Consider the following 71,593-nt stretch of genomic DNA (forward strand, 5'->3'; position numbering starts at 1 on the left):
GATTCACCGCGACGGAGTGTCGAAGAATCAACCCGTAAAGAGCACTTGATCCTTGCGCGGATCAAGGGGGAGCTACACCCTTACGCGGGTGCTCCAACGAGGACTAGTGGGGAGTGGCGACTCTCCGATACCTCGGCAAAAACATCGCCGCGTTCCTTTCTCTCTTATTTACTTTGAGCACTCACTTTGAGCATTTACTTTGAGCAATTCAATACTTGTTTTTACATCCCATAGAATTGCTTGCTAGAGTAAGTTTGGAAACTTAGGTTGCGAGGTTGTTGTGCATTAGTTTGATATAAAGACTTTTCTATGCACAAGGGGTTAATTGGGCTATCCGTAGGATTTGATTATTGCAAGAGAATTTAGAATTAGCCCAATTCACCCCCCCCCCCTCTTGGGCATCTTGATCCTTCAATTGGTATCAGAGCCTTATGCTCACGTTTTTAAGCTTAATCGCTTAGAGCAAGATGTCTCACGGGGATGGACCTCCTCCTATCTTTGAGGGAGATGATTTTCCATATTGGAAAATCCGCATGGAGGCATACTTAGAAGCTCTAGATGTTGGAATTCTTAGAGCCGCCTCTCAAGGGTTCCCCGCACCTAGGAATGCCGCACAACTTCAAGGCGATGAAGTGAATTATGAAAAATGGAATGCAAAGGCTCGCAACACCATCTTTAGAGGCCTTTGCAAAGATGTGTTTCAATCGTGTAAGGAACCACAAAGACGCCCATGCACTATGGTCGGACGTTTGTGCGCTCCATGAGGGAACCAAGAGTGAGCGTGAGGAACGCTATCATCTTGTGATTAAAAAGCTAAATTCTTTTGAGATGTTTCCCAAAGAAAGTGCTAATGAGATGTATTCTCGATTAAATGTTCTTGTAGAGGAAGTCAATGGGCTTGGACTCACTCAAATGTCACCATCCGACGTTGTGAGAAAAATCTTGAGTGTCCTCCCCATTGACAAATATGGGCACATTGTGACCGTGCTACATCAAGGTGATCTTTCCGCCGCTACACCGACACAAATCTTGGGAAAGATCAATGCTCATGAGATGTACATGCACATCACACCACAAGATGGCTCATCCTCTACAAAGAAGAAAGAGAAGGACCTAGCATTCAAAGCTAGCCAAGACAAGGGCAAAGCAAGACTTGAGTATGAGAGCTCAAGTGATGAAGATGATGAAGAAAGCCTTGCCCTCATGGTGAAGAAGACCACCAAGATGCTAAAAAAGCTAAACAAGAGTGGCATCAAGTTTGATGGCAAGAAGAAGAAGTTCTTCACTAGCTCAAGAAGAAAGCCAATCTCCGAGATGGATTGCTACAATTGTGGCGAACTTGGTCATCTAGCTCATCAATGCACAAAGCCCAAGAAAGACAAGTTCAAGAACAAGGGCAAGAAAGATGATTCAAGTGATGAAGATGAAAAGAAGAAGAACAAGCCATACAAGAAGAGAGATGGCAAAAAGAGGGAGTTCTACAAGAAGAAGAAGAGTGGCAAGGCCTATATTGTCGGTGATTGGCTCACGGACATTGATTCATCAAGTGGATCATCCGATGATGATAGTGATGATGAAAAGGTGGCCGCCATTGCTATTGATCTTGCATCTTCACCACCACCATCGCCATCATCCTCAACACACCTATGCCTTATGGCCAAAGGTGAACGCAAGGTAACTAAGAGTGATGATAGTAGTGATGATGAACATGCTAGTGATGATGATAGTGATAGCGATGATGATGACTCACCTACTTATGATGATCTTGTCAAAATACTAAGAAAATATACTAAGATCATTAGAAAGAGTAGAGCTACAAATGAAAAACTTGATGCTAAAAATGATTCACTCTTAGCTAAGTGTGATACATTAGAAAAGGCTAATGATGAGCTCAAAGAAACAAATGATTCTATATCATCCAAACTCAAGGAGCTAAAATCTTCTAAGAAAGAGCTTAAAGATAAAAATGATAAACTTGAGTGGGTGCACAATGAGCTTATCACTAGTCACAATAAGCTAAAAGATGAATATGCAACTCTAAAGATCAATTATGATACCCTTATTATTGCACAAGAATTCTTACCAAATGAGCCACATGATGCTACTAACCATGTTGTTAAGATTGATATAGCTACCTCATGTGATGATTTAATTGATGAAAGCATTGAGCATGGATCTAGTAGCAAGGGCAAGCAAGTGGTTGAGTGCAATGACTATGATGAGTTTGTCAAGCTCAAGAGTGACAATGAGAAGCTCATGAAAGATCTTGAAGAGATGAAAAGTCACAACACCATTGTGCTAGAAACTCTTGATCATGACAAAGAGGTGATCCTTGAGAATGAGAAGCTAAAAGAAGAAATCAAGAAACTCAAGGAGGAGAAGAACAATGATATTCTCAAGGAAGAGAATAAGAAGCTCAAGATGGAGAAAGAGCATCTCAAGGTGGGATTGAGCAAGTTTGCTAGAGGCAAGCATCTCCAAAGTGAGCTACTCATGAATACCGTCATGAAGATAGATAGAAGTGGCATTGGATATATGGCAAGTGTAGAGAAGAAGAAGGCTCAAGCTCAACACCAACAATCAAAGCCAAAGCCAAAGCCAAAGAGATGTTTTGAGTGTGGACAAGAAGGCCACTTTGCTCATGAGTGTCAAACTCCACCACCACAACCCTTGCCCAAGCATGCTAGACCCTTTGCTTTCAATGCTCACTACATGCTTAGAAAAGATTCGAGTGGAAAGATGAAAGTCATGTTCTTAGGTCCCCCCAACAAGAGTAGGCCTAAGAAAATTTGGGTGGCTAAGTCACTTGTTGAGAAGGTGAAGGGCCCTCAACAAGCTTGGATCCCTAAAGCTTGAATCTCTTGTGTGTAGGTGAACTACAAGACCAGTGGAAGTCATTGGGTTATTGATAGTGGTTGCACTCAACATATGACCGGTGATCCTCGTATGTTCACCTCACTAGATGAAGAGGTAGATGGTCAAGAGAAAATAACATTTGGAGATAACTCAAAGGGCAAGGTCAAAGGATTGGGCAAAGTGGCAATATCAAATGATCATTCCATCTCCAATGTGCTCTATGTTGCTTCATTGAGCTTCAACTTGCTATCCGTTGGGCAATTGTGTGATCTTGGCTTTCAATGTTTATTCACCGAGAAGGAGGTTGTTGTATCCAAGGTAGATGACAAGCAAGTGATATTCAATGGATTTAGATACAACAACTTATATCTAGTTGACTTCACCTCCGAAGATGCAAACTTGAAGACTTACCTATTCACCAAAACAACACTTGGGTGTCTATGGCATAGAAGACTTGCTCATGTTGGGATGAGCTCACTCAAGAAGCTTATGAAGAATGATTTGGTGAGAGGATTGAAGGATGTGAAGTTTGAGAAGGACAAGCTTTGTAGTGCATGTCAAGCCGGCAAGCAAGTTGCAAACACTCATCCAATCAAAGCTTTCATGTCAACCACAAGAGTGCTAGAACTCCTACACATGGATTTATTTGGACCAACAACATACAAGAGTTTGGGAGGAAATCTCTATTGTCTTGTGATTGTGGATGACTATTCAAGATATACATGGGTGTTCTTCCTTCATGACAAATCTGAAGTTGCATCTTGTTTCAAGAAGTTTGCCAAGAGAGCTCAAAATGAATTTGAAGTGAAGCTCAAGAAGATAAGAAGTGACAATGGCAAAGAGTTTGACAACACAAACATAGAAGCTTATTGTGATGAAGTTGGAATCAAACATGAAGTCTCCGCAACCTATACTCCTCAACAAAATGGTGTAGTTGAGAGGAAGAACCGGACTTTGATCACTCTTGCAAGGACAATGCTAGATGAGTACAACACCCCCGAAGCTCTATGGGCGGAAGCAATCAACACCGCATGTTATGCATCCAACCGCCTATTTCTTCAAAAGTTCCTTGTCAAGACACCATATGAGTTGCTCAATGGGAAGAAGCCGGACGTCTCCTTCTTTAGGGTGTTTGGTTGCAAGTGCTACATCTACAAGAAGCGGCAACACCTAGGGAAGTTTCAAAGGCATTGTGATATAGGTTTTCTTATTGGTTACTCATTGAAGTCCAAAGCATATAGAGTATTTAATCATGTCACCGGCTTGGTTGAAGAAACATATGATGTGGAATTTGATGAATCTAACGGCTCCCAAGGAGCACATGAGAATCTTGATGATGTAGGTGATGAACCATTGAGGGAGGCTATGAAGAATATTCCGGTGGGAGACATCAAGCCAAAAGATGATGAAGATGATGTACAAGTCATTAACCAACCTTCTTCATCAAATGTACCACAAGATGGTGAAAAAGTTGGGAGAGTAGAAAATGAAGATACTCATATCTCCCATGAGCAAATGGTGGTACAAGCACAAGATGTTGATGCTCCACAACCTCCTCCTCAAGTGGTCAATAGAAGAAATACACCTCTCCTACAAGATCATCCACAAGATCTCATCATAGGGAGTCCAACAAAGGGGGTGATGACTCGATCTCAAAAACTTACCTCATTTATTGCTCATCACTCTTTTGTCTCTTGCTATGAGCCTACCAAGGTAGAAGAAGCTCTCAAAGATCCGGATTGGATTAATGCCATGCATGAAGAGTTGAACAACTTCACTCGCAATGAAGTTTGGAATCTTGAAGAGCGACCAAAAGGTGCAAGAGTCATTGGAACGAAGTGGGTGTTCCGCAACAAGCAAGATGATCAAGGTGTTGTTGTGAGGAACAAGGCAAGACTAGTAGCAAAGGGGTTCTCTCAAGTTGAAGGTTTAGATTTTGGAGAAACCTTTGCACCGGTTGCAAGATTAGAAGCCATCCGTATCCTTCTTGCATATGCATCACATCATGAAATGAAACTATATCAAATGGATGTGAAAAGTGCATTCTTAAATGGCTTTATTAATGAACTAGTCTATGTTGATCAACCTCCCGGGTTTGAAGACCCTAGATATCCTAATCATGTTTATAGGTTGTCCAAGGCACTATATGGGCTTAAGCAAGCCCCAAGAGCTTGGTATGAGCGCCTTCGGGATTTCCTTATTGAGAAGGGCTTCACCATTGGGAAGGTCGACACCACACTATTCACCAAGAAGCTTGATGGGCATATCTTCATTTGTCAAGTATATGTTGATGATATCATCTTTGGATCATCAAATGAAGACTCATGCAAAGAATTTGGTGAATTGATGTCTAAGGAGTTCGAGATGTCAATGATTGGTGAGCTTACATTCTTTCTTGGTTTTCAAGTCAAGCAAATGAAAGAAGGCATCTTCATCTCTCAAGAGAAATACACAAAAGATCTTCTCAAGAGATTCAAGATGGATGAATGTAAGCCAATCAAGACCCCAATGCCTACCAATGGACATCTCGACCTAGATGAGGGAGGTAACTCAGTTGATCAAACTCTCTACCGTTCCATGATTGGTAACTTGTTATATTTAACCGCATCTAGGCCCGACATCATGTTTAGTGTGTGCATGTGTGCTAGATTTCAAGCTAGTCCTAAGGAAACACAATTAATTGCCGTAAAAAGAATCCTTAGGTATCTTAAGCACACACCAAGCATTGGCCTTTGGTATCCCAAAGGAGCTTTATTTGAATTAATTGGCTATTCCGATTCGGACTACGCCGGATGCAAAGTTGATAGAAAGAGCACATTCGGAGGGTGCCATTTGCTTGGTAGATCACTTGTGTCTTGGTCCTCCAAGAAATAAAATAGTGTGGCTTTGTCCACCGCCGAAGCGGAATACATTGCCGCGGGTGCTTGTTGTGCACAAATTTTATACATGAAACAAACTTTACTAGACTATGGAGTAGTTCTAGAGAAAGTACCTCTTTTGTGCGACAATGAAAGTGCGGTAAAACTTGCAAATAATCCGGTTCAACACTCTCGCACCAAGCATATAGATATCCGCCATCACTTTCTAAGAGATCATGTAGCTAAAAATGATATATCACTAGAAGGTGTAAGATCCGAAGGTCAATTAGCGGATATCTTCACTAAACCGCTAGATGAGGCTACATTTTGTAGATTGCGGAACGAGCTCAATGTACTTGATTTTAGTAACTTCACTAAAAATTGAGCTTGTGTTGTCCCTTGCATTCATTGTAATATACAACATGTTTAATTTGTGGCAATGCATATAGAGCTTGTCTAACATGGTTAAGATAACCGCCGAAAAGCGTGTGAAGAAGCTTAACCTTGGATCAAACTTGACAAGCAACTAGATTTACTTACAAATATTACATATGCATGAATGTTGTTTTGTCGTTTTGTTCCATTTGCCCTCTTGTTGCCTATTTTCTTAAAAAGAATTATAGCCTAAGGCAAAATATTTTGAAAAATATGAGGGTTTGAGAGAGGTCACTCACATCAGTCCCAATTGGTGTTTATTTGGATCTTATTCAAGTTGGGACTTGATTGGGAACAGGTAGCGCGAAGGGATGTTGAAGGATTGCTGGAAAAGGTGCACCGGACGCTGCACCGGACGCTGTTGTCCAGCATCCGGTCAGTTCACAGGAGGTGAACTATTGTTGAAGGAGTGATCGGACGCTGCGTCTGTGCGTCCGGTCAGGAAGGGTTTAGCGTCCGGTCGATCGAAGGATGATCAAGTTGTACTGACCGGACCCTGCCTGCGTCCGGTCATGGACCACCGAACGCGTCCGGTCGTGATTTCAGAGGATTTGGACCTCTCTGGAATCGACCGGACGCTGGGTGGTAGCGTCCGGTCGCTACCACCGGAGCGTCCGGTCAGTGGATCTCGCGCGACTTCAGGTCTCTTTTCCCCGTTTCCTTTTCTGTCACGGTTTGGGGGATTATTTATCCGGGCCTTCGAGCTTTTCTTCCTTGACCTAACTAGTGCCGCCGTGACCCACGCCCAAGTCGCCGCCGCAGCTCGAGCCGCCGCACTGTTGCGCCGCCGCCTTCTCGCGCCTCACCTCACGCCCGCGCCTCCGTGCCTCTGCCTATCCGCGCCGCCGCAGCCTGCCCGAGCCCGCAGCCGAGCCTCGCGCCCCGGACTAGCGCGCCTCCGAGCCCCGCGCCAGCTCATCTCGGAGCACCACGCGCCACCTCGCCTGCTCAGCACCTCGCCGGCCTCCTCGCGCCCAAGCCCGCCGGTCAATCGTTGCCAAGGCTGCCGGTCTTCGCCAAGTGCTCTTGCCCTTTTTTTTCTCCTATTGATTGGTATGGCAAGTTTTGTGTTTCAATTTTGATCTACAATGGTGACCTAGATCGATTTGAAGTCTCTGATTCATCATTACATTCAGGACTTTCACCCTTACCCTAGCCTGGTTCCGAGGATCCCCCGCGTGACATCTTATCTCTTCTCGGTTCGCTGATCGTCAGGTAGAAAGCCATTCGATTCAATTTCGCATCTACATTGCTTTCTCTGCTAGGGTTTCGCATCTATTAGCAATATGGTATTTATTTGTATATCTATCTATTCTTTCGTGCAGCGAGTCGGTTCCGTTGTGTTTGGTCTGGCAGTTAGCAGTCAACTCGAAGCCAAGCTCGCGAGTAAGGATCGAGGCCAAGCCTCGAAAGCGGCAGTTTGACAGTTGATCTTCATCAGCGACAGTTCACCATCTTGTCAGTTCAGATGGCTCGCACCAAGAATGTTGGTGGTGGCCCAGGTGATGATGATCGGAGGCCCCTGCCTCGCCAGCCAGCCGGATCTAAGGGCAAGTCAACCAAGCAGCTAACATCCAAGAAGCGAAAGTACCCTGACATCGAGACAGCGAGAGCAGCAGCTGTTGCAGAGGCCGCAGAGCGTGCCGAGAGGGGTGGTACCCGCAGCGGAGTTATCATTGCAGATCAGCCAGTTTCACCCGTAGTCAGAGCTGCGATTGAGGAGGTTGAGCGTCGTCACGGTAGTCCAGCTGGGACTGCCACATTTGCAGGACGACGGGTCGCCATTGAGGAGGGTCCATCAGCACAGCAGCAGCCCCCACCAGCAGAGCCTCAGCCAGCCCAGGAGACTCAGGAGAGCCAGGAGACCGAGCCGGCACCTCAGCTACGCCGCTCGAGTCGTACCAGTGCTGCAGTTCCACCGAGGCCAGTTACACAGCGCAGGGGTTCACGCCCTCCGCCCAGACCACAGGGTCCGCCTCCAGTGGTTCACCTCGACTTGAGGGCCGCTATAGCCAGGCAGGTTCAGCAGCTACGGTTTGTTGAGTTTGAGATTTGGTTTCCTCCGAGGAGGGATGAGAGAGCAGCTGAGGGGTTCTACACGCCACTGCATGAGGATTTCTACAATGCATATCTTAACAGTGGGGCAGTGTTCAGATCACAGAGGGTCTGTCAGATAGAGTCCATTGTGGCAGCAGCCGGAGAGAGCATTCGGCAATACTTATCATATTTGCCAGGACTGACAGATTTGATTGGACGGACGGGCATATATGTACCATCTTGGGTCCGTCAGTTTTATGCCTCGCTCTACATTGATCCTCATCACAGATTCATTCACTTTGCTTTCAAAGGCAAAGACTACAGAGTGACTAGTGGCAGAGCCAGGGAGATACTGAGGCTATAGGAGTAGCCTGTAAAGATGCATGAGGTGTGCTATGGACATCAGGAGCCTCCCAGGCGTCCTCATGGAGGGCAGGTGCCCCCTACAGATTTAGTGCGGCATTGCTTCAAGGAGCCGTTTGGAGAGGGGTCGAGCAGGAACCCCAGTGACTTGACTCCTACAGCGAGGATACTAGAGGCCATCATCAGGAGGACACTGCTTCCCAGGTTGGGATACAGGGAGGGCCTGACTCGCTTACAGCTCTGGCTTCTCAATGCCATCATGCAGATGACAGTGTTTGACATCTGGGACCTCCTTCTTTCAGAGATGGAGGATACTATAGCTGAGGGATTCAAGGGTCGCAGGCAGCTTCCCTATGCTCACTGGATCATGTTCCTCATCCGCAGGGTTGTGCTTGATAAACCCCCTGGCATGATGGATGAGTATACAGGTGCCACTACAGAGTTCCCGGCTTACAACCTGTCACAGAGGATCAGACACGCCACTCCTCAGGCACCCAGTCAGCCTAGTCGTCGCCCCGACGTGCCAGAGTCTGCAGCTTAGCAGGATGAGATCATCAGAGGGATTGTAGCCACTGAGGAGGAGGAGCTAGAGGCACAGCAGGAGGTGAGTGAGTACAGTGATAGCTCTGACGACGACTACCAGCCTATACCTCAGATGCCTCCACGCAGACACGATGCAGAGGCAGGTAGCTCCAGTTCTGCTCCACCTGCTCCACAGACAGACCCCGCTCTCATTGCTATTCTTGAGCGGATGCAGCAGGATCAGACACGACAGGCACAGGAGACAGCTGCAAACTTCGCACAGTTTCAGGCTCGATAGGACGAGTTCCAGCGTCAGCAGCAGCTCCTTCAGCACCAGCAGTTACTTATGCAGCAGCAGCTCATGGGATTCATGTAGCATGTAGTGACAGCTATTGGGGTCCCACTGCCACAGCCTTCGCCTCAGCTTGCACAGCCTCCTACCACTTCGACGACTCCAGCAGTACAGCCCATCGGGCTCTAGAGTCAGGGACAGCCTCCAGGTCAGTTTACTTCACCTCCTGTACAGGTGTCCCAGTGGTTAGCTTCACCTGGTGTAGCCCCGCAGTTCACTCCTTATCACATGAGTTTCTCACCAGAGCAGTCTTCCTCGCTATTCGTGCCTGAGACGTCAGTCTCCAGGAGTCTTGGAGCATCATTCAGCGAGTTGACCGGCATGCCTACTCCACCTCACATGCATACTGCCGGTCTGTCTACAGCAGCTCCAGCTATCATGACTACTCAGAGGCTCCCCTCGTCTGTCGCCTTGTCAGATCCTACGACAGATATACTTGCAGCTTCACAGGCAGCACCTGCCCTAGCTCAGACCCAGACCGCTTCAGCGACACTTCCTGCTTTAGAGGGTCAGTCAGTTCAGAGCTCAGGGTCAGATGATGATGGCGCCCAGTTCCATCTTGCTCCACGTACTTCAGCGCCCGACTCGTCCGCTGCAGCCCCGCCGACCGACCCTTAGGTTTTGGTGTTTGACGCCAAAGGGGAGAGGGTTTTGAGTATGTAGACTCAGGGGGAGCGAGCTTTAGGGGGAGCTAGTCATCTAGTATTAGCTTATTATATACATTTGGAGTTTTATTTGTGTGATACACTATTACTTATGCATTCGTGTGTTTACTTTCATGCATACTATTATATATATGTGATAGTGCTATCTACGTGGTTGTGATATTTGACATGTGTGACTTCTACTTTGCTTTATCTATATGTCATATCACTTGGGTAATGCTCATTTGCTATTGCTTCCACGTTTATATTTCGAAGCAAATGAGCTTTGTTATTTGTACTCATGCTTAATTCATATCCTTTGAGTACATTGTGTTGGCTTGGGTCATATAAGCTTGACTAACTCTTTTGTTCTTATTGACAAAAGCTTATATGAACCAAGCCCGTCAAAAACCTCACTCCACAACAAACTCGAGGTAGTATTGTCATCAATCACCAAAAAGGGGGAGATTGAAAGCATCTAGGCCCCTAGTTGGATTTCGGTGATTAATGTCAATACAAAGTTACTATGACTAACGTGTGTTTTGCAGAGGCAATTAAGTTAGGTCATGGTAATGGAGATCGATTGGGCAATCGAGGTTATCATGCCCCTATGATGGAAATCATTTCGGTTTTCAAAGGACGGACGACAAGGTTAAGGATAACTAGTTCTAAGTGTCAATTGGAGTTGGAGAGACACTTAGAGTAGTTTAGGACTTTGTTTTTCCTTTGGCCGTACTATGAAGGGGGGTATGAACGGGTAGCTTGACCTAGTTGAGTCTAGTGAGTTAGGTGTGGTGCACACTTGTTAAAACTAGCTCTAGGTAGCTCCTATGAATGCCTAAGATCCTTTGGAGCAAACTTCATTCACATATGCTCGAAAGTTGGAAGTGAATGGAGGGTCAAACACTGACCGGACGCTGGCTCCGGTGCAACCGGACGCTGGCCGCAGGGTCCGGTTAGTTCATTTGACTGAGGTGAACAAGTCTGGTGTGACCGGACGCTGGAAGGTCATGTGACCGGACGCTGAGGGCCAGCATCCGGTCGACTCCAGTAAGGGTCCAGACTTGGGAAAGAGTGACCGGACGTGTCCGGTCAGTGCTGACCGGACCCTGAGGGTTCAGCGTCCGATCGAGTCCAGTAAGGTTCTAGTAAGGGTTTTATGCGACCAGACGCGTCCGGTTAGTGCTGACCGGACCCTGCCAGCGTCTGGTCGACTCTTTAATACTGGTTCGCGGGTTGAACTGACCGGAGCGTCCGGTCATCACGATCGGAGCGTCCGGTCGTCCCGCAGAAGCTCATAACGGTTCGTTTTTCAGGCTGGCTTATAAATAGAAGGTCCACTCGTGAGTGGAGCATCTTTTGCTCATTCCAACAGCTGAGAAACACGTTTGTGAGTGCCAAGAAGAGCAAGGTCCTAGTGAGGTGTTTGTGATTTGAGAATCCAAGAGAGTAGCCTCACTAGCAAATCAAGAGTAGCAAAAGTGTGCATCCATCTTCTCATTAGGCTTCGCGTGGTCAAGTGAGAGTTCGTGCTTGTTACTCTTGGTGATCGCCATCACCTAGACGGCTTGGTGGTGATTGGGAGTTTGGTGTTCACCCGGCGGAGCTTGTGGGTGACCCAACTCAAGTTGTGAGCGGCTTTGGGTGATTCGCCGCGACGGAGTGTCGAAGAATCAACCCGTAAAGAGCACTTGATCCTTGCGTGGATCAAGGGGGAGCTACACCCTTGCGCGGGTGCTCCAATGAGGACTAGTGGGGAGTGGCGACTCTCCGATACCTCGGCAAAACATCGCTGCGTTCCTTTCTCTCTCTATTTACTTTGAGCACTCACTTTGAGCATTTACTTTGAGCAATTCAATACTTGTTTTTACATCCATAGAATTGCTTGCTAGAGTAAGTTTGGAACTTAGGTTGCGAGGTTGTTGTGCATTAGTTTGATATAAACACTTTTCTAGGCACAAGGGGTTAATTGGGCTATCCGTAGGATTTGATTATTGCAAGAGAATTTAGAATTAGCCCAATTCACCCCCCCCTCTTGGGCATCTTGATCCTTTCACTGTTCAATGTTCTAGGCGTTGGTGAAGACCTCGCCGTTGATGGTTTTCAACCTGTAGGTGCCCGGGCGAAGTACTTCCACGATGACGTAGGGCCCTTCCCAGGGCGGGGAGAGTTTGTGGCGGTCCTTGTTGCTCTGCACAAGGCGGAGGACGAGGTCCCCGACATTGAAGGCTCGACCCCATACCCATCGGCTGTGGTACCATCGCAACGCCTGCTAGTACTTAGCTGAACGGAGGAGGGCGATGTCGCGAGCTTCATCTAGCTGGTCCATGGCGTCTTGGTGAGATGCCTCAGCCCCATGTTCGTCGTATGCTCTGATTCTTGGTGCTCCATAGTTGAGGTCCATTGGGAGAATGGCCTCAGAACCGTAGACCATGAAGAAAGGTGTGTAGCCGGTGGCCTGGCTAGGAGTTGTCCTTAAGCTCCAGAGCACGACCGGGAGCTCAGCGAGCCAGCGCGCACCAAACTTGTTCAACCGGTTGAAAATTCTAGGTTTGAGGCCTTGAAGGAGCATGCCGTTTGCGCGCTCGACCTGCCCGTTCATCCGGGGGTGTGCGACGGTTGCCCAATCAATCCGGATGTGTTGTTTATCACAGAATCGAACAAATTTCCTGCCGGTGAACTACGTGCCATTGTCTGTGATGATGGAGTTCGGTACTCCAAAGCGATGGATGATGTCGAGGAAGAATAGCATAGCTTGCTCAGATTTGATCATGGATATTGGTCGAGCTTCAATCCATTTTGTAAACTTATCTATGGTGACAAGCAGGTGGGTGAAGCCCCCGGGCGCCTTTTTGAGTGGCCCAACCAGGTTGAGCCCCCAGACCGCGAAGGGCCACATGATGGGGATCATCTGGAGTGCCTGGGCCGGGAGGTGTGTTTGCCGAGCGTAGTACTGACACCCTTCGCAGGTGCGTACAATTTGCTCGGCATCGGCTACTGCGGTGGGCCAGTAAAAGCCTTGTCGAAATGCATTTCCAACCAAGGTTCTTGGTGCGGCATGATGACCGTAGATTCCACCATGGATGTCGCTTAGCAGGAGCTTCCCCTATTCACCAGGGATACAGAGTTGCAGAACACCGATGTGACTCCGTTTGTAGAGTTCGCCCTCTATAAGAACGAAGGACTTGGTGCGTCGCGCGAGCCGTCGGGCTTCCGTCTTGTCTGCCGGTAGTATGTCGTGGAGGAGGTAGTCGAGGTAAAGCGTTCTCCAGTCATCGGGAGGGTCAGACTCTGCTGCTGGGTCCTCTTCAAGCTCCATAACCTTGGGGTTGGGCGGAGCAGTTGGTAGATCGGCCCCTGGGGTCGGACTAGATGGGCCATCGTCGGCTTGTTCTGACCCCGCGTAGCATACCGAGGGTTTGTGTTGATCGCTGGCAAAGACGCCTATCGGGACTGGCTCTCGGCCGGACGCTGCTTTCATGAGCGTGTCGGCTACTTCATTGAGGCGCCTTGGGATGTGATTGAGTTCGAGGCCGTTGAATTTGTCCTCCAGCCGTCGGACTTCTTGACAGTATGCCTCCATCTTGGCGTCGTGGTAGCATGACTCCTTCATGACCTGGTTGACGACCAACTGAGAGTCGCCCCTGATGTCAAGGCGTCGAATGCCCAGCTCGATGGCGATTCATAGGCCATTGATGAGCGCTTCGTATTCTACAGTATTGTTTGATGAGGGGAAATAGAGCTGAACCATGTACCTCATGTGGACCCCGAGGGGAGATACAAAAACTAGTCCTGCTCCAGCGCCCTTCTTTATCAGCGATCCATTGAAGTACATTGTCTAGTACTCTTGATCGACGACTGCTGGTGGCATCTGGACCTCGGTCCATTCCACGATGAAGTCAGCCAGTACCTGAGATTTGATCGCTGTTCGGGGGGCATAAGAAATGCCCTGATCCATCAGCTCGAGCGCCCACTTTATGGTTCTTCCCGTAGCATCATGGCTACGGACAACCTCGCCAAGGGGGAACGATGTCACTATTGTTATAGGGTGTGACTCAAAGTAGTGGTGTAGCTTCCTCTTGGTGATGAGGACGGTGTAGAGGAGTTTATGGATTTGGGAGTAGCGAGCTTTGGAGTCAGATAACACCTCGCTAATGAAATATACAGGGCGCTGCACCTTGAAGGCGTGCCCCTCTTCCTCTCGCTCTACCACTAAGGCGGAGCTGACCACTTGGGTGGTGGCTGATATATACAGTAGGAGGGATTCTCCGTTGCATGGAGAAACTAGGACTAGAGGTTTAGTTAAAAATCGCTTAACCATGTCAAGCGCCTCCTGAGCCTCGGCTGTCCACTCAAAGCGGTCAGATTTCTTCAGGAGTCGATAAAGGGGGAGTCCTCGTTCGCCGAGGCACGAAATAAATCGGCTGAGGGTGGTAAGGCACCCTGTGATCCGCTGAACCCCCTTTATGTTTTGGATCGGGCCCATCCTTGTGATGGCTGATATCTTTTCTGGGTTGGCTTCGATGCCGCGCTTGGAGACGATGAAGCCAAGCAGCATGCCCCTCAGGACCCCGAAAACACATTTTTTGGGATTGAGTTTGATGCCGTTTGCCCGGAGTTTCACAAAGGTTTGTTCAAGGTCAGCGACAAGGTGGTCAGCTCGCTTGGACTTGACTATGATGTCATCGACATAGGCCTCAATGGTTCGCCCGATGAGGTCTCCGAAGCAATTGAGCATACAGCGCTGGTAAGTTGCCCCAGCATTCTTCAGACCAAACGGCATTGAAATGTAGCAAAACGATCCGAAGGGGGTGATAAAAGATGTCGCGAGCTGGTCGGACTCTTTCATCATGATTTGGTGGTAACCAGAGTATGCATCAAGGAAACAGAGGGTTTCGCACCCCGAGGTGGAATCGACTATTTGGTCTATTTGTGGCAAAGGAAACAGATCCTTTGGACACGCCTTGTTGAGGCCCGTGTAATCGACACACATTCTCCATTTCCCGCTCTTTTTTCGCACAAGAACAGGATTTGCTAACCACTCTGGGTGGTATACTTCCTTAATGAATCCTACGGCCAGCAGTTTGGCTATCTCCTCGCCGATGGCCCTATGTTTCTCCTCGTTGAAGCGACGTAGGCGTTGCTTCACCGGCTTGGAGCCCGGGTGAATTTTTAAGGTATGCTCGGCGACCTCCCTCGGGATGCCCGGCATATCCGAGGGTTTCCACGCAAAGATGTCTTTGTTATCGTGGAGAAAGTCGACAAGCACGCTTTCCTATTCGGGGGAGAGCGCGGTCCCGATACGGACTTTTTTGCCCTCGGAGTTGCTGGGGTCCAAGAGGACCTCCTTGGATCCTTCCGCCGATTCGAATGACCCGGACGACCTCTTCGTGTCGGGTGCCCCTTCAATGACCTCCTCCCTGAGGGTGGCGAGCTCTTCGGAGGCGATGACTGCGGATGCATGTCCGCAGCATTCGACTTCGCACTCGTAAGCACGCTGGAAGGAGGTGCCGATGGTGATGACCCCACGGGGGCCCGGCATCTTCAGCTTACGGTATGTATAATTGGGGATGGCCATGAACTTTGCGTAGCATGGTCATCCCAGGATGGCGTCGAAAGTCCTAGGGAACCCCACTACGTCGAAGGTGAGGGTCTCAGTCCGGTAATTGGACCGATCCCTGAAAGTGACGGGTAGATCGATCTACCCCATTGGCATGGCTTGCCTGCCAGGCACGACACCATGGAAAGGCGTTTGGATGGGACAGAGGTTCGTTTGGTCGACGCCCATCTCGTCGAGCGTCTTGGCGTACATGATGTTGAGGCCGCTGCCTCCGTCCATCAGTACTTTCGTGAGCCGCTTTGGACCGACGATCGGATCGACAACAAGTGGGTACCTTCCTGGGTGTGGGACGGCATCCGGATGGTCGGTTCGGTCGAAGGTTATGGCGAATTCCGACCACCAGAGGAAGGCAGGCATGGTCGGTCCGGCTATATAGACTTCGCGGCACGCGACCTTCTGGCGGCGCTTGGAGTCATAGGCCGTTGATCCTCCGAAGATCATGAGGGTGCCGGTCGGCTTTGGGAAGGCGTCGTCCTTCTCCTCTACGTCATCTATGGTGGGAACAGGTTCCTTCCCCTGCTCCCCTTTGTTAAGGCCCCCGAACAAGTATTTGCGCATGAGGCCGCAATCCTTGTATAGATGCTTGGCCGGGAAGGCGTGGTTTGGGCATGGCCCCTCGAGCATTTTCTCGAAGTGGTTCGGAGTGCCCTCTGTGGGCTTCCGGCCACCTTTGTGGTCGGCGACAGCCACGAGTGAGTTGTCGCGCCGTTGTTTCTTACTTTTCCTTTTGGCGGGACGGTTGGAGGCGCCTTCGCTAGCGTCCTCGTCCCGCCTCGTCTTTCCATCGGAGCGATCGAAGATGGCTCCGACCGCCTCCTCTCTAGAGGCGTGACTGGTGGTGATGTCCAGAAGTTCCTTGGGAGTCCGTGGGCCCCTGCGTCCTAGCTTGTGGACCAGGGATTCGCTGGTTGTCCCAGATAGGAAGGCTCCTATCACGTCGGCGTCGGCGACGTTAGGGAGCTCGTTGCACTGCCGAAAGAAGCGCCGGATGTACCCGCGGAGGGTTTCATCGGCCTTTTGGCGGTAGTTCTTGAGGTCCCATGGGTTTCCAGGGCATTTGTACATGCCCTAGAAGTTGCCCACGAAGATCTCCATCAGATCCGCCCAACTTTGAATGGCGTTGGACAGTAAGTGCTCCAGCCATGCTCACGCTGAATCGGCCAAGAACAGCGGGAGATTGCGAATAATGAAATCATCATCACTCGCACCACTGGCCTGACATGCAAGCCGATAGTCTTCGAGCCAAAGCCCAGGATTAGTTTTGCCAGAATATTTAGGGATGTTGGTAGGCGGTCGATACCTTAGGGGGAACACAGCGTTGAGGATGTGTCGATCGAAGGCCTGAGGACCTGGCAGGCCGGGGCTCGGGCTTCGGTCCTCATTGCTATCGTAGCGTCTGCCACATCGGGGATAGTAGCCACGGCGTGCCGCTTCTCCATCGTCGCCGTGGTCGCGTTTCCGAGCGTCGATGATGCTGCGTACATCGTGGCCATGGCCGAGGCGTTGATGCACTGGGATGGCAGAGGGCTGCCTGTCGCCTGGCGGTGTTTGGTGAACGGATGTGTCCTTGGTGGGATGCACTGAGGGCATGCGCTGGCTGGTGTCGGGTTCGCGTCGTCGAGACAACGAACTTTCCGCCTACTGCGCCGCCGCATGCTCGAGCAACGTGCGAATTTCTCGGCGAGCGCGGCAATCCTCGGACGTCGCGGCCTCCAGAAGGCCATGTAGCAAGGCGGTTGCTACGGCGATGTTCTGGCTTGCTCGGGCAAAGTGAGGAAGGGGCCCATCATCGGTGAGGATCCTTTGGTGTACGGTGCGGGCCGTGGCGCGCGCGCGCCCCCTGTCTTTGCGGCGTTCAATCTCGTGATTGATGTCCACGTACTCCCGGACAAGCCCTTGCCCGACCTCATCGATTTCTTGCGGACGAGCCCTTAGCTGCTCCATCCTTAGGTGAGATGGGGCTGTCGTCTCTTCCCCTAATCTACCGTCAGGGTTGTTTGTCGGGGTAACCTCTTCCCCGGAGACACTTTCGACGTGCCCCTCGGGGGTCTACGCCATGAAGCATTCCCGGGAAGGGTGGTGGCTCCCCCTACTGGAGTCCGAGCTGGAGAGCGATCCTGGCTCCTCATTGAGGAGCCTGTAGAGAGTCTCTGTATCATGCTCAATCGCCCCCATAAACTCAATGTTCGTGGGTGACTAAACCACAAGTAGTGCCAGAAGGTGGCCAGCGGTCGCCGCAGCGTTGCGGAGACCGAACGGAAACGCTGTTGGGGCGCTCTGTACGGGGCCTTCTAGAAACAGGGCGACATTGCGCAAGGCCTCCCTTGATGACTGGGGTCCAAGGGAGTTGCCCGGCAGGCCCTCAAGCCTTAGACGGCCGAGGTTGATGGAAGGGAGAGACTGGGCGGCCGTGTGAGTCAGCGCCAGCTCTCCTCCTAGTGTGACGATGAAATCTAGGTCGCCAAAACGCACGTGTGTGCCCGGGGCCCAGCTGATTGCGTGGGTGGCCATCCGAGGCCTGATTTGGAACGTGCAAGTCCCCTACCTGGCGCGCCAACTGTCGGTGTTTCGTACAAGCACCGGCAAGTAAATTTATAGTAATGCGCGTTAGGCTCGGATGGTGCGCTAAAGGACACAAGATTTATACTAGTTCAGGCCAAATGTCCCTACGTCCAGTTTGTTGCTGCTCGTGTTATTAGCACCGAAAACGGTTCGTAGTAGGGGTTACAAACGATCGAGAGAGGGACTGGTCCCAAGTCTCTGATGGAAGGGTTGAAAGGAGGCCAAGAGCTTGATCGCAGCTTGACTGTGTGAGTGTTGTGTACTATACCATCAAAGATCGGTCCCTCTGTTGGAGGAAGCGCATCCCCTTATATAGATGAAGGGGCTGGCTTTACAAGGGTGAGGGTTTAGGATGCATGCTCTACCTAGTCTTGTGGTTCACATCTACCCAGCCTCTTCTCATTTTGATGGGTGCAAAGAATGATAAGCGCCTACAATACTGTTGATGCCCCTGTATAATGTCAAGATGATTACAGAATACTGCCCTGCGCAGGGTATGGGCTGCAGTATAGTGGTTTTGACTTATGAACCTCGCCCATCCTTGCTCCGCACGCCTTCTGGTTCCTATGAGTCTCTGTCGGAGGGACGCGGGGTCGGGGTCCGGAACAGCGCTGTGGGCAAGGTCCTTTGATTTGATGGACCCAAGGGGTCAGGAAGCGGGCGCCGCTCCCTTGGGTCCATAACGTGGTGACGGCATGTCCGTCATTTGTGGAGATCGCAAATCCTTTTTTGGAATGTAGTGGTTGTCGTATATCTTCGTCGGGTTCCGTGTCCTAGAGCTGAAGGCGGCGCCTACAACTCTACAGGGCGAGGAGCACGCACCTGTAATACCTTTCGGGCTCTGCGGCGCCCGGAAGGGTCTAAAGCACCTGTCCCGTCGTTCCCTGGCAGTGCATTTCCTGCCAGGGCGCAGGGTATGGTCCTTGAAGCCGTGGTTGACCCAAACGTCTTGTCTTGCCCTATACCCATCATCATGAGGGAACGGAGAGAAGTTGTCAGGTAAGATGAGACCAGTCTTTAGACATCGAGCAAGATGAGGCTCGTTCTCGGTCGTCGGGTGAAGCAGAGACCAGTCCTCATCTCTTGGGCGAGGCCGAGCCCGCCCCTCAGGGGTCGGGCAGGGCAGAGTCTATCCCTCAGCCCTCGAGCGAGGTGAGATTGGCCCGAAAGGCGTCGGGCGGGGCGAAGACTAGCCCTTAGTCCTTGGGCGAGACCGAGCCCGCCCCAAAGGCATCGGGCGAGGCGAAGACTAGCCCTTAGCCCTCGGGCGAGACCGAGCCTGCCCCAAAGGCGTCGAGCGAGACGGAGACTAGCCCTTAGCCCTCGGGCGAGGCAGAGCCATCCCAAAGGCGTCGGGCGAGGCGGAACCAAACTCCTGTCATTCGAACAAGGGACGTAACGGCGCCCTTATCCGTCCAAAAGTTTTTAACGTTCGGTGGTTATTGGTTCCACCTTCTGAGGTACCTCGGTATTAGGTCCCCGACAATATGCTTGAGAACAACAGAGACTGATTTTATTCACCATTGTAAACATTGTATTTACCATACAGATTAGTATCATGATCAACGTATTTCACTATTTTGTATCTAAATAAGGCAAATTCTTGTAAATTGAGGTCTAATGATCTAATGAGGAAGTTGTGTCTTATGAATTTTCAATGAAAAATTGATACAATAAGTCAAAAGCTATGTATTCTGATCAGAAAAGAAATGATCTGATCACTCTCTAGTACACATGTTGTAAATTGTAATCAAAAGACATCATCTGCTAAGATTCCTAAGAACATATAGTACAGTTAGTGTTACCTTTTTCTCCCATTCTACATTAAAAAAAACAATAACATTTTCATCCATTGATCCATCTGGATAGAAATTTACACATAATGGTGCATGGAGCCAGGAATTGGTATGAGCTTCCACATGCCATGGCTCATCACACCTTTTGCAGAATATGACGAAATGAACTAAGCAATCCAGCATGGAATTGTCTTTGCACCTAATCTTCAATGCGCATTCCTACATTTCACACTTTCCTCCCAAATGTTCAGACCACGCCTAATTTGCAGTAATGCTTGATGCTAAAACAAGAGTGAAACCTTGAGGCTCCCAAGTAAATTGCACTAGAGTGAGCCTGCTGGATTCAGCTAATATTGGCTTAAGATTTCTGTGGATATGGCAGCAGTAGCACTAGATTCCAAATCATCCAGCACAGGTTTTGCGTAGGTGCACTTGTGTCATCCCAGAAGTGTCCTCGTTATCACTGAACATTGTCGGTTCTCCAACATTCGATCCAAGACCATCAGCTACCATAAAGGCACGAGCACCATCCTTGTGATTCACCCAGCTGTATCCATGGCCTTTCACAACACCACGACTACTCATCAGTGCCCTAACGGCTGAGGCATCACCATGTCGACCCAAGGTAGCATATATGTTTGATAGAAGCACATAAGGTGATGGATTCTTTAGATCAAGGTAGAACATATGCTAGGCAGCAAATTCCCCCAACTCAACATTGTGATGTACAACACATGTAGCTAAAAGAACTTCCCACAGTATAGGATCATCCTTGTATGGCATTTTATCTATCATAGCCTCAACTTTAGCAAAACGGACAGCCCACCCCAGTGCATCTATGAGGCATGTATAATGCTCAACTAATGGTGTAATCCCATAGTGCTCTCCATGGAATTAAAGAATGTAATCGCTTCATCAACGAGCCCAGAGTGACTGCATCCTGTCAGCACAGCAATGAAAGTCACACTGTCAGGCTTCTATTTTGTGGTTAGCATGTACTCAAACAATTCCACAACTTTCTCTCCAAAACCATTCTGAGCATATCCATGGATCATCTCATTCCATGCCACTATGTTCTTCATAATCATACAGTTGAAGAAAAGGCATGCATCATCCATGTTGCCACACTTAGCATACATGTCGATCAGGGAACTACCAACATAGACATTCTGATCATAACCATCCTTCAGAACCTGAGCATGTATCTGCCTACCTTGAGGTATGGATGACAATCTAGTACACAAATTGATCATACTAGCATAAGAGGATTCTGTGGGGAACATTCCATTTTCCCGCATCTGCTTGAAGAAATTGAAGGCCTCTTCATTCAAAGAATGGATAGCCAAACCTGAGATCATGGAATTCCAACATACCACGTCTCTCTCGGTCATCATGTTGAAAATGATCTGTGAGACGCCAACCTGACCACATTTTGAATACATATCAATCAAACCACTCGCAACAAACATGTCATTATGAAGCAATAGTCTTACTGAAGCAGAATGCACTTGCTTGCCCAGTTCCAAAATTCCTAATCTAGAGCATGAACTGAGGATCACAGCCAAAGTTGTCCGATCAGGTTGCACATTTTGATGTTGCATTCCCCTAAACAACTCGATTGTGTCTTGATGTAGTTCCTCCTGGCTGTAGCCGGATAAAAGGGTGTTCCACGTAGTCACAGTTGGCTTTGATATCTTGTCAAACATTGCATGAGCAGATGGAACATCCCTTGCCTTAATACAAGAAGCAAGCATGTTACTGTAAGTTACCTCATTGGGCTCAAAACCTGACTCTTGCATAAAGTCCAGTACTTCCAAGGCCCTCTCGTAGCAACCTAGTTGACCATATCTAGTTAAAAGAATGTTCCAAGAAACAATACTGACACTGGACATCGACTCAAAGACTTCCATGGCCTTGTCCATCTTCATGCCCTTTGCATACATATCAATCAACGAGTTCCCCAAATGTTGGTCCGATCCAAAACCTTTTCTGACAACCAATGCATGAATGGACTGTGCAAGCCGGATTGCACGAGCGACATTGTAGTCACCAGCGCAGGCCTGCGCACACGCGCCCAAAACACTGGAGACAGCTACCGGATCAACACGAATCCTGCTCCTACTCATCCGCGCGAACAGCCTGAGGGCATCGTCGACGGCCCCGCTCTGCGCTAGCCCGCCCATCATCGCCGTGAACGAAACCTCGTTCGGGCTAGCCATCCCGTCGAACAGCCTGACCGCGTCGGTGACACTCCCGCACTTTGTGTACATGCCGAGAAGCCCATTCTCGACGAACTGGTTCCCGTCAAGCCCGACCTTGATGGCGAGCCCATGGCAGCGCCTCCCATCACCGAGCGCGGCCACAGTGCCGCACGCGCTGAGCACGCTGGCGAGCGTGAAGTTTGTCGGGGCGAGGCCCTCCTGCAGCATCCCCTGGTACATCTCCAGCGCTTCCCCCGGGGAGCCCGACCGCGCGACGGCGGCGATGACGGTGTTCCAGGAGACGGCGTTCCGGTCGGGCATTTGGCCGAGCAGGTCCCTGGCGGCGGCGAGGTCCCACGCACGGCAGGCAGCCGAGATGGCGGCGTTGTAGGAGTAGACGTTGGGGCGGGGCAGTGCGCGGAAGGCGCGGAGCGCGTGGCATGGTAGGCCCGAGAGGGAGTAGAGCTCAACGAGGCGGTTGAGGAGGAAGGTGTCGGCGGCGAGGCCGGCGGTGAGGACGCGCGCGTGCAAGGCCTTGGCGTGGGCGCGGCTGGGCTTGGGGCCGTCGCTACGCTTGATGCAGGCCCGGAGCACGGCAGCGAGCTGGGCCGCTAGGTTGGCCATCACGGCGAGAAAACAGAGGAGTGGTCCGTTTATATACATGTATGTACGATGCAACGTGAACAAAATAATCAATTCTAACAGCATATAATTATGTAAACCACCTTTGTTAAAATATACAAAATTGATTTTTTATATGGCCAAAAGGCGTTTGGAATAAAAAATCATCATGGAACCATCAGACATTTTAAGAGGCCAGTATTAACTTAAATTGAGTTATTATCATAAAATAATTATTCAAACAAATGCGTCATTTTGAGCAACAAACACTAAAAGGAACTGTTCATAAGGAAAAGTACATTAATATAGTATTAAAATGATAATGCTACAAAACACTCGAGTATTTTGGAGCAATCCAACACTAGAATTTCCTCTTCTCCATCGATCTCCGCCCTCTCCCTCTCTTCTTCTCTAACTCCGGTGGGCTTAGAACAGGCTCGAGGTAGGCAGGCCGGCTAGGCGGTGGGGATGGTGAGGAGGGTGGCGTTAGGGTTCCGACGGCGGATGAGGTGGCCAGTCCAGGTCGGGGCGAGGGTCGCCTATGGCCATGACGGCGGTAGGAGGGGGTAGAAGAAGGAGGCTGCGGCTGGCGCGGCGGGTGAAGAAAAAATTGAGTGTTCTAACACCCGAGCGATGGATAGGCAGACTCTATTAAAACTACTCCCCTCAGAGGACCCCCCCATCCCCACCCCCCACCGTGACATTCAAGGTTTGCATGTCACCTGTCCCCTCACCTCGTCCGTGAGACTGAGACCGTGCCTCCATCATGGCCACTACCAACTGCCTGACTATAAGTGCTCCATCTAAGGTCTTGTTTGATGCATGTGTATACATCTCAATCTATGTGTGGTGAAGTAGATTTGGGTGGAACTTAGCTTAATTTTCACCACCAAATTCATTGTAACACATGCAGCTTGAGGTGAATACATGTGCATCTAAACAAGCCTAATGCAAGTCAGGAAACCTCGCGTGGCGCCAAAGCACCACAATCACCTAGATGAGCGCCAAATCTATTTTGTTTGACTTTCCCAAGCGTGAAATATGAAGATCATTCCTAGATGGAGGGAGTAATTTATCAAAATTAGATAAAGATTATAGAGTGTATAAATAAGAGCATTTGTATATTGTATAAATATATATAGAGAGAGGGAGCAAAGATAATAAAATTTTGGTTAGTAGTACATATTAAATTTATATAATACATTTTATATTACTTACAAATTTATAAGATTTTGAGCCGTGTGCAGGAGCACAAGGAGTAAAAAATCGCTTAAGGCTAGTCTCAGTGGCAGTTTTATGTGAGTTTCATTTGCATTAAATAAGTTGCTAGATAGGCATTTTTTATGATGTGGCAGTGTATTTAAGAAGAGAGAGAAGAAATGAGTTTTATTTAGATAAACCCTCTTGACATGATTACCAACTATGTATGAGTCAATGAAATTAAATGTGTTATAAAACTTTGGAATGAAACTTTATATCGGTAATAAAGCTATGAAAGAGACTGGCCGGTGACATGGCATCAATTGGATGGGTGCGTCGCAAGGCTGGTTCCAGCCCCAAGCCCTCTCGACTTTCGAAGCAGAAACTCTCGTATCGTACCGTCCGGCGGGCGACGCCTCCTCGTGAGCTGTGCGCTGAACGAAAAGGACGCCGCTGATGCCTGGTACCACGCGCCCACCCACCGTACCTTGCGTCAACTCGAGCTTCGTTTGTGCACGCTTTATCATCCGACGCTGCATATTCCCAATGCATTCGACGTCGCCACCGCTGGGCCGGGCCGGGTGGCTATAAATCTCGCAGGCGCCGCCCGTTTGCAGAGGCACCGCAAGCCACACACCAACACAGAAAGCAGGCAGGGCAACTGGGCAAGAGGCCGACTGTGTGTGTGCTGGGAGCGATCGATAATAATGGGGGCCGCGGTGAGCACCGCGTTCTGGGCGGGCGTGGCGGTCGGGAAGGCGTGGGCGGCGGCGACTGACGTTGTCAACGACGCCCTCGACTCCGTCTACGACGCGGCTGAGGCGGTGACGGACTACCTGCGCACGCTCGCCTCGGCTGCTTTCGAGAAGCTCAAGGCAGCCGCGGCATTCGTCAAGGACAAAGTCATCAACCTGGTGCACCGCCTGCGTGGCCGCAAGGAGGCCGCTGCGGCGAGGCGCGAGGTGGACAGTGTTGCTGCCGCTGATGTTTGGGTCGCGGCCTCCCAGCAGGCAAGCTTCCGGCCAGGCAGCCGTCCTGGCCCCAGGCGCCCGAGATCGCGCCAGGCACCTGGGTCTGATCCAAATATGGCCGTCGTGCTGTCCAAGGCTGCGGCCCGTGTCGCCGGTTTCGGGCGACTACAGGACGTCAAGGCCGGCCTTCCTCCTCCGTCTTCGGCCATCGTCTCTGACACCGCACCCGGCAGAGAGCTGGCCTTGCCGGGTTCCGTGGCTGCCCCGGCCGCGCGCGCCGGACGACGGGCTTCGGAGATGATGGCCCTCCTTGAGACTGCGGTGGAGGCGCTGGGTGACAGCATTCCTGAGGACGCTAGGTCCTGCATCTGCGTCGTCGTAGCCGCGGTGGGCATAGGTCTCGAGGTGATCGCCGCCGCCGCCGCCGCCGTGGACGCCTAGGCCCGTCGGCTCCGCTCCGTTGATTTGTTATGTCGTTGCAGTGTTCCCGTTTCTGTATCGTCCCCCTGTTGCCAAAGTTCAATTGAAGCAGTAATTCTTCACCTGATTTTTTTTTTGCGAGAAATTCTTCACCTGCATTTCAACGTCTCCTTTGTACTTGCATGGATTTTTCGTGGCCAGGCCGCGCAAATGAAAACGCCGTGCACTTTACTACTTTAGGCCCCCCCTTGGAATAACAGGAAATGGCATTCGATACGAGTTTCATTTGCAGGATGGAGCCGTCCAATGCACGACGAGCTGTTGAGCTGTGTAGCCATCTCAAGCCCAAGGGCTACACAGCCTACCGACTCACGGTTTCTCACGGTACTGCCTCGATTGCGTACGGCTGTGCATTAGTCTTTTTAAATCTCACCCTTTAAACCATTATTTAGAGCGTCATTTGTATAAAAATCATTTTTTATATCTTTTGCTCTCCAACCGTTTTCATATATTTTGCGTGCACTCTAGAGAACCCTTCTCGTTGTATATCTTTGGCTACCGAAAAATCAGAAATAGAAGATGGTTATATTTGGATAACCAAATAAAAAAAGTTGTGCACTCTCTATATGTTCAGAAAAAATACAATTCTTATTTTTGAGGAGTTAAATGTGTTTAGTTTAACTAAAATTATATAAAAATATTAACATTTACGATACAAAATAAGTACCATTAAATTAATTATAAAATATATTTTCTTAATAAACCGATTTAGATACAAAATTATAAATATTATTCATTATAAATTTAGTCAAACATGAACTACTTTGATAGATCTGAGTCGATGATTTGACTACTGACTAGGCTTGGGAACCGATGTGGAGGAGAGAGAATGGTAGAAAATCAACTCGCTGGCTATATAGCCTAGGTAAAAGTGTTTGGCGTTAAATTATAGGATTCCTCCACGTCGCTGTCGAATTTGATAGCAACTATTGTGGATGCCCTAGTCATTTGTAGGTGCATTTACGGCACATTTGTGTTCATAGGAGATCATGGGTACGTCGTTGGGGCAGCAAGTGAACAAGCGGAGGGATGCTTGCGCCAAGGACCGCGTGAAGGAGAATAGGCGCCTGAGGTGCGTTTGCGGGTGGGCAGTGCGGAGGGAAAGTGGGACATCGGTAATGTGACTTGACCAAATTGCATAGATATTTGCTAGTAAAGATTTCCTATTTAGAGCCCTCTTTGACAAGGGCCTCATCTAAGAAGCTGGAGAAGCCATGATTTGGTGGCTTCACCCATCTAGTCGAGTAAAAAAAAAACAAATCCTCCCCTCCTTAGCTTCTTTTATAGAGCCGTTTTATGAGATAGTGTTTGGCAGAGCTTCATTAAAAAACCAAGGCTCCGGCCAAAGAGGGCCTAAGTATAAAGAATATTTTATAAAGATACAATAGGCATAAGAGTTTCGTTAATTCAAGGATAAAAAATCTGCAGCTACTGATAAATCAAAAATTAGATTCATGACATTGTAAAAGGTTATATTTTCTAAGATTTTAATCTATGCAGGAGTATAGATTGATGGAATTTTTGACTCTATGAAACAAATTCACGTCTTCACACGGAATCTTATCAAAGGAAAAAAAAATCACAACAACGTGTATCACAAAAACGTGCATCGGCGTGTGGCGTGCTGGCTAGCTCAGCTCATTTAGCGAGAGGTCCATTGTTTTGTTGCGGTGAATGGCCCATTACCGTTGGTTGCTTCTGAATCTGGTCCGCAAGTTATTTCCCTTCGCTTTTTAGCACCACCTCGTGTATGCATGTGGGAGGGAGAACCAGACGTCCTCATAAAAAACCCAAGCGCCTCCCGACTCCAGTGCAGAACACAATGGCCAGCATTCCGTGCCCTGAAATTTGAAAGGGAATACGGGAAGAGCGGCGGTGTTTATATACCGGTGTTTACCCATTTTTAACAACGATTTACGGTTGGTAAAAACAGAAGGAGTCTGGATTGAATTTTTTTATTTTTGTTTTCGAACAAGTTTTCTCTTTTTTTCTCATTTGGTTCTGTTTTTTTCCCCCTTCCATCCGTTGCCTCCTCGTCTCTCAGTCATCATCGGCTTGCCCTCGAGTATACCAACAAGCTTCCTATAGTCTCATCATCAGAGCTAAATCAAAACAAGCGCTAGCTGCATTCTGATCATCTGGGCTAATGTCTGCCTTATCTGTGGCTTGCCCTCGAGTATACCAACAAGCTTCCTATATTCTGATCATCAGGGCTAAATCAAAACTGGCTAGCTAGCTGCATTCTGATCATCAGGGCTAAATCAAAACAGGCTAGCTAGCTGCAGTTGCCAATTGTTGGTTGGTTGGTTAGTTGCACCCTAAGAAAGCCAGATGAGAGGAAACAACTGAACCGGATAGCAGCACATATGCAGGAACTCCACCACAATTGCTCTAGCAGAATATTCTTTTCAATTGGAGAATGCAGGAACTCCACCACAATTGCTATCTTTCCAATCGGAGAAGTCCGTTGATAAATATATGAACGTAGTGAACATATGCAGGAACTCCACCACAATTCCTCTAGCAGAAACAATATTCTTTTCTATTAGAGACTCCACCACAATTGCTCTCTTTTGAATCGGAGAAGTCCATTGATAAATAGGAACGTAGTGACGCGGAAGCTTCAGTTTTGTTTGGTATAGATTTAGACAGAAGAATACAAGATATAAATGGCATGAACCAAATTCTTGTACAACTGCAAAAATTACTAAACAAACAATTGGCGTGTAGAAGCCCATGGGTCAGTGATCTTGTACACTAGTTGATTTTAGATTCTCATCTTTGGATAGAATTTCTCATCTTTGGAAATAAGAGGACATCATCGGTTTCCAAATGAGAACTCTGCCATTGGTACACGGCAACCAGGATTCAGAATAATACGGCCATTCAACGAGGACGCAGAATAATAGTGATTGGTTTAAAGTATGCGTGCTGATGAACTACAAGATTCAATTCTTAAACAATGTTCTAGTTTTCACATAGATATATTTGCTTTGAATTTATCATTAAAGACTAAGTCACTAAACCAGCCTTCCACATTGCTCCATTCCAGTTCAGAACCAATGTAACTCAGGTAAACACATCACATGATCAAATTAAAATACGAGTCAAGGTAAACCAGGTAGCAAACACATCACATGATGTTGCACGCAGGAGACGACGCCTCCTCGCAGTCGCAGGTGATCTTTGGGTACTGCCCCAACGGTAGCTCCCTGTAGTAGCCCGCCGGCGGGTGGTTGACGAACGCGCACGCCTGGCAACCGCAGTAGCAGCGGCCGTAGCCACTGTAGCCGCCGCACCCGCAGATGCCGCAGCAGCACGACGGATCAAGGGCCGCCAGCCCACCGGACGGATTTGGCAGCATGGCTGGTCGCTGTGGTGTGAGCCTCAGTTCCGCTGCCACGAGCTGGATGTCCCTGATCAGCCAGCCCGCCTTGCGCTGGAGCTTGCAGGGGAGCACCAGCGGGTCGAAGGCGTCCGAGATCACGACCGTCCCGGACACCTCGTCGTAGGAAATCGTCCGGATGTCCTCAGTTTCTGCCAACACGTACGCAAGAGGGAATTAAATCGTACAGCTTCCTGCTCTAAGGACTGGACGACAGTATAGGTAGATACTGAATCAGGAGGGAAGTGGTTATTACCTTGCAGCTTGCACAGAGTCTTCCGGATCTTGGTGAAGCAGCGGCAGCAGCCATGGTTGAGTGTGACGACCAGCGTGGACACCTGCATGACACTATAAATCACTCTGTTGATACAAGTGGTGCTAGCCAAGTAGCCAAACAAACCAAAATCATTGGAAACACGGACGATCATCACAGTAGATAAACACACAGGCAGGGAGACGTTCAACAACCAGAAACGCAGAGATCAGAGATAGAGAAGGCAGCACGTACCTTCTCTGCCATGTGCGTGGAGAATGGTGATGGTGTACAGTGTACTGCGAGGGGAGGAGTAGAACTGCAATACTGTACCAGTATTTATACCTCCACTACTCCACTAGCACCTGTGGTCTGTCATCTGTGGAAAGATAGCCACTGTTCATGGGCTGGGATTTATGGAATATGTGGCTGCACTTCCTTGGGCCAAATCATGTTGCCAGATAATTGGGCCGAATTATGTTAGGGCTTTGCTAAATATAAACTTAAAATAGCAAGTAAAATGCTCAAATTACTCCCACATATATGGAAATTGCCTACCTAAATTAATCTATACTAGAAAACCACGGCTTTGCCCCGCACTTGTTAGAGCAGCGAGCCGATGGAGGCGACAAAATGATTAAAATTTCAACTCCTCATTTGATGTGGCTAGGAGATCTATGAGCTCTAAATTTTGACATATCAGAACATCAAGTAATCAAGGAGCAGCAGTGTACATACTTCAGAATTGCAGTAGTGTACACACTTCAAATTGGCATTAGAGTACATAATGCTGCAGAGTCCGGCCATGGTAAAGATCAATGCGGATGGAGCATATGTGTCTCAAACTAGCGTTATTGCTAGAAGTCAAGATATGGTCTCCTTACCAACTTGGCAGGGTGGCTTTAAAATGTAGCATTGCCCATTGGTCGACTAGCATCAAACTCTCCCTGATTTAGTAATTTTTCTATTCAGATTCAGTTTCCATCTCACAGTTTTAGTTGTTGCTCCTCTTCTTGATCACTGAAAACTTAGAGCCTTTCAGAAGCTATATCGGAGTACACCTGCTGAAAAATGAAGAAACATGCACACGAAGAGATGAGAACCAAACTGTTAGATCAATACAATGATGAGTTGATGAGCTGATCATGACGGTTATTTGCCCAGAACTGATGCTACCTGCAATTATCATAACCAACATTAGCATCTTGAGTCTTGACAGTTGACACAACTAATGCCTGCTATAAACCAGCAGTCAAGTAGCTAATTCTTTCTTAAAACCTGAACCAAAAAGATTACCCTCGGTTTTCAATTTTTGATAGCAAAAATCATGGCTTCAAACTTAGCAAAAAATAATCAATCAGACTTGCTCTCTGAGATGATCACAAAATTTAACCAATCTAAATTGTAACAAGTTCAAAAGAGAAGCAACGATTGTAGAAATAAGGAAACTCACCTGACTTGGGCTGCAGCATCTTGCCGTTGCCATTACAAATGGCTTTCTCAATCATAAAAAGGAGCGTTGAAGCTACAATTGATATCTGTTTAAAAAAAACACAGACAACAGTATTGCTTCTGATATGCCCGTGTCTCTGTTAGCAAAATTGAAATACTGGCCAAGGTTTTGTTTACTCAATGTAATCAGACCTAGCTTGTATGCTTTCTAGATATATGCAAAGAAACATCTCGAATGCAATTACCAAAGGTGTGGCAACAACAGAATGACAGGGTGCCCCCTTCGGCACACCTTTGGGCTCCATGAATGTTATTGTTTGATGAAATATGACAGAAGGAAAAATCAAGGAGATTACAACAGTTAAAATGCATGTTGTATTATGATATTCTAAGGACAAGTTTGAACACCTTTGATCACAGAAAACTATACTCTCAAATTGAAATTGACAGAATCATAGAGTTGGAAAAAACAGAAGAAATTTTTATGGTGGTGATATTTTGAGGAATGCCAATGACTAAATATAAGATCAGAAGATTTAAGGTTGAAGCTGACATTTCTGAAAGATTGTACCCTTGCTGAAAATCTCAAGTTTTGTAGGCAGCACTCAATTCTTTACCTTTACTATAGTAATTGTTGCAATGCTAAAGTCAATATATTTAAGGGGCTGCCTGAACTTACGGAAAAGGCAAATATCTTTTTAAGAACTGATGAAATATGGTATCCTTTTTGCACGCGTGAGAAATTGTGACCAAGCTAATCCAGGACAATGAACAAGATGCTTCTAAAGCATAAATAGTGAGTATCGAAGACATATTGCACACATTGGTAGCCACCCCATAGTTGCAGTGAGATCAGTGTGTTTGAGACATCTTCAGATTAACCATTCACGGCACATGCACATGCTTCACAGTTAGTAACTAGCTAAGAGGACTGCCTACAAGCAGTACTGCAAAAAAAAAAAAAAAAAAAAATCTTAAAAAACAACCCCGACAAGCATTGATTCATGGCATATACGTGAAGACAAAGATGTGTTGTTTACTTCATGGGGGCATTCTGTCAAACACCTCGTGTGCTCTATCGTCGACATCTAGTCAAGTGTTGAAGTGGTGGGTGCTGCTGGGACAGTGGACACCGATGTAGGTGGCCGAGCATGGCCAACCTTGACACCCCCTTCTGTGGTTTCACCTGGACTGTCGCTGACGGCAGCACAGTGGCGCGGGTGGCGCTGCAAAGCCAGTGGCCAAGCCCTGGACGCCGTCATCACGCAAGAGCGGTCACAGCCACGCCACGCCACTGGAGGCGGCACTTGCATCTGACGGGGGAGATGAGCGTGGCTCAAGCTGAGCCTCTGCGGTTGTTGCAGCTGAGTATGGGGCCTATGGGCCATCACCGCAAGCCTCGTCGACGGCAGTGCGCGAGCAAAGGAGGTCCTGCTGGAGGCCGTGGAAGTAGAAAGCGTCGAGCTGCGCGAGGAAGAGGCGCTGTCAATGTGCGTGTGCGGCGAGGACCGAGGTCGGGCAGCAGCCCAAGCTGCCGTTGTTTGCGCGCCACGGCGGCGGCGTAGTGCGCGAACTTGGCACGGGATCTCGGTGACCAAGATGACCGCCCGGGAGGACGCTTCGATTCTTCTCTTCCCACTGTTTTTTATTTCATTGGTTCTATTTCAGTTTTGAGAAAATTTCTTATTTGACATAAAAAAAAACTTGCTCTGCCCAATTTAGCACTTAAACTTTAAATTTTCCTTACATGGCATTTTTTGATTTTTTTTTCCAGACTGACACTATCATGAGCTGAGGCACTTAACTGGTTCCATTCTGAAAACATATTTTTGTCCTTCCAAGTGTTCCAACTATTTTTTTTTTGTGATATCTTTTTTCTGGGCACTTGAACAGCCGAGGCACATGAACATTTTTGGGAAGTGCCCAGAACATCCACGCTGTTCAAATGCCAGGAAAAAAATATATTAAAGTTGCATTTACTTGACACATGTTTAATAAGACACTATTATATTATTGCTAACGTTAACTTATATTATAAATATTATGGTTATCATAAGATAAATTATATATTTTAGATTTTATAGAAAATGTGAAACATAAATAGGTACATATTTTTTTTGTCGTTGTTATTCATAAGCTTTTGATAGTTTTTTTTATCTCATTGCAACGCACAAACATGCTCATTGGTCATTCTATTTAGCTGATGCCACCCTAGTCCATCTTGGTTACTGCTTAGACTGTCTCCAACAAGTTATTCATAAGGCTATCTCCAACAACAACCCAAAATACAAGACCTATTCGTTCTTTGGGTAGCGCTACAGGCAAAATGTTCAATACCAATTTAGCATCTTCTCCAACAACAAGACCCAAAAGAGAATCCTTTCTGCAAATGGGTTTCTAGGAGAGAGAATGCCCATATTTGGGTTGTGCCTCTCAGGCAACCCAAAATAGGTCTCTCATATAGGTACTCTGTTGCAGGCTGATTTGGGGTCCCTTACTACCTATTTTGGGTTTGGATGCCCATATGGATTCCTTGTTAGAGACAGTCTAAGGGCATCCAAACGCAAAATGGGTCTTCGACAGTACTGTGTCGGCCTCCAATAGAGTACCTATATAGGAGACCCATTTTGGGTGCGAAGGGAGACACAACTTAAATCTAAGTATCCTCTATTCTGAAGACTCATTTACAGAAAGGGTTCTATTTTGGGTATTGTTGTTGGAGATGATAAAAAATAGGTATTAAAACTTTTGCATGTAGCGCTACTCAAATATAAAATGGGTCTTATATTTGGGTTTGCATTGTTGTAGCTAGTCTTACGAGACCCAGCAGAGCAGTCTGCAAACCCAACCAGATCACGAAACATCGGTCCTGTTCGCTTCTCTTATAATCCGTCTTTTTCAGCTTGTTTTTTTAGCCGGAACAGTGTTTTCTCTCACAACAAATTAGTCGGAACAGTGTTTCGGCTTATTTTTTCAACGAAGCGAACGGGGCCAGCATGTCGACACGTCGGCCACCAAGCAAGCCATGTCCACGCTGGACACTGCACCAAACTTTGCACTAGGCACGTGCACGTCCATACACCATGAAACAACACTCCAATCGCCCGACGTGCACGATGGCGCGATCCTGGCCAGTCCCGTCTCTGCGTACCCGCGCCCTTCATCCGTCACGGCGTCGCAACGCCCGCGTTGATGCAAAGTGCGTCCTCTCTGCTCGCCTATGACCGTGCCGTCCTCTTGGCTCGAGCGGCTCCTCCACTCCAGCAGGGTCCTACTCGAGCCCCATAGCTAAATATGAGAGCTCAGGGCAAAAAAATGTGGTCCAGCAGGGCTCTTACTAGGGCCCCAAAATTTATGTGGACACCTAAATTCTTTCTCCAGACCCCGTTCCCGTTGGATCTAAGCCAAGCCCCTAAATCCTCCAGCAGCGACGGCATCTTCCCTCGGCGTGGCGGATGCGAGCTTCAGCAGCGACGGCGGCTTCCCTCGGCGTGGTGGACACGAGCTCCGACAGCGACGGCGGCTTCCCTCGGTGTGGCAGACGCGAGCTTCGGTAGCGACCGTGGCTTCCCTCGGCCCTCTGCTGACCGCCGCACGGGCATGGCTCCGGCCCTCTGCCGCACACGAGCGGCCCCAGCCCTCCGCCGCATGGATGCAGGCCCCTGCTCCAGTTGAATCCATCTCTCGGCCCTGTACATAGGGAGAACAAAGAGATAATGACGAGCGGGTCCCATCTATCATCCTGTACCAGAATAAATATTAGGGGCCAAATATATGTGCTCCTGTTGGAGTAGAAGTAGAAAACTAAGCCAACAAAAGTAGGGGGCAGCACCTAAATCAGATTTGGGGGCCCTGATTTGGGTGCCACTGCTGGAGTTGCTCCTAGGCATATACAACGGGACTCTTGACCCATCTCCGTGATGACATATTTGCAAAATGAACCCTGCCAATGCATAGAGACGGAGCCATCGTCGTCTCACAAGACGACAAGAAGAGCCCACGGCCCAAGGCAGAGTCACCAGCACCAACGTACACTGTTGTACGATCGCCTCGCCGATTCCATGGTGTCACGAATCCCGTGCACGCGGGGTTTTAGTTGAGTGCCTCGTCCGCATGGAGAGATTTCTCGTGCCAAATTGTTGAGCGGCTCGTCCGCATCTCAGAAGAGTAAGGGTGCCTCACCGTCGTCGATGGCGGCGCCCCAGACCCTTTCTCCGCCTAGCCGCCGCGAGACTCTTACAGCCAATCCTCCGTCTATAGGTTAAGCATGCACATAATAAACTAATCAGCATGCACATCCAATAAATTCAAGTCCGTTGATATATTTGTAGCAGTTACCACAAAAATAGGATGAAGCATGTCGGGTACCTTAGAATGGGGTACCCCAAGCAAAACATCAAATGGGTCGGCGCCAGCTAGAAGGTAAGTCGTGGGCCCCTCACCCGCCACGACCGAGTCCACTGGGTCCTCCCCCTCCTCGCCTTGAGCCTCGGGCAGGAGGTCTCGGCATCCTGACACAAACTCCGCTTCGTGCAAGGCTCCCCAGGAAAGGCCTCGGTAGGGAACGCCGTCTCCGCCTCACCCGAGGCTCTCCACGGAAGGCCTCGGCAGGAGGCACGTTCTCCGTATCGCGCGAGGCCTTCCGCCCGAGGCCTTGGCAAGGAGCCTGATCTCCGTCTCGCGTGAGGCCTCATTCTCCGTGTCGCTCGAGGCCGGCTCGTCCGTGGTCCGTCGCCCCCTGCCTCGGCCGACCCTCCCGACAGCTCGTCATGTCTCATTAATGCTTCAACCACTCCCGCAATCTCAGCCGGACGGTGGCTCAACGCCACAGGATGGCCGACGCGACCCGAGGTCGCATCAGCGCCATACCGGCCGGGACAGGGCATGGCGGGGATTACCGGCCACTGTGTCCTACCACTGTGTCCACAATCAGCGCCATACCGGCTGGGACAGGGTACGACGGGGATTACCGGCCACTGTGCCCTACCACTGTGTCCATGATTAGCGCCATACCGGCTGGGACAGGGTACGACGAGGATTACCGGCCACTGTGTCCAAACGCTGTACCCATGATCGGCCGCTCGCTCAAGGCCTCGGCACTGTACATCGGGGCCTCGGCGATCTTGGGGTTCGTGCCTGCCGAGACCCCCCCACCGCAGTACAAGCCTCGGCACCGACCAAGTCTTGGCCTCGCGCACAGTCCGTCCACACTGGCTTGCACGTTCGCCGCCGCGTCCACTCTGAGGCATTCCCGGGGCTCCCACGACGCACAGGATCTAATGGGACGACCACGCCGCCCTAGTACTCCAAGGATGGACCACTCCGACGACCACGCCACCACAGGGACAGGCCACAGGGCTCGGACGTGCCACCCCTATTGGCACGACGCCGCATAGCAATACATGTACGGTCCTTGTCCTCCCTTCAACTATAAAAGGAGAGGACTTGGGCCACTTAGAGGGGGAATGCCAGGGAAAACCTTGTAACACACACACACATACACACACATCCCTGCCGCCTGAGAGCAACGTCTCAAGCGGCCCGCACGACACCCTGCCGAGACCTGGGACCAGCTCCCTCTCTCGTTTAGCTTGTAACCCCCTACTACGAGCACCTAGGTGCAAGGAATACAAGATCGATCTCTCAGACTGGACATAGGGCCTCGATTGCCCGAACCAGTATAAACCTTGTGTCTCTTTGCATCACCATCCGGAATCGGGAGCACGCAGAACAAATTCACTAGTCGGTTGAGGACCCCCCGGTCCGAAACACCGACAGTTGGCGCGCCAGGTAGGGGCCGCTGCGTGTCGTTGTCGTCATCCCAGCAGGATCTAGATGGCAGACCCCATACGACCATTGCGTCTCGGCACCATGGTTTGGTTCGGGAGCCTAGAGTTCATGTCTCTAGGGCATGAGTACGACATGGTGCTCCTCACTCCTCGAGCCCCACTGTCCGACGATGAAGTTACGCCCCGACAGCCTAGGCGCAGGCGGCGCCTGGGCGGCCACTCTCGCCACGCTCGCCAGGCACGACGCGAGCAAGGCCACCTCGACGCTACGCGAACCCGGGGCGACACGCCACTCTCCGCCGATATCCTACGACCAGCTGTTGGTACGGGGTCCCTGGCTGGGGACCTGTCTGGCCTGAGCTTGGACAAAGGAAAATCGTCGGTGGCTCGCGGCGATGCCCAGTTGTCTAGCTCCGCTCCACCACTCCCTGAAGAGCCGACCCCGGTGGGGCAGAATCTGGAGACGGCACCGTCCCCATACCCCTTTGGGTTGAGAAATGCCGCCGCCTCTTATGCCTATGCTTACACTGCCGCTCACGAGCACCCCTCGGAACGCCGCCAGCACTTCGCTCTCGACCTGAGCACCCACTCCGACTCCTCGGACGAGGACAAGGCATGGCCCAGGATGGATTTCTCCGAACTCCACAACCCTGGGGCTTTGCGCCAATTCTTGGGCGCAAGCGACTACTGCTTCGGCTACTCCGACTCCGACGACGAAGGCACCTACGACCCCACTCGCGAATGTTTTCATGTCAGGCTCGGGATGCCGAGGGCGGGCGAAGACGACGAGGGGGTAGGTAGCCGTTCCCCGCTCCGCCCCGGCGCGGGCGTCGCTACACCTCCATGCGCCGTCCTGCCGGCCGCACGAAATGAGAACGTCGCTCTTGCGCGACCTCAGCGCCCAGACCTAGAATAGCTCCGTGAGCTCCAGGCCAAGGTCGAGCAAGACCAACTCCTTCTGCAGTAGCTTAGAGACTCTCTTGAACAGGAATAGCGAGGTCGCGGCGAAGGCGGGGGAGCCCGACAGAGGGCCCTCGACGTGCATCACCGCATCCATAACGACGAAGGGAGTGAGCAACCCCCGGTCTTCAATCGTGCTAGCTAGAACGTTGCGGCTGCGGCAATGCTGGTTCGCGCAATGCCCGAGCCTTCTACCACGGAGGGGCGGCGGGTCCGCGGCGAGCTCCGAGATCTCCTAGAGACCGCCGCGGTTCAGCAGGCTGAGAGTTCCGCCTCCCGATGGCACGGGGGCATCTCGAACCTGCCCGCGGCACCGCCTCGGTAGGACAGGGAAGCCTCGGCTCGTCCCGAACCTGCTCGAGCACCATTGGCCCACAGGGTCCCCTTGCTTCTTGACCGCCTCGACAATCGACACGAGGTGCAGGGAGACCACGAGGTGGCTGGCCGACGACGACGCCACGACGGTGAAGGTCCCACCCGAGGCTACCATGTGCACCGAGGTGGCCGCTACGACAGCAAGGAAGACCGCAGTCCTTCTCCTGAGCCACCTGGCCCTCGAGTCTTTAGCAGAGCTATCCGTGTCGCCCAGTTCCCGGCCCGTTTTCGGTAACCAGCCAACCTCGCGAAATACAGCGGTGAGACCAACCCCGAACTCTGGCTTGCCGATTACCGCCTGGCCTGCCAGCTAGGTGGCGCAGATGATGACCTGCTCATCATCCGTAACCTCCCCTTGCTCTTGTCAGACTTGGCGCGAGCCTGGCTCGAGCACCTCCCTCCCTCACAAATCCACGACTGGCGCGACTTGGTTAGGGTCTTCGTTGGGAATTTCCAGGGCACATACGTACATCCCGGAAACTCCTGGGACCTTAAGTGTTGCCGCTAGAAATCAGGCGAGTCTCTCCGAGATTTCATCCGGCGCTTCTCCAAGCAGTGCATAGAGTTGCCCAACGTCGGCGACTTAGAGATCGTCCAGGCTTTCCTCTCCGGCACCACCTGCCGAGACCTGGTGTGGGAGCTAGGTCGGAACATGCCACGCACTGCTGCTGCGCTCCTCGACATCGCCACCAACTTCACCTCGGGCGAGGAGGCCATTGGTGCCATCTTCCCCGACAGCGACGCCAAGGGAAAACGGAGAGACGAGGCCCCCGATGCCTCGGCCTCCCACCTCCCTAAGAGAAAGAAAAAGGGGCACCTAGGGAAGCAGGAGGTCATGGAGGCTGATCTGGTCGGGGCCGTAGAACGCAAGAATCCCCGAGGCCCCAAAGGCCCTAGGCCTTTCGACGACATGCTCAAGAAACCATGCCCTTATCACCAAGGCCCAGTCAGGCACGCCCTCGAGGATTGCTCCATGCTGCGACGTTACTACGCCAGGCTCAGGCTCCCTGACGATGACGCTAAGCAGAAGGGCGCTGGCGACCGGGACGAGGACAAGGACGACAGGTTCCCCGAGGTACGCAACGCCTTCATGATCTTTGGCGGGCTCTCGGCATGCCTTACGGCACGATAGCGCAAGAGGGAATGCCGAGAAGTCTTCTCGGTCAAGGTAGCCACCCCCCAGTACCTTGACTGGTCTCGAGAGGCGATCACCTTCGATCGAGATGACCACTCTGACCATGTTCCGAATCCCGGGCAGTACCCACTGGTTGTCGACCCGATCATCGGCAACACCCGACTCTCCAAGGTGTTGATGGACGGAGGCAGCGGCCTCAACATCCTCTACGCCAACACCCTGGAACTCTTGGAGATCGACCGGTCGAGGCTCCGAGGTGATGTCGCACCCTTCCACGGCATCATGCTAGGGAAGCGCATGCAACCCCTCGGGCGCATCGACCTTCCTGTCTGCTTTGGCACCCCCTCCAACTACCACAAGGAAGTCCTCACCTTCGAGGTAGTCGGGTTCGGGGGAGCCTACCACGCCATCCTGGGGTGGCCATGCTACGCCAAGTTCATGGCAGTGCCCAACTATACCTACCTCAAGCTCAAGATGCCAGGCCCTAGCGGTGTCATCACAATTGAGTCCACGTACGAACATGCATACGACTGCGACGTCGAATGCATCGAGTACGCCGAGGCTCTTGCAGAGGCCGAGACCCTCATCGCCCACCTTGACCAACTCAGTGGCGAGGTGCCTGACTCCAAGCATCATGCGGGGGCGTTCGAGCCCGCTGAAACCATCAAACTCATCTCGGTCGACCCCGCCTGCCCCGACGACCGAGCGCTGAGGATCAGCGCCACCCTCGACATCAAATAGGAAGCCGTGCTCATCGACTTTCTCCATGCGAACGCCGACATATTCGCATGGAGTCCCTCGGACATGCCGGGCATACCAAGGGAGGTCGCCGAGCATGCCCTGGACATCCGGGCCGGATCTAGACCGGCGAGGCAACGCCTGCACTGCTTCGACGAAGAAAAGCGCAGGGCCATCGGAGAGGAGGTGTAGAAACTCTTGGCGGCCGGGTTCATCAAGGAAGTGTCCCACCCAGAGTGGTTGGCTAACCCCGTGTTAGTCAAAAAGAAAAATGGGAAATGGAGGATGTGTGTAGACTACACCGGTCTAAACAAAGCCTGTCCAAAGGTCCCCTTCCCATTACCTCGAATCGATCAAATTGTTGATTCCACTGCAGGGTGCGAGACCCTGTCTTTCCTTGATGCGTACTCTGGTTACCATCAGATCAAGATGAAAGAATCCGACCAGCTCGCGACTTCTTTCATCACATCGTTCGGCATGTACTGCTACGTGACGATGCCCTTCGGCCTCAGAAACGCAGGTGCCACATACCAATAGTGCATGACCCAGGTCTTTGGAGACAACATCGGGCGGACCGTCGAGGCCTACGTAGACAACATCGTGGTCAAGACCAGAAAGGCCAAGGGTCTCGTCGACGACTTGAGGATAACCTTCAAATGCCTTAGGGAGAAGGGCATCAAGCTCAACCCCGAGAAGTGTGTGTTCGGGGTTCCCCGAGGCATGCTCTTGGGATTCATAGTCTCGGAACGTGGCATTGAAGCCAACCCAGAGAAGGTCTCGGCCATAACCAGCATGGAACCAATCAGAGACCTCAAGGGAGTGCAGAGGGTCATGGGATGCCTTGCGGCCCTGAGCCGCTTCATCTCGCGCCTCGGCGAAAAAGGTTTGCCCCTGTACCGACTCTTGAGAAAGTCCGAGCGTTTCTCTTGGACCCCCAAGGCCGAGGAAGCCCTCGATAGACTCAAGAGCCTGCTCACCAATCCTCCCGTCCTGATACCCCCGGCCATGGACGAGGTCCTCCTACTCTACGTCACCGCAACAACCCAAGTGGTCAGCGCCGCCGTAGTGGTAGAGAGGCAGGAAGAAGGGCATACTCTACCCACCCAACGACCTGTTTATTTCATCAGCGTGGTGCTCTCCGAGACCAAAGCACGCTACCCCCACATCTAGAAACTGGTCTACACCGTGGTCCTGGCCCGGCGCAAACTGCGCCACTACTTCGAGTCACACCCAGTGACTGTGGTATCATCCTTCCCCCTGGGCGAGATAGTTCATAACTAGGAGGCCTCGGGCAGGATAGCCAAGTGGGCTGTCGAGCTTATGGGGGAAACCTTGACCTTTGCACCTCGAAAAGCGATCAAGTCTTAGGTCTTGGCCGATTTCGTGGCTGAATGGACAGATACCCAACTGCCACCTGCTCAAATTCAGACGGAGTGCTAGACCCTGTACTTCGACGGATCCCTGATGAAGACCAGGGTAGGCGCGGGTCTGCTCTTCATTTCACCCCTTGGAGTACACATGCGCTACATGTTGCGGCTACACTTCGCCGCCTCCAACAACATGGCCGAATATGAGGCCCTCATCAATGTCTTGCAAGTCGCCATCGAGCTTGGGGCATGGCGCCTCGACGTCCGAGGCGACTCGCGGCTCGTCATAGATCAAGTGATGAAGGAGTCAAACTGCCTCGACCCTAAAATGGAGGCTTACTGTAAGATGGTACGACGCCTAGAAGACAAGTTCGACGGCCTCGAACTAAATCACGTCGCGCAAAAGTACAATGAGGCTACCAACGAGCTGGCAAAGATGGCCTCGGCACAGGCCCCGGTCCCCCCGAACGTCTTCGCCAGAGACCTCCACTAACCTTCCATTGGCTGCACCTCAACAGCAGAGGAGGGCCCACTTGGGGAACCCATGGCAAAGCCCGACGCCCCTCTACTACCGAGACCCCCTCGACCGAGCCCGAGGTCATGGAAGTCAACGCCGAGCCTCCGCAGAACGATCAGGACGCAGATTGGCGAGTCCCGTTCCTCGATTGGCTTGATCGGGGGGAGCTTCCTGACGACAGAACCGAAGCACGATGGCTTGCGCGCCGAGCCAAGACCTACGCCCTCTGCAATGGCGAATTGTATAGGCGAAGCCCCTCAGGTGTCCTTCAACGATGCATCAGTTCCGAGGCGGGCCAAGCCCTGCTTTGGGACTTACACTCAGGCGCCTGCGGGCACCATGCGGCGCCTCGGACGCTCATAGGGAACGCTTTCCGCCAAGGGTTCTACTGGCCGACGGTGGTCGCCGACGCTACCAAGCTAGTACGCTCCTGCGAAGGATGCCAGTACTACGCTCGACAGACACATCTCCCGGCCCTGGCCCTGCAAACCATCCCCATCACATGGCCGTTCGCCGTGTGGGGGCTCGACATGGTCGGGCCTCTGCAAAAGGCCCCCGAGGGCTACACCCATCTACTGGTATCAATCGACAAGTTCTCCAAATGGATCGAGGCCCGTCCGATCAATCGAATCAAATCCAAGCAGGCGGTGCTGTTCTTCACTGACATTATCCACAGGTTTGGGGTCCCTAACACCATCATCACCGACAACGGGACACAGTTCACCGGCAAAAAGTTCCTGACGTTTTGCGACGACCACCACATCCGTGTGGCCTGGTCGGCCGTAGGACACCCAAGGACCAACGGCCAAGTAGAGCGTGCCAACGGCATGATCCTACAAGGCCTCAAGCCAAGGATTCACAACCGGTTGAAAAAGTTTGGCAAGAAATGGCTCGCCGAACTCCCGTCGATCATCTGGAGCCTGAGGAACACTCCAAGCCGAGCCACGGGATTCACGCCTTTCTTCCTAGTCTATGGGGCCGAGGCCATCCTCCCCACCGACCTGGAATATGGTTCCCCGAGGCTGCAAGCCTATAACAAACAAAGCAACCGCACCACCCGAGAGGACACCCTCGATCAGCTGGAGGAAGCCCGAGATGTCGCGCTACTACACTCGGCCAAGTATCAGCAGAGCCTGCGGCGCTATCAGGCCCGACGCGTCCGAGGCCGAGACCTGAAGGTAGGCGACCTGGTGTTGAGGCTAGCACAGAGCAACAAAGGTCGCCACAAGCTGACCCCGCCATGGGAAGGACCGTACATCATTGCCCAAGTACTGAAGCCCGGGACTTACAAGCTGGCCAACGAGAAGGGCGAAATCTTCACCAACGCTTGGAACATAGAACAACTACGTCGCTTCTATCCCTAAATTTCCAAGCATTGTATATGTCGTTTCTCGAAATACAATTAAGAAGCGTTCTTTAGTTGGTCTTATTTTTCGAGAAACCCCCCGAGCCCACCGTAGGTCTCGGCAGTACAATAAACACGACAAGGGAGACTCGGCTCCGCCTCAGCAGAACCAAGCCTCCCTCGGGGGCTAGATGGGGGACTCCCCCTAGGTCCCACGCACCATTCTTTAAGTTGCTTTTTTGCAAAAATTCCTACGCCAAGACTCTAGCAGGCTCTGACGAATCATTTGTGAAGACTCCTCGGACCAAGGTCTGCTTCCTAAGCAAGAGGCCGATAGAGTCACGAGACGGCCTACGCCCCCGGGCTACGGCACTCCCTCACTACCTCTCACTCAAGGAATGGCTTAGGCCCCAAAGGGGTGTTTCGCAAATAAAATCTGATCAGAAGCAACAGAGGGCAAAGGCTCGGAAACATGAGAAAAACAACTAAGAAACACAAATACTTCAGAAATAAAGGCCTCGACGGCCACAAACGTTATGATACAAAAATAACCCCTATTCTATCTTTACATAGCCCCCGGGGCCCAGATCAAGGTTCAGGGCCTTCAGCACCGGTAGATGGTAGGGGGGGCACCACCTCCTCTTCGAAGAGCGTCGCTAGCGCCGCGCCAGGGCCTTCCGCCGCCTCCATCAGCTTCGCGACCGCCGCGTCGGCCTCCTCGTCATCATTAGGCAGAACGTAGCCATCACTGATGGCCGGGAGGTCGACGCCAAGGTAGTGAGAGGAGATGACGGCCATCGCTCGCTTGACACCCATGTGCAATGCCCCTCGGAGCCGTTCGCGCATCTGGCTGCTCAGCGCAATCAAGCGGCTCCCAAGGGAGCTGCCTGACTGAACCCCCTTGACCTCCAAGGCCTCGCAGGCAGAAAGGGCGGCTGAAGGGTCGAGATGGCGGACTAGAGGGGGGGTGAATAGTCTTTTCTAAAATTAATTGCGTCGGCTAACCGATATAAATGCGGAATAAAAACAATCGGTCTAGCCAAGACTACACCCCTCTATATATGTTTCCTAGCACCTTGCAAAGATACTAATTATGCAACTAAAGTGCCGGGCTAGCTAGAGTTCTCCTAAACAATTCTAGGAGCAAGGTCACACAAACCTATGCCACTAGTACTTTAAGCAACAAGGGAGCTCCTACACATGCTAGTAAGCAAAAGCACAAAGCCAACTAAGCTCACTAGCAAAGCTCAATAACAAGGCAACCAATGCCTAATTAGAGAGTGCAAATACTTAGCTACACAAACTAAGCAATGTGACTAACAAGGTTACTAAAACCAAATTAGCCACTCAAGGGAGCTACTTCTATGCTACACAAGCTAGAAGGTAACTAGTGAGCTACACAAGCTAACTAATTACAAGAGCAACTACACAAGCACAATGTATGTGAAAGTAATTACAAGCTTGTGTAAGGGGGTTGCAAACCAACGGGAAGAACAAAGTTGACACGATGATTTTTCTCCCGAGGTTCACGTGTTTGCCAACACGCTAGTCCCCGTTGAGACAAGCTTCAAGGTTGCCGCCGGTCCTCTTGCTAGTGGTGACTCGCAAGTCACACTCTCCCACGTGGAGTGCTTACCACAAGCTCTAGCACTTGACCCGGCCGGACCACTTGTCGCCCTTTGCGTCTCGCTTTACTAGAGTTGCTCTTCGCGGCTCCCGCAGGGCGAGCACAAGTACCCCTCACAAGCTCTTCTCCAGAGCTCCGCACAATCTTCTTGTGGGCTTCGACGGAGACCACCACCAAGCCGTCTAGGAGGTGGCAACCTCTAAGAGTAACAAGCACCACCGGCTTGCAACACGATCACCTAGTGCCACTCGATGCAACCTCACGATGCAATCGCGCTAGAATCGCTCTCTCACACTATCGGATGAACACTATCATGTATGTGTGAGATGGAGGGCTCCCAAGCACTACTACACAAGCCACCAAGGCTCTAGTGTGCTCAGCTGCCGGCCCAAGGCCGGCCATGGCCTCTATTTATAACCCCATGGGCAAATAGAGCCGTTACCCCTTCACTGGGCAAAACTCGGGCCGACCGGACGCTCCGGTCTGATCGACCGGACGCTGGACCTCAGCGTTCGGTCACGCGATACTCGCCACGTGTCCCCTGCGTTCAACGGTCATCTTCCGATCCCAACGGTCATCTGCCGACCGGACGCAGCACTTCAACTGACCGGACGCTGGACCCTCAGCGTCCGGTCGTTTCCAGTAAGCTCCCGAGCATGACCGGACGCGTCCGGTCAACTCGACCGGACACAGCCCAACGTCCGGTGCTTAACCCTAAGCACTGTGCCGACCGACAGCCTGACCGGACGCACCACCTCAGCGTCCGGTCGTTTCGGACTCAGCGTCCGGTCACTGTTAAATAGTGAGACCGAATTCCTTTCTTCTCTATCTTCTTCACCCTTGGTCCAATGTGCTAACCACCAAGAGTTTGCATCCGGCATAATAGAAAATAGGCATTCCATTTTCTCGAAAGCGCCGAATCCCGCCGAGCTTGCGAGGCGGGAGGGAGAGAGGGACCCAAAACCCATCTCACCCCTGCAAACACCACCTCCTTTGTAAATGTGCCAACACCACCAAGTGTACACCATCATGTGTATGTGTGTTAGCATTTTCACAATCATTTCCCAAAGGATGTTAGCCACTCAACTTGCCACGCCACTCGATCCTAGCGACAATGCAAAGTTAGATCACTCGAGTGGCACTAGATGACCGATATGCAAACAAGTTTGCCCCTCTTGATAGTACGGCCATCTATCCTAAACCCGGTCATAAACTTCTCTACACACCTATGACCGGTGAAATGAAATGCCCTAGGTTATACCTTTGCCTTGCGCATTCCATTCCATCTCCTTCAATGTCGATGCAACACATGCACCAACACGATCAACAATGATATGATCCACTTCATATCATCACGTGATCATATTGGTTCATCGATCTTGACTTCACTTGCTCTTCACCGTTGCCATCGTCCATCGGCGCCAAGTCTTGCTCAAGCTTCACCGCCACGCGGTCCATCACTCCAAAGCCTTCGACTTGCCCTTCACGCTTGCAACCGGTCCATCAAGCCAAGTCTTGTCTTGATCTTCTCCACCTTGATCACATGACTCAATGTCATGTCTCATGTGCATTTAAGCTCCTTCATCATCACATGTGTGAGCTTTGCAACATCTCCAAGCCATTTTCACCTTCATGGCATATGTTGCTCACACACATGTACCTATGGACTAATCACCTGTGTATCTCACATAAACACAATTAGTCCACCTAGGTTGTCACTCAATTACCAAAACCAACAAGGACCTTTCAGCGGCACGTTTCAGCGCCTCGTGCTCCTTGATCTCGGTATCGAGCACTGTCTGTACCACGCTGGAAGCCTCGGCGGCCCGGGTGAACTCCGCCTCTGACTCTACACCGCGGAAAATGTAATGAGGTCGAGCCAGAGAAAAAACAACCTAAGTTAGGGACGGAAGCCCACGGAACTCACCCTTGGCCTTTAGCTCCCAGCGTCGGGTCTCCACCTGACAAGCCTCGACCTTCTCCCTCAACCGCTGGGCCTCGACCCGAGAGGCCTCGGCCGCCCTGGAAGCTTCACTCCCCAGCTCTGCGTCACACAAGGAAGTTAGGGAGCGAACATAAGGAGAAGAAAACAAAACAAGGGGACTCAAACTCACCCTCGACCGTCCCCCTCAAAACCACAGCCTCGATTTGCGAGGCCTCAACTGCAGCAAGGGCCTCGTTCAGAGCGCCTTTGGTCAGCCGGTGCGCACTCTCCTCTGCCCCCAGCTGCCTGGCGAGGGCCTTGCCCGAGGCCATCGCTTCTTCAGCCTGGGATCTGAAGGCATCCCGATCGCTGACGGCGCGGGTAAGCTCCTCCTCTAGCTCCTTGATCCGCGCCGCCAAGGGGGCGAGCTGCGTCTAGGCTATGGCCGCCTCGACCTTCGCGTCGGCACAGCGAAGGCGGAGGTCCCCCACCTCCACGCTTCGTGCCGACAGAAGCTCATTAGCATCGGCAAGAAGGCCCCTCTGTCGCTGAAGCTGGTCCCAGATTCCCCTCTCTCGCCGGAGGAAGACCGACTTCCCGAGGGACCGGGTCTCGAGCTCCTGAGGAGGCAGAGCAGAGGTCGTCGATTACGACAAAACCGAGAAAAGAACAACGTCACGCGAGAAAGGAAAACATGAACCTGGGCGACTCCGGGCAGTTCGTCGGCCACCACGGACAGCGCCGTCCGTAGCGACCGCTCCGCCAGCTCGCGGTACTGCTCAAAGGTACTCCAGCGCCCGCCCTCGGCCATGTCCTCGAGGGCGAACAGAGGCTCCCCCTCAGGGTCGTCCCGGCTCCGCCACAGTACCTGCGGGTGATCCCACTCGCGGGGCTCGGGTCACACCCGCACGAGGGCCGAGCCTCCCTCATCTAAGAGCGGCGCCGGCTGCTCCACGACATCGGTCTCCTCGGCGTCGACCACCTCCCGCGCCCGGGAAGTATCGTCGGCGGAGATCGGATAGACCTCCATCTCCTGGGCGCTCTCCCTCAACAACGGCGGACCCTGAGCCAAGGGCACGGCCGAGGCCTCCGCCGCCTGCATCTCCGTCTCCTGCATAGACGGCCATGCCGCCATCACAATGGCCTCGGTGACCTTGGGGGCTCCGGCCTCTGCAATCACGGCCTCGGTGGTCTCGGGGGCTCCGGCCTCCGCCATCGTGGCCTCGGCAGACGCAGAGACACCGACCACGACCACTGCGGTCTCGGCGGTCGTGGGCGCCATGGCCTCCATCGCCTCAGCCTCGGAGGCCCCGGGAGCCTCGGCAACAAAGGGCACGATGGCCCCATCTGACTGTGTAGGGGCCGCCTCGGCGACCCCTCCATGGGCGGCCGGTCCCTTTGGGTCGACCCTTGCCGACGCCGCGCCGCGTTGGATAGCGGCTTGTGCCTCCGCCACCCAGTGGGCAGAGGACCCGGGGCTCGCCTTAAGCGCCTTAAGGGGCGCCAAGGGGAGGTCATCCGCAGGCCGCTTCCGACTAAAGAAAATTAACCTATAGGGTCAACGCGAGACCAAAAAAGTGAACGGAAGACACTACGACCCTACCAAAAATACACTTACTTAGAACGGGGCGGCCCCCGCTTCGCCATGGCAAACCGCATCCGCAATGGCGGAGGCGGCGGCAGTGGCGTCGCATCCGTATCCATCGGCGCCGGTCGCTCCTCAGCGGACCCCGGCGCCGCTTCGGTCCTCTGTGGGGGCGGTGGCGTCGCCTCCACTGCCACCTGCTCCGCCACGGCCATCGAGCTTACCGGGCTGACAGCGCGTTTGCCTAACGCCCACGCCTTGGGCATGTCGGCCTCGGCCCCAGAGCGGGCAACCGCCGGCCCTGGGTCCGCTTCTCCTCCCCTTCCCGGGGGTGCCGGGCTGCTTGCCGACGCCCCGGGCGCCACCTCCACGATGTCAGGAGGGTGGTCTAGGGGACCTCGCCCTCCCTCGCCCTTGTCGTTCCCGTCTGAGGCCTCCGTCGACAACGACGTCGACGGGGATTCCTCCAACGGGAGACCATCCTTCCGTTGCTGACGGCGGCGCTTATCCAATGCCTCGCGCGCAAGGATGTGCTTCGTGCGCTTCGCCGCCTTAGCGTCCTTTCGCTTCTTCTGCGCGTCGGCGTGAGCGCGGTTGATCGCCTGCTGCCCTGCGTCCTCGGGAACGGGCGGCGGGGAGGAGCGCACGTCCCTCATCCCCTGAAGGAACGACAAACGCGCATAAGGAAACAAGGGATAAAGAGAGATTGAGGAGGCTCAGAGGCCACAGCGGCACTCGACTTACCAGCGAAAGGAACCCCCGCGACGGTCGCATCGCAAAGGGGGTCAGGTTGCCGCCCCTCAACTTCGCGTCTACCGTCTCCCCCACCCGACAGAGAATTTCCTCATCAGAGAGGGCGGAGGAAGACATCCAGGTGCCTTCAATGGGCTCACCCGGCCTCATCTTGAACAGCCGCCGCCGCCGAGCCATCAGCGGCAGCACCCTCCGGCGGTGGAAGGCGGCCACGACCACAGTGACCGTGAAGCCATGGCTCCGTAGCCTCGCCAGCCCCTCTAGGAGCGGCTCTAGCTTGGGCTGGTCAACCTTTGGGACACCCCACTTCCATTTCTCCGAGCAACTCCCCACAATCCGCCTAGTGTAGGGGGGAAGTCCTCCGTCGTCGTTGCGGAGGTAAAACCATCTCGTATACCACCGGTGGTTGGAGGACGTGAGTTGGGCTGGGATGTAGAGGTGCAGGCGGTCCTGACGCACTTGGAGAGTGCAGCCTCCGGCCCTCGACGCCTTCCTCTTACCCGACGTACCCGTCGGCTTGGTAGTGTGCCCCGCCCGGAACAGGTGGAGCCACAACTCCCAATGGGGAGCGATCCCCAAATACCCCTCACAGACGGCAACGAAGATAGCCGCCTGAGCGATGGAGTTGGGATTAAAATTGTGGAGCTCCACGCCATAGTAGTGCGGGAGCGCCCGCATGAACCGGTCCACCGGGACACCGAGGCCGCGCTCGTGGAAAGAGATGAAGCTCACGACGTAGCCGTCGCGGGGCCTCGGCTCCGGCTCGCCATACGGAGCAATCCACTCCAGCCTACTAGGGTCTATCACCGGGCGGAGGAGTCCACCATCGACAAGCGACTGGAGCATTTCCTCGGTGACGTCCGACGGATCCCAAGGGTCCGCCTCGACAACGACGACGTTGCCGGCCAAGGGTGCGATGGAGGAATCAGGCGCAGCGGTGAGTTTTTTCTCTCTCCCTCCCACGCTCTCGCTTTTTTCCTTGCTTTCTCCCTAGGCTCGCTCTTCTCTCCTCTTCTTCTCGGCACCCGCTGCTCTAGCGATGGCTCGACGGAGGCGGTGCTAATGCAGGCAAGGTAAGACGAGGAGGGGTGAGATTCATCGGGTATTTATGCAGGGAGGAGGTGAAACGAACGTGCGACAAAATCGGGGAGGTTTTCCCCCGTCTGGCGCGGTTAACCACGAGCCGATTTTGGCGGCCCACGCGCCCACGTCTCCCACATTAAATGCGAGGATAGTTACGTCCCGTCCATCACATCGCGCTCGGCCACTACGGCAGCAGGCGTCGTTTCGCCTCCCCATGAAACCGCCTCAAAAGGCGCGCCACCCGCGGCCGAGCCAATAGGGAAGATATTTCCTGCGGCCTATTCCTTTCATAGGAAGGAACCGGGCTCTGAGCCTATTACGATCTAGGGGTTCGAAGGCTGGACCCCAAAAGGGTTTCGACAGCTGCCCCAGGATAACAGAGTCAGGGGCAACTGCGGGTGAGCCTATTCGGGGCCGAGACCCAAGCGAGCGAAACGCTTGGGACGCCCAAAGTCGTGTCCGAGACCGGCAGGAAAGTATCCGAATGGGATCCCACCGTAGGGAGGCACCGAGCCACTGAGGCCCAACGAACGGCCTCGGCACCCACTAGAGAAATCCTCTGGTACTCTTGGAGTGTGTCTCTGGACCGCTAGCTGTCCCCTAACGAATGGGGTTCGGGCCTCCACTCGGACTACCCGATAACAGCTCACCGGAAGTGCCACCGCTCGTGCCCATCGAGGGTAGCGAGGCACATTCCACCCCTCCTTTCGAGCGAAAAGGAAGCGCGAGGGTCGCATAAAAAGTCAGGGGAACCCCTGACGGCCTTCTCGCCCTATGCAGAGGCTAGGGGGCTCCTCCTGCAAATATGCCGAGACCCCACGACCCGGGCTCGCGCCCAAAGGGGCCTCGGCAAACAAACCCTCACGCGCGAGGGGCGTATAAAAAGTTAGGAGAATTCCTGACGGCCCTCTCACGCAGAGGCTAGGGGCTCTTCCTGCAACCCTGCCGAGACCAGAATGGGCTCGGCAAACTAACCCTCCATCCGAACGAAAAGGACATGTGAAGATCAGATGAAAGGGCCAGACCACCCAAGACAAAGACAAACAGTCCAAAACCGCGCTAGAGGTTTCGCTACAAACACGATAAAAGGGCACCGAGCCTGTTACGGTCTAGGGGTTCGAAGGCTGGGCCTCCAAAAGGTTTTGACAGCTGCCCCAGGGCAATAGAGTCAGGGACGACATCGGGGCGAGCCTACGAATGGCCCAGGCCTGAGCGAACGGTCGCTCGGGGCATCCTAAGTCGTGTCCGAGACCAGCGGGGAAGTATCCGAATGGGATCCCACCGTAGGGAGGCACCGAGCCACTGAGGCCCGCGAACGGCCTCGGCACCCACTAGAGAAACCCCCTGGTACTCTTGGAGTGCGTCTCTGGACCACTAGCCGTCCCCCAGCGAACGAGGCTCGGGCCTCCACTCGGACTACCCGCTAATAGCTCACCGGAAGTGTCCACGCTCGTGCCCATCGAGGGTAGCCTGGCACATTCCACCCCTCCTTCCGAGCGAAAGGAAGAACGAGGATCATACCCAAAGTCAGGGGACCCCTGATGAACCTCTCGCTCCGTGCGGAGGCTAGAGGGCTCCTTCCTGCAGCCTCGCCGAGACCCCCGCAACCCGAACTTGCGCTTGGGGGCTCGGCAAATGCAATAAGAACTACTCGTTCAGACGCAAAAATGAAGAAAGCCCCTAGAGGAGTAACTCCACTCCTCCGGGGGCTCGGGAGCTACACCCGGTGGGTGCGCTCGCGCGCACCCACCGGAACCTCAAAAAACAAACCCCAATTCCTACGGGGCAGGTATCAACCAAGCCTCAGCAAACCCTCAGGGGGAGTGCACGCACTCCCCTCGAGGCTCGAGGGCTACTGTCGGGTACCTTAGAATGGGGTACCCCAAGCAAAACATCAAATGGGTCGGCGCCAGCTAGAAGGTAAGTCGTGGGCCCCTCACCCGCCACGACCGAGTCCACTAGGTCCTCCCCCTCCTCGCCTCGAGCCTCGGGCAGGAGGTCTCGGCATCCTGACGCAAACTCCGCTTCATGCAAGGCTCCCCAGAAAAGGCCTCGGTAGGGAACGCCGTCTCCGCCTCACCCGAGGCTCTCCACGGAAGGCCTCGGCAGGAGGCGCGTTCTCCGTATCGCGCGAGGCCTTCCGCCCGAGGCCTCGGCAAGGAGCCTAATCTCCATCTCGCGTGAGGCCTCATTCTCCGTGTCACTCGAGGCCGGCTCGTCCGTGGTCCGTCGCCCCCCGCCTTGGCCGACCCTCCCGACAGCTCGTCATGTCTCATTAATGCTTCAACCACTCTCGCAATCTTAGCCGGACGGTGGCTCAACGCCATAGGATGGCCGACGTGACCCGAGGTCGCATCAGCGCCATACCGGCCGGGACAGGGCACGGCGAGGATTACCGGCCACTGTGTTCTACCACTGTGTCCACGATCAGCGCCATACCGGCTGGGACAGGGTACGACGGGGATTACCGGCCACTGTGCCCTACCACTGTGTCCACGATTAGCGCCATACCGGCTGGGACAGGGTACGACGGGGATTACCGGCCACTGTGTCCAAACATTGTACCCATGATCGGCCGCCCGCTCAAGGCCTTGGCACTGTACACCGGGGCCTCAGCGATCTTGGGGTTCGTGCCTGCCGAGACCCCCCCACCGTAGTACAAGCCTCGGCACCGACCAAGTCTCGGCCTCGCGCATAGTCTATCCATAGTGGCTTGCATGTTCGCCGCCGCGTCCACTCTGAGGCATTCTCGGGGCTTCCACGACACACAGGATCTGATGGGACAACCACGCCGCCCCAGTACTCCAAGGATGGACCACTTCGACGACCATGCCACCACAGGGACAGGCCACAGGGCTCGGACATGCCACCCCTATTGGCACGACGCCGCATAGTAATACATGTATGGTCCTTGTCCTCCCTTCAACTATAAAAGGAGAGGACTTGGGCCACTTAGAGGGGGAACGCCAGGGAAAACCTTGTAACACACACACATACACACACATCCCTGCCGCCTGAGAGCAACGTCTCAAGCGGCCCGCACGACACCCTGCCGAGACCTAGGACCAGCTCCCTCTCTCCTTTAGCTTGTAACCCCCTACTACGAGCACCTTGGTGCAAGGAATACAAGATCGATCTCTTAGACTGGACGTAGGGCCTCGATTGCCCGAACCAGTATAAACCTTGTGTCTCTTTGCATCACCATCCGGAATCAGGAGCACGCAGAACAAATTCACTAGTCGGTTGAGGACCCCCCTGGTCCGAAACACCAACAAAGCGATGCTGAAGGCAGGGCTATCAGACTGCGCCAACTCGACCGTTGCTCTCCTTCAATAATCCAAATCCCATGGATCCATCCAGGCGAGAGTGTTTGGCTGCTCGTAAAAGCCAGCTTATAAGCCGACTTATAAGCCATGATACAATATTTTTCTCTCCCAAAAAATCAGCCATACAAATCAGCACAAGCAGCTTTACGACCAGCCGAACAGGGCCTCATCGCTCTCGCTCGTTTTTCATCACGCGGTACGTCACCATCCAGCACACGCGACCCACATGTCTCCATCAAAGGCATCAACCTGTCCGGTAATCATATGGACTAGGTCGATCCATCACAGCACTCATTAGGATCCCGTCAATTCGATCAGGGCCAGCGAATTGTTGAACGCCTTCAACGAGCGTTTATTTGTTGGTAGAAAATTAGAAATAAACTGGTGGGAGTGTTCTATTGTTGGATTGCTACAATCCGGCAAGTTAGATTCACTAATGCACAAATCTTATCACACTGCTAATTCAACCCCCCGTTCGTCATCGGTGTCATGTGGGGGCACCATTACTCCCAGAGGCAGCGCAAGACCAGGGCCACTGATGGTTCCAGCAAGGCCTAGGCGCATGGTGACTGCCCTTAGATGGCGCCCAGAGCAAATCAAGGAGAGCAACATGCAAGGAAGGCTAAGTTTAGGGGATTTATAGCTTTCAATTCCTATCTTTGAATGGGCCTAAGAGCCTATATATAGTGGCTGTAATCAGACATGAAGAGGGGAGAAAAATGAGAAACCAATTCCCTAATCTTCCTATGCTGTCTTAATCTCACCTCTTCACCATTGGGCGTCCTGGAGAAAAACCCCAGCGCCAGTACCAACTCCGATTACGAACTCTGTAGCCGAGGACCTCCTGTCTTGGGCCTGAATGCCCTTGACAACCTGGTATCATCATCCAGACAATCCTCATCCACCTCCACCACCCCGCCCCTGACCCTCACCACGCACGCGCCACCATCTCCAACTGGATCGGTGACATCAGCCATGGCCGAGCCGACCACTGCTGAACTAGCCACCATCGTCGCCAACCTCGCCAAGACTGTCGAGAACCTGACAGCCAAGGTGGATGCCATTCAGTAGGCGTCTCCAGCGGCTACTGCATCGTCCGGCCATAAGGGAACCAGCTCCGACAAGCACCACAACGATCGCCCGCCGTGTTTCCAGAAGATGTACTTCCCCCACTACGATGGCAAGTCTGATCCATTGGCCTTTATCAATCGTTGTGAATCATATTTTCACCAGCAGAGAATTACAGAGGAGGAGAAGGTGTTGATGGCTTTGAAAGCATCTAGGCCCCTAGTTCGATTTTGATGATTAATGACAATATAAGATTACTATGACTAACATGTGTTTTACAGAGGCAAATAAAGTTAGGTCATGGTAATGGAGATCGATTGGGCAATCGAGGTTGTCATGCCCCTATGATGGAAATCGTTTTGGTTTTCAAAGGATTGACGACAAGGTTAAGGATGACTAGTTCTAAGTGTTGATTGGAGTTGGAGAGACACTTAGAATAGTTTAGGACTTTGTTTTTCCTTTGGCCGTACTATTAAGGGTGGTATGAACGGGTAGCTTGACCTAGTTGAGTCTAGTGAGTTAGGTGTGGTGCACACTTGTTAAAACTAGCTCTAGGTAGCTCCTATGAATGCCTAAGATCCTTTGGAGCAAACTTCATTCACATATGATCGAGAGTTGGAAGTGAATGAAGGGTCAAATACTGACCGGACGCTGGCTCTGGTGCGATCAGACGCTGGCCGCAGGGTCCAGTCAGTTCTTTTGACCGAGGAGAACAAGTCTGGTGTGACCGGACGCTGGAAGGTCAATGTGACCGGACGCTGAGGGCCAGCGTCCGATCAACTCCAGTAAGGGTCCAGACTTGAGAAAGTGTGACCGGACGCGTCCGGTCAGTGGTGACCGGACCCTAAGTATCCAACGTTCGGTCGATTACAGTAAGCATCCAAGAGCGACCAGACGCGTCCGGTCAGTACTGATCGGACCCTGACAACGTCTGGTCATCACTTGAAAACTGTTGCGCGGGTTGAACTGACCGGAGCGTCCGGTCAAAACGATCGGAGCGTCCGGTCATCCCGCAGAAGCTCATAACGGTTCGTTTTTCAGGCTACCTTATAAATAGAAGCTCCACTCGTGTGTGGAGTTACTTTTGCTCATTCCAACAGCTGAGAAACACGTTTGTGAGTGCCAAGAAGAGCAAGATCCTAGTGAGGTGTTTGTGATTTGAGAATCCAAGAGTGAAACCTCATTAGTGATTCAAGAGTAGACAAGTGTGCATCCATCTTCTCATTAGGCTTTGTGTGGTCAAGTGAGAATTCGTGCTTGTTACTCTTGGTGATCGCCATCACCTAGATGGCTTGGTGGTGATTGGGAGCTTGGTGATCACCCGGCAGAGCTTGTGGGTGACCCAACTCAAGTTGTGAGCGGCTTTGGGTGATTCGCCGCGACGGAGTGTCGAAGAATCAACCCATAGAGAGCACTTGATCCTTGCGCGGATCAAGAGGGAGCTACACCCTTGCGTGGGTGCTCCAACGAGGACTAGTGGAGAGTGGCGACTCTCCGATACCTTGGGAAAACATCGCCGCGTTCCTCTCTCCATTTACTTTGAGCATTTACTTTGAGTATTTACTTTGAGCAATTCAATACTTGTCTTTACATTCGTAGAATTGCTATGCTAAAGTAAGTTTGGAACATAGGTTGCAAGTCTATTGTGCGTTAATTTGATAGAAACACTTTTCTAGGCACAAGGGGTTAATTGGGCTATCCGTAGGATTTGATTATTGCAAGAAAATTTAGAATTGGCCCAATTCACCCCCCCTCTTGGGCATCTTGATCCTTTCAATTGGTATCAGAGCCTCGTGCTCACGTTTTTAAGCTTAACCGCTTAGAGCAAGATGTCTCACGGGGATGGACCTCCTCCTATCTTCGAGGGGGATGATTTTCCATATTGGAAAATTCACATGGAGGCTTACCTAGAAGCTCTAGATGTTGGAATTCTTAGAGCCACCTCTAAAGGGTTCCCAACACCTAAGAATGCCGCACAACTCCAAGGCGATGAAGTAAACTATGAAAAATGGAATGCAAAGGCTCGCAACACCATCTTTAGAGGCCTTTGCAAAGATGTGTTCAATCGTGTAAGGAACCACAAAGACGCCCATGCACTATGGTCGGACGTTTGTGCGCTCCATGAGGGAACCAAGAGTGAGCGTGAGGAATGCTATCATCTTGTCATGAAAAAGCTCAACTCTTTTGAGATGCTTCCTAAGGAAAGTGCTAATGAAATGTATTCATGTTTGAATGTTCTTGTAGAGGAAGTCAATGGGCTTGGACTCACTCAAATGCAACCATCTGATGTTGTAAGAAAGATCTTGAGTGTCCTCCCCATTGACAAATATGGGCACATTGTGACCGTGCTACATCAAGGTGATCTTTCCGCCGCTACACCGACACAAATCTTGGGAAAGATTAATGCTCATGAGATGTATATGCACATCACACCACAAGATGGCTCATCCTCTACAAAGAAGAAAGAGAAAGACTTAGCATTCAAAGCTAGCCAAGATAAGGGCAAGGCAAGACTTGATTATGAGAGCTCAAGTGATGAAGATGATGAAGAAAGTCTTGCTCTCATGGTGAAGAAGACCGCCAAGATGCTAAAGAAGCTAAACAAGAGTGGCATCAAGTTTGACGGCAAGAAGAAGAAGTTCTTCACTAGCTCAAGAAGAAAGCCAATCTCCGAGATGGATTGCTACAATTGTGGCGAACTTGGCCACCTAGCTCATCAATGCACAAAGCCCAAGAAAGACAAGTTCAAGAACAAGGGCAAGAAAGATGATTCAAGTGATGAAGATGAAAAGAAAAAGAACAAGCCATACAAGAAGAGAGATGGCAAAAAGAGAGACTTCTACAAGAAGAAGAAGAGTGGCAAGGACTATATTATCGGTGATTGGCTCACGGACATTGATTCATCAAGTGGATCATCCGATGATGAGAGTGACAATGAGAAGGTGGCCGCCATTGCTATTGATCTTGCATCCTCACCGCCACCATCGCTATCATCCTCTACACACCTATGCCTTATGGCCAAGGGTGAACGCAAGGTAACTAAGAGTGATGATAGTAGTGATGATGAGCAAGCTAGTGATGATGATAGCGATAGCGATGATGATTCACCCACATATGATGATCTTGTCAAAATATTAAGAAAATACACTAAAATCATTAGAAAGAGTAGAGCTACAAATGAAAAACTTGATGCTAAAAATGATTCACTCTTAGCTAAGTGTGATACATTAGAAAAGGCTAATGATGAGCTCAAAGAAACAAATGATTCTATATCATCCAAACTCAAGGAGCTCAAATCTTCTAAGAAAGAGCTTAAAGATAAACATGATAAACTTGAGTGGGTGCACAATGAGCTTATCACTAGTCACAATAAGCTAAAAGATGAATATACAACTCTAAAGATCAATTATGATACTCTTGTTATTGCACAAGAATTCTTACCAAATGAGCCACATGTTGCTACTAACCATGTTGTTAAGATTGATATAGCTACCTCATGTGATGATTAAATTGATGAGAGCATTGAGCATGGATCTAGTAGCAAAGGCAAGCAAGTGGTTGAGTGCAATGACTACGATGAGTATGTCAAGCTCAAGAGTGACCATGAGAAGCTCATGAAAGATCTTGAAGAGATGAAAAGTCACAACACCATTGTGCTAGAAACTCTTGATCATGACAAAGAGTTGATCCTTGAGAATGAGAAGCTCAAAGAAGAAAACAAGAAACTCAAGGAAGAGAAGAACAATGATATTCTCAAGGAAGAGAACAAGAAGCTCAAGATGGAGAAAGAGCATCTCAAGGTGGGATTGAGCAAGTTTGCTAGAGGCAAGCATCTCCAAAGTGAGCTACTCATGAATACCGTCATGAAGATGGATAGAAGTGGCATTGGATATATGGCAAGTGTAGAGAAGAAGAAGGCTCAAGCTCAACACCAACAATCAAAGCCAAAGCTAAAGCCAAAGAGATGTTTTGAGTGTGGACAAGAAGGCCACTTTGCTCATGAGTGTTAAACTCCACCACCACAACCCTTGCCCAAGCATGCTAGACCCTTTGCTTTCAATGCTCACTACATGCTTAGAAAAGATTCTAGTGGAAAGATGAAAGTCATATTCTTAGGACCCCCCAACAAGAGTAGGCCTAAGAAGATTTGGGTGGCTAAGTCACTTGCTGAGAAGGTGAAGGGCCCTCAACAAGTTTGGATCCCTAAAGCTTGAATCTCTTGTGTGTAGGTGAACTACAAGACCGGTGGAAGTCATTGGGTTATTGATAGTGGTTGCACTCAACATATGACCGGTGATCCTCGTATGTTCACCTCACTAGATGAAGAGGTAGATGGACAAGAGAAAATAACATTTGGAGATAATTCAAAGGGCAAGGTTAAAGGATTGGGCAAAGTGGCAATATCAAATGATCATTCCATCTCCAATGTACTCTATGTTGCATCATTGAGCTTCAACTTGCTATCCGTTGGGCAATTGTGTGATCTTGTCTTTCAATGCTTATTCACCGAAAAGGAGGTTGTTGTATCCAAGGTAGATGACAATCAAGTGATATTCAATGGATTTAGATACAACAACTTATATCTAGTTGACTTCACCTCCGAAGATGCAAACTTGAAGACTTGCCTATTCACCAAAACAACACTTGGGTGGCTATGGCATAGAAGACTTGCTCATGTTGGGATGAGCTCACTCAAGAAGCTTATGAAGAATGATTTGGTGAGAGGGTTGAAGGATGTGAAGTTTGAGAAGGACAAGCTTTGTAGTGCATGTCAAGCCGGCAAGCAAGTTACAAACACTCATCCAACCAAAGCTTTCATGTCAACCATAAGAGTGCTAGAACTCCTACACATGGATTTATTTGGACCAACAACATACAAGAGTTTGGGAGGAAATCTCTATTGTCTTGTGATTGTGGATGACTATTCAAGGTATACATGGGTGTTCTTCCTTCATGACAAATCCGAAGTTGCATCTTGTTTCAAGAAGTTTGCCAAGAGAGCTCAAAATGAATTTGAAGTGAAGCTCAAGAAGATAAGAAGTGACAATGGCAAAGAGTTTGACAACACAAACATAGAAGCTTATTGTGATGAAGTTGGAATCAAACATGAAGTCTCCGCAACCTATACTCCTCAACAAAATGGTGTAGTTGAGAGGAAGAACCAGACTTTGATCACTCTTGCAAGGACAATGCTAGATGAGTACAACACCCCCGAAGCTCTATGGGCGGAAGCAATCAACACCGCATGTTATGCATCCAACCGCCTATTTCTTCAAAAGTTTCTTGTCAAGACACCGTATGAGTTGCTCAATGGGAAGAAGCCGGACGTCTCCTTCTTTAGGGTGTTTGGTTGCAAGTGCTACATCTACAAGAAGCGGCAACACCTAGGGAAGTTTCAAAGACGTTGTGATATAGGTTTTCTTGTTGGTTACTCATTGAAGTCCAAAGCATATAGAGTATTTAATCATGCCACCGGCTTGGTTGAAGAAACATATGATGTGGAATTTGATGAATCTAATGGCTCCCAAGGAGCACACGAGAATCTTGATGATGTAGGTGATGAACCATTGAGGGAGGCTATGAAGAATATTCCGGTGGGAGACATCAAGCCAAAAGATGATGAAGATGATGTACAAGTCATTAACCAACCTTCTTCATCAAATGTACCACAAGATGGTGAAAAAGATGGGAGAGTAGAAAATGAAGATACTCATATCTCCCATGAGCAAATGGTGGTACAAGCACAAGATGTTGATGCTCCACAACCCCCTCCTCAAGTGGTCAATAGAAGAAATACACCTCTCCTACAAGATCATCCTCAAGATCTCATCATAGGGAGTCCATCAAAGGGTGTAATGACTCGATCTCAAAAACTTACGTCATTTATTGCTCATCACTCTTTTGTCTCTTGCTATGAGCCTACAAAGGTAGAAGAAGCTCTTAAAGATCCGGATTGGATCAATGCCATGCATGAAGAGTTGAACAACTTCACTCGCAATGAAGTTTGGACTCTTGAAGAGTGACCAAAAGGTGCAAGAGTCATTGGAACGAAGTGGGTGTTCCGCAACAAGCAAGATGATCAAGGTGTTGTTGTGAGGAACAAGGCAAGACTAGTTGCAAAGGGGTTCTCTCAAGTTGAAGGTTTGGATTTTGGAGAGACCTTTGCACCGGTTGCAAGATTAGAAGCCATCCATATCCTTCTTGCATATGCATCACATCATGAAATGAAACTATATCAAATGGATGTGAAAAGTGCATTTTTAAATGGCTTTATTAATGAACTAGTCTATGTTGATCAACCTCCCGGGTTTGAAGACCCTAGATATCCTAATCATGTTTATAGGTTGTCCAAGGCACTATATGGGCTTAAGCAAGCCCCAAGAGCTTGGTATGAGCGCCTTCGGGACTTCCTCATTGAGAAGGGCTTCACCATTGGGAAGGTCGACACCACACTATTCACCAAGAAGCTTGATGGGCATATCTTCATTTGTCAAGTATATGTTGATGATATCATCTTTGGATCATCAAATGAAGGCTCATGCAAAGAATTTGGTGAATTGACGTCGAAGGAGTTCGAGATGTCAATGATTGGTGAGCTTACATTCTTTCTTGGTTTTCAAGTCAAGCAAATGAAAGAAGGCATCTTCATCTCTCAAGAGAAATATACAAAAGATCTTCTCAAGAGATTCAAGATGGATGAATGTAAGCCAATCAAGACACCAATGCCTACAAATGGACATCTCGACCTAGATGAGGGAGGTAACCCGGTTGATCAAACTCTCTACCGTTCTATGATTGGTAGCTTGTTATATTTAACTGCATCTAGGCCCGACATCATGTTTAGTGTGTGTATGTGTGCTAGATTTCAAGCTAGTCCTAAGGAAACTCATTTAATTGCCATAAAAAGAATCCTTAGGTATCTTAAGCACACACCAAGCATTGGCCTTTGGTATCCCAAAGGAGCTTTATTTGAATTAATTGGCTATTCCGATTTGGATTACGCCGGATGCAAAGTTGATAGAAAGAGCACATCCGGAGGGTGCCATTTGCTTGGTAGATCACTTGTGTCTTGGTCCTCCAAGAAACAAAATAGTGTGGCTTTGTCCACCGCCGAAGCGGAATACATTGCCGCGGGTGCTTGTTGTGCACAAATATTATACATGAAACAAACTTTGCTAGACTATGGAGTAGTTCTAGAGAAAGTACCTCTTTTGTGCGACAATGAAAGTGCGGTAAAACTTGCAAATAATCCAGTTCAACACTCTCGCACCAAGCATATAGATATCTGCCATCACTTTCTAAGAGATCATGTGGCTAAAAATGATATATCACTAGAAGGTGTAAGATCCGAAGATCAATTAGCGGATATCTTCACGAAACCGCTAGATGAGGCTACATTTTGTAGATTGCGGAATGAGCTCAATGTACTTGATTTTAGTAACTTCACTAAAAATTGAGCTTGTGTTGTCCCTTGCATTCATTGTAATATACAACATGTTTAATTTGTGGCAATGCATATAGGGCTTGTCTAACATGGTTAAGATAACCGCCAAAAAGCATGTGAAGAAGCTTAACCTTGGATTAAACTTGACAAGCAACTAGATTTACTTACAAGTATTGCATATGCATGAATGTTGTTTTGTCGTTTTGTTCCATTTGCCCTCTTGTTGCCTATTTTCTTAAAAAGAATTATAGCCTAAGGCAAAATATTTTGAAAAATATGAGGGTTTGAGAGAGGGCACTCACATCAGTCCTAATTGGTGTTTATTTGGATCTTATTCAAGTTGGGACTTGATTGGGAACAGGCAGCGCGAAGGAAGTTTGAAGATTTGCTGAAAAAAGGTGCACCGAACGCTGCATCGGACGCTGCTGTCCAGCGTCCGGTTAGATCACAGGAGGTGAACTGCTGGTGAAGGAGTGACCGGACACTGCATCTATGCGTCCGGTCAGGAAGGGTTCAGCGTCCGGTCAATCGAAGGAAGACCAAGTTGTACTAACCAGACCCTGCCTGCATCCGGTCATGGACCACCGGATGTGTCCGGTCCTGATTCCAGAGGAATTGGACCTCTCTGAAATCGACCGGACGCTAGGTGGTAGCGTCCGGTTGCTACCACCAGAGCGTCCGGTCAGTGGATCTCGTGCGTTTTCAGGACTCTTTTCCGTTTCCTTCTCTGTCGCGTTGGGGGATCTATTTAATTCGGCCGTTCCTTTGTTTTTGATTCCCCGTGACCTAGCCCTAGTCCTTGCCGCCACCTCCACAGCTCGCCAGCCGCGCGCCGCCGTGCTCCTGCCTCGCCGCACCACCGCTGCTCACCCATGCCAGCGCCACCGCGCCAGCACAGCCCGCGCCTCCCTTGCCCACGCTCGCCCGGCCCCCGCGCCAGCCGTGCGCCACCATAGCTCGCCGCGCCGCTGTGCTTCCCCTCGCGCCACCATGCCACTGCGTTCAATCGGCCCTCTTGTCACCGTGAAGCGCCGTGTGCTCTAGCCCCATCTCCTCTCAGTAAGGCTAGCTCCTTGTTTCAATTTCAATTTGCTTAGATCAAATTGCAATACAATGCGCTGATTTCAAAAATTCTAGGGCCACCAGTTCATCACTGCTCCTTGTAACCCTAGCCCTTGCCGGTTCCGAGGATTCCCCCGCGTGTCGCATCTTATCTTTTCTCGGATCGCTGATCGTCAGGTAGAAAGCCATTCGATTTAAGTTCGCATCTACATTGGTTTCTCTATTAGGGTTTCGCATCTATTAGACATATTGTATTTATTTGTATATCCATCTATTCTATCGTGCAGCGAGTCAGTTCCGTTGTGGTTCTTGTGGCAGTTGGCAGTCAACTCGGAGCCAAGCTCGCGAGTACGGACCGAGGCCAAGCCTCGAAAGCGGCAGTTTGACAGTTGATCTTCATCAGCGACAGTTCATCATCTTGTCAGTTCAGATGGCTCACACCAAGAACGTTGGTGGTGGCCCAGGTGATGATGATCGGAAGCCCCCACCTCGCCAGCCAGCCGGATCGAAGGGCAAGTCAACCAAGCAGGTGACATCCAAGAAGCGGAAGTACCCCGATGCAGAGACAGCGAGAGCAGTAGCTGTTGCAGAGGTCACAGAGCGTGCCGAGAGAGGTGGTGCCTGCAGCAGAGTTGTCATTACAGATCATCCAGTTTCACCAGCAGTCAGAGCTACGATTGAGGAGGTTGAGCATCGTCACGGTAGTCCAGCTGGGACTACCACGTTTGCAGGATGATGGGTTGCCATTGAGGAAGGCCCGTCAGCAGAGCAGGAGCTAGTTCAGTAGACTCAGGAGGGCGAGCAGGCCCAGCAGACTCAGGAGGCCGAGGAGACAGAGCCGGCACCCTAGCTTCGCTGCTCTAGACGGACCCATGTACCAGTCTCGCCGAGGACGCCGACATAGCGGAGGGGATCACGTCCTCCACCTAGACCATAGGGTCCACCTCTAGTGGTACACCTCGACTTGAGGGCCGCTATAGCCAGGTAGGTTCAGCAGCTGTGTTTTGTTGAGTTTGAGGTTTGGTTTCCTCCGAGGAGGGATAAGAGAGCAGCTGAGGGTTTCTACACGCCACTGCAGGAGGATTTCTACAATGCTTATCTCAACAGTGGGGTAGTGTTTCGATCTCAGAGAGTCTATTGGATAGAGTCTATTATGGTAGCTGCTGGAGAGCACATTTGGCCCTACTTATCATATTTGCCAGGACTGACAGATTTGATTGGACGGACGGGGATATATGTACCATCTTGGGTTCGTCAGTTTTATGCTTCACTCTTCATCGATCCACATCATAGATTCATTCACTTTGCTTTCAGAGGCAAAGACTATAGAGTGACGAGTGGCAGGGTCAGAGAGATACTGAGGCTACAAGAGCAGCCTGTCAAGATGCATGAGGTTTGTTATGGACAGCAGGAGCCTCCTAGGCGTCCTCATGGAGGGTTGGTGCCTCCTACAGATTTAGTGCGACATTGCTTCAAGGAGCCTTTTAGAGAGGGGTCGAGCAGGAACCCCAGTGACTTGACTCCTACAGCGAGAGTGCTAGAGGCCATTATCAGGAGGACACTGCTTCCCAGGTTGGGATATAGAGAGGGCTTGACTCACTTACAGCTCTGGCTTCTTAATGCCCTAATGCAGCAGACAATATTTGATATCTGGGACCTCCTTCTTTCAGAGATGGAGGATACTATAGCTGAGGGATTCAAGGGTCGTAGGCAGCTTCCCTATGCTCACTAGATCACGTTCCTTATCCGCAGAGTAGTGCTTGATAAACCCCCTGGTATGATGGATGAGTATACAGGTGCCACCACAGAGTTCCCAGCTTACAACCTGTCACAGAGGATCAGACACACCACTCCTCAGGCACCTAGATAGCCTAGCCATCGTCCCGATGTGCCAGAGTCCGTAGCTCAGCAGGATGAGATCATCAGAGGGATTGCAGCCACTGAGGAGGAGGAGCTAGAGGCACAGCAGGAGGTGAGCGAGTACAATGACAGCTCTGACGATGACTATCTGCCTATTCCTCAGATGCCTCCACGTAGACACGATGCAGAGGCCGGTAGCTCCAGTTCTGCTCCACCTGCTCCGTAGACAGACCCCGCTCTCATTGCTATTCTTGAGTGGATGCAGCAGACATAGGATAGACAGGCATAGGAGACAAGATGAGTTCCAGAGGCAGCAGCAGGCCATGTAGCAGCAGCAGCAGATACTCTTGCAGCAGCAGCTTATGGGTTTCATGCAGCACGTAGTGACAGGTCTTGGGGCCCCACAGCCACAGACTTCGCCCCAGCTTGCTCAGCCTACTTCCACCACCACAACTCCAGCTATACAGCCCAGCGGGCTTTAGGGTCAGGGACAGCCTCCAGCTTAGTTTGCTTCATCTCTTATACAGGTGCCCCAGTGGTTAGCCTCACCCGTGGTAGCCCCGCAGTTCACTCCACTTCAGACGGGCTTCACACCAGAGCAGTCTTCCTCGCTATTCATGCCTGACACGTTAGTCTCCAGGAGTCTTGGAGCATCCTTCAGCGAGTTGACTGGCATGCCTACTCCACCTCATATGCATACTACCGGTCCATCTACAGCAGCCCTAGTCGCTGTGACTACTCAGAGGCTCCCCTCGTCTGTCGCCTCATCAGATCCTATGATAGACATACTAGTAGCTTCATAGGTAGCACCAGCCCTAGCTCAGACCCAGACCGCTTCAGCGACACTTCTAGCCATAGAGGGTTAGTCAGTTCAGAGCTCAGGGTCAGATGATGATGGTGCCCAGTTCCAGCTTGCCCCATGTTCTTCAGCGCCCGGCTCGTCCGCTGCAGCCCCGCCGACCGACCCCTAGGTTTTGGTGTTTGACGCCAAAGGGGGAGAGGGTGTTCGAGTATGTAGTCTCAGGGGGAGCTACATTTAGGGGGAGCTAGTTATCTAGTATTAGCTTATTATATACATTTGGAGTTTTATTTGTGTGATACACTATTACTTATGCATTCATGTGTTTACTTTCATGCATACTATTATATATATGTGGTAGTGCTATCTACGTGATTGTGAAATATGACATGTGTGCTTTCTACTTTGCATTATTTAAATGTCATATCACTTGTGTTATGCTCATTTGCTTTTGCTTCCACGTTTAAACTTCGAAGCAAATGAGCTTTGTTATTTGTACTTATGCTTAATTAATATCCTTTGAGTACATTGTGTTGGCTTGGGTCATATAAGCTTGACTAACACTTTTGTTCTTATCGACAAAAGCTTATATGAACCAAGTCCATCAAAAACCTCACTCTTTCACATAGTCGAGGTGGTATTGTCATCAATCACCAAAAAGGGGGAGATTGAAAGCATCTAGGCCCCTAGTTGGATTTCGATGATTAATGACAATACAAGATTACTATGACTAACGTGTGTTTTGCAGAGGCAATTAAAGTTAGGTCATGGTAATGGAGATCGATTGGGCAATCGAGGTTGTCATGCCCCTACGATGGAAATCGTTTTGGTTTTCAAAGGATTGACGACAAGGTTAAGGATGACTAGTTCTAAGTGTCGATTGGAGTTGGAGAGACACTTAGAATAGTTTAGGACTTTGTTTTTCCTTTGGCCGTACTATTAAGGGGGGTATGAACGGGTAGCTTGACCTAGTTGAGTCTAGTGAGTTAGGTGTGGTGCACACTTGTTAAAACTAGCTCTAGGTAGCTCCTATGAATGCCTAAGATCCTTTGGAGCAAACTTCATTCACATATGATCGAGAGTTGGAAGTGAATGAAGGGTCAAATACTAACCGGACGCTGGCTCTGGTGCGACCGGACGCTGGCCGTAGGGTCCGGTCAGTTCTTTTGACCGAGGAGAACAAGTCTGGTGTGACCGAACGCTGGAAGGTCAATGTGACCAGACGCTGAGGGCCAGCGTCCGGTCGACTCCAGTAAGGGTCCAGACTTGAGAAAGTGTGACCGGACGCGTCCGGTCAGTGGTGACCGGACCCTGAGTATCCAGCGTCCGGTCGATTACAGTAAGCATCCAAGAGCGACCAGACACGTCCGGTCAGTACTGACCGGACCCTGACAGCGTCCGGTCATCACTTGAAAACTGTTGCGCGGGTTGAACTGACCGGAGCATCCGGTCAAAACGATCGGAGCGTCCGGTCATCCCGCAGAAGCTCATAATGGTTCGTTTTTCAGGTTGCCTTATAAATAGAAGCTCCACTTGTGTGTGGAGTTACTTTTGCTCATTCCAACAGTTGAGAAACACGTTTGTGAGTGCCAAGAAGAGCAAGGTCCTAGTGAGGTGTTTGTGATTTGAGAATCCAAGAGTGAAACCTCATTAGTGATTCAAGAGTAGACAAGTGTGCATCCATCTTCTCATTAGGCTTCGCGTGGTCAAGTGAGAGTTCGTGCTTGTTACTCTTGGTGATCGCAATCACCTAGATGGCTTGGTGGTGACTGGGAGCTTGGTGATCACCCAGCAGAGCTTGTGGGTGACCCAACTCAAGTTGTGAGCGGCTTTGGGTGATTCACCACGACGGAGTGTCGAAGAATCAACCCATAGAGAGCACTTGATCCTTGCGCGGATCAAGGGGGAGCTACACCCTTGCGCGGGTGCTCCAACAAGGACTAGTGGAGAGTGGCGACTCTCCGATACCTTGGGAAAACATCGCCGCGTTCCTCTCTCCATTTACTTTGAGCATTTACTTTGAGTATTTACTTTGAGCAATTCAATACTTGTCTTTACATTCGTAGAATTGCTATGCTAAAGTAAGTTTGGAACATAGGTTGCAAGTCTATTGTGCGTTAATTTGATAGAAACACTTTTCTAGGCACAAGGGGTTAATTGGGCTATCCGTAGGATTTGATTATTGCAAGAAAATTTAGAATTAGACCAATTCACCTCCCCTCTTGGGCATCTTGATCCTTTCAGGCTTCCTACAATTTGGAGGACGCTGCACAAATGTGGTACATCATGGTTCAGCAGGACGAAGGCACACCACGATGGCGCCGCTTCATCGAGCTGCTCCACCTGCGGTTCGGACCTCCCCTGCGATCCAACCCCCTAGGCGAATTCATGATGTGTCGCCACACGGGCTCCGTCATCGAGTACTAGGATCATTTCGAGGCACTCCTTCCTTGACCGGGCTGCCTCGACGAGGAGCAGCGGGTGCAGATCTTCACGGCGGGGCTACAGCCTTCGCTAAGCATGGATGTGGAGATTCACAATCGCTAGTCCCTCGTGGTCGCGATGAGCATCGCGCGAAAGCTAGAGATGCGCGATCAATACGCCATGGCGCTCGCACCCCCACCCGCGCCACTGCGACAGCAGCAGCAGGCCCTGCTCCCCACACCCCAGCCATAGCTCACCCTACCGGCACCTCCACCACCAGTGGCCAACCCAGCAAACACGGTCACGGTGGAGGGCCGACCGATTCGCCGCCTGTCCGCGCCGGAGATGGAGGAACGCCGCCGCTAGGGACTCTGCTTCAACTGCAACGAGAAGTTCAGTCGTGGGCACAATCGCGTGTGCCAACGACTCTTCTTCCTCGACAACAACCTAGCCAAAGCGGACGAAGAGGACGACACGTTGCCCGTGGCCGTAACCCCCGATGCGTAGGATCCCCCTGATTTCCCTCCACGCGATCGTAGGGGTCCACACTAGCGATACGATGCAGATGCGGTTGCACATCGGGGACGTCGACCTCCTCGCGCTCATCGACTCGGGGTCCACCCACAACTTCATCGCTGAGGATGCCACCAACCGCACTGGCCTAGCCATGGTTCACCGTGGCTTGGCCTCAGTCACCGTCACCAACGGCGAACGGGTCCCCTACAACAGCGTGGCCAAGCTCACCGCGTTCTCCATCGATGGCGAACACTTCACCGCCGACCGCTTCACGCTACCACTTGAGGGCTATGACATGGTGCTGGGCACCTAGTGGCTCGCCACAGTCGGCCCCATCCTCTGGGACTTCACCGCCCTGACCATGTCATTCTGGCACAAAGACCACCAAGTCTACTGGCATGGAGCGGCCACTGCATCAGCACCCAGTCTCTGTTCCTGCTCTGGCTGGGACCTGCTCGACGTGGTGCTCCATGACTATGCCAACATTTTCTCTGAGCCGCATAGTCTGCCGCCGCTGTGATCCCATGACCACAACATCATCCTGTAGCCGGGCGCCGCGCCAGTCGCCGTGCGGCCATACCGCTACCCGGCCTCGCATAAGGACGAGCTGGAACGCTAGTGCACGAACATGCTATAGCAAGGACTCATCCGACCTAGCTCCTCCACGTTCTCCTCCCCCGTCCTCTTGGTGAAGAAGGTGGACGGCTCCTGGTGGTTCTGCATCGACTACCACGCACTCAACGCGATCACGGTGAAGGACGCGTTCTTGATTCCGGTGGTCGACGAGCTCCATGGTGCCAAATTCTTCACCAAACTCGACCTACGCTCGGGTTACCATCAAGTGCGGATGAACCCCGATGACATCACCAAGACGGCATTCTGCACCCATGATGGCCTGTATGAATTTGTGGTTATGCCATTTGGTTTGTGCAATGCACCGGCAACTTTTTAGGCACTGATGAACGACGTCCTGCGGCCTTAGCTCCATCGCTTTGTCCTCGTCTTCTTCGACAACATCCTCATCTTCAGCTCCACTTGGGCGGATCACCTACGTCACATTCGCACCGTCCTCGACACGCTGCGGCAGCACCAGTTGTTCGTGAAGCAGTCCAAGTGCGCCTTTGCCATGGAGTCCATCTCCTACCTCAGGCACATCATCTCTGTAGCTAGGGTCGCCATGGACCTAGCCAAGGTGCAGGCGGTCCATGACTGGCCTACACCCTATTTGGCTCGTGCCATTCGTAGCTTTCTCGGCCTTGCGGGATACTATCGCAAATTTGTGCGCAACTACGGCACAATCGCCGCCCCGCTCATGGCGCTGCTCAAGAAGGAGGGCTTCCTGTGGTCCAGCGATGCCACAGAAGCTTTCGACACACTGAAGGCAGCCATCACAACCATGCCCATGCTGGCGCTTCCGAAGTTCGACCAGCCATTTGTGGTCGAGTGCGATGCCTCAACTCATGGCTTCGGTGCCGTACTGCTGCAGGACAGCCACCCGATTGCTTACTATAGCCGGCCAGTCGCCCCTCGACACCGCTCGCTGGCCGCCTATGAACACGAGCTTATCGGGCTCGTCCAGGCCATACACCACTGGAGGCCATATCTATGGGGTCATCGCTTCCTAGTAAGGACTAGCCATTATAGTCTCAAATTCAGTTGGATCAGCGCCTCACCATGATTCCGCAACACCACTGGGTAGGCAAGCTGTTGGGCTTCGACTTCTCAGTCGAATACAAGCCTGGTGCCTCCAACACTATGGCAGACACCCTGTCACATAGGGATCCAGAGGAAGGCGGCCTCCTCACCATCTTGATGCCACACTTCAACTTCGTCGACCGCCTCCGCCTACTGCAGACATCTGATCCCGCCCTGGTTGCCCTCTGCGACGGCATTGTAGCTGACCAACAGGGGACTCCGTGGTCTGTCATCGACAACATGGTGGCGTATAATTCCAGGCTGTACATTTCGCCTGGAGCTCCATTGCTACTGGAGCTGGTGGCCGTGATCCATGAGGACAACCATGAGGGGGTGCAGCGCACGCTGTATCGACTCCAGCGTGATTTCCACGCTCCCAACCTGTGCACTGTGGTGCAGGACTTCATCCGTGCCTGCTCAACTTGCCAGTGGTACAAGTCAGAACACCTTCACCCTGCAAGTCTACTGCTACTGCTCCCTGTCCCAACCATGGTGTGGGTGGATATTGGCCTGGACTTCATCGCGGCACTGCCAAAGGTGGGTGGCAAGTCAGTCATCTTGACGGTGGTTGACCGCTTTAGCAAGTACAGCCACTTCATCCCCCTCGCTCACCCGTACACGGCAGAGAATGTCGCCCAAGCTTTCTTCAGCGACATCGTTCGTCTCCATGGGATTCCATAGTCCATGGTGTCGGACCGCGACCCGGTGTTCACGAGTTCTAGAGCAAACTCATGCGCCTCTCCGGCACCAAGCTACACATGTCGTCAGCCTTCCATCCCCAGTCTGATGGCCAGACTAAGGCCACCAACAAGGTGATCACCATGTACCTGAGGTGCTTCACCGGAGATCGTCCTCTCCAGTGGCTGCACTGGATACCGTGGGCGGAGTTCATCTACAACACGGCGTACCAATCGTCTCTCCAAGACACTCCGTTCAACATCGTCTACGGGCACAAACCCCCCACCATCCGCTCTTATGAGCCAGGTGAAACTAGAGTCGCTGCCATCGCCAAGAACATGGTGGACCGCAATGAGCTGCTGGCTGATGTGCGCTACCTCCTGGAGCAAGCCTAGGCCATCGCCAAGCTGCACTACGACAAGCGCCACCGTGCCGTCTCCTATGCCGTGGGCAATTGGGTTTGGCTACGTCTACGCCACCGCCCTGCAGCCTCGCTGCAAGCTCCAACCTAGGGGAAGTTCAAGCCTCACTACTATGGGTCGTACTACATCACCGAGCTCGTCAACCCAGTGGCTGTCCGCCTTGATCTCCCACCCCACGCCCGTCTTCATGATGTGTTCCATGTCAGCCTCCTCAAGCCATTCGTGGGGGTACCACCGGCTGTGCCATCGCTGCTCCCAGCTCTGCACCATGGAGCTGCTATTCCAGAACCAGATATCGCCGTCCACACTAGGCTTGCCCGTGGCATCCATCAAGTACTCGTCTAGTGGAAGAATGAACTAGCCTCCTCGGCCACTTGGGAGTACATGGACTCGTTCCAGGATCGCTATCCAGTGTTCTATCTCGAGGACGAGCTGCTAGTCGAGGGGGGGGGAGATGTCATGTGGGGTGCCATTACTCCCAGAGGCAATGCAA

General features: G+C 51.3%; 2 protein-coding genes and 1 pseudogene across 5 annotated transcripts; 1 reads left to right on the forward strand and 2 right to left on the reverse strand.

Annotated features, from left to right (window-relative positions):
• Positions 1-20,447: 20,447 nt before the first annotated feature.
• Positions 20,448-22,870, reverse strand: LOC136462890 (pentatricopeptide repeat-containing protein At4g20770-like; annotated as a pseudogene).
• Positions 22,871-24,774: 1,904 nt separating this feature from the next.
• Positions 24,775-25,479, forward strand: LOC136465247 (uncharacterized). Its single transcript, XM_066464058.1, has one exon. The coding sequence runs from the start codon at positions 24,775-24,777 to the stop codon at positions 25,477-25,479; it is 705 nt and encodes a 234-aa protein (XP_066320155.1).
• A 3,077-nt stretch (positions 25,480-28,556) lies between these two features.
• Positions 28,557-32,232, reverse strand: LOC136462891 (protein PYRICULARIA ORYZAE RESISTANCE 21-like). Of its 4 annotated transcripts, XM_066461933.1 has the most exons (4): positions 30,041-32,232; positions 29,412-29,535; positions 29,160-29,241; positions 28,557-29,055 (listed from the first exon to the last, which is right to left on the reverse strand). In XM_066461933.1, the coding sequence occupies exons 2-4, from the start codon at positions 29,421-29,423 to the stop codon at positions 28,652-28,654; spliced, it is 498 nt and encodes a 165-aa protein (XP_066318030.1). In that variant the 5' UTR covers positions 29,424-29,535; positions 30,041-32,232; the 3' UTR covers positions 28,557-28,651. The 4 variants fall into 4 exon arrangements, with proteins under 4 accessions (XP_066318030.1, XP_066318028.1, XP_066318029.1 ...); XM_066461931.1 differs by having other exon boundaries at positions 29,160-31,555; positions 31,649-32,232; XM_066461932.1 differs by having other exon boundaries at positions 29,160-30,332; positions 30,610-32,232.
• Between the last annotated feature and the right edge of the window lie 39,361 nt (positions 32,233-71,593).

This window comes from Miscanthus floridulus, chromosome 7 (genome assembly GCF_019320115.1).
Source record: "Miscanthus floridulus cultivar M001 chromosome 7, ASM1932011v1, whole genome shotgun sequence".
In the NCBI taxonomy this organism is placed as follows: Eukaryota; Viridiplantae; Streptophyta; class Magnoliopsida; order Poales; family Poaceae; genus Miscanthus; species Miscanthus floridulus.

Excerpts from the sequence above, each read along its gene's own strand:
- LOC136465247 (XM_066464058.1), top strand. The coding sequence starts at position 24,775 with ATGGGGGCCGCGGTGAGCACCGCGTTCTGGGCGGGCGTGGCGGTCGGG.
- LOC136462891 (XM_066461931.1), bottom strand. The coding sequence starts at position 29,331 with ATGATCGTCCGTGTTTCCAATGATTTTGGTTTGTTTGGCTACTTGGCT. Across the intron at positions 29,056-29,159 it reads GACTCTGTGCAAGCTGCAAG|AAACTGAGGACATCCGGACG; the intron begins GTAATAACCACT and ends ACGTGTTGGCAG.